The following is a 56,077-nucleotide window of genomic DNA, read 5'->3' as shown; positions in this document are numbered from 1 at the left end:
GACCAAGTGGGGATTAATACTAAGTTAGAATCATAGAGAGCAGTTTTGGAATCAGGAGGCTTTAAACTAAGTAGAACGAAGACAAAATATCTAGTTAGTAACTTTAGTCATGATCGGGTAGACAATGAGGTGGTGAAACTTGACGATAAGGAGATTCCTCAAATTGATTGTTTTAGGTACCTAGTTTCAATCATAAATAAAAGAAGTGATATGCAAGATGATGTTTTCCAAAGAATTAAAATAGGATGGATGAAGTGGTGAGGTGCGTCCGGGGTCTTGTGTGATCAACGTATTCCATAAAAGCTTAAAAGAAAATTCTATAGGACCGTTGTTCGACCAACTCTAATGTACGGTGTAGACTGTTGGGCTGTTAAAAAAAATCATATAAATAAACTAAATTTAGCAAAAATGAGGATGCTAAGATGGACAAGTGGCAAAACTAGGAAGGATAAGATAGGGAATGATCATATTAGATTGGTCTGGGGTTGCTCCCATAAGTGATAAGCTTCGAGAAAGTCGTTTAAGGTGGCATGATCACGTTCAATGGAGACTTATAAATGCCCCTGCACGGAGAAGTAATATAATCCGAGTGAAGGAACTAGAAGAGCTAGGGGTAGACCTAAGATAACCTTAAGAGAAGTGGTGAGAAAGGATTTGTATAGGTTAGGCCTTGTATCTAACGTGGCCTCAAACAGAACTGATTGGAAGGCAAGAATCCATGTAGCCAACCCCATTTAGTTGGGATAAGGCTTGTTATTGTTGTTGTTGTTATGGATGATTTTGAGCTAGAGTAAAACAGTAACTCAGCTTTATTCCAACTGACTGACGACATGGATAAGTTTCAAAAAAAGGAAAACTGAGATTCTGACAAAGGGTAATGAAGAATGAAAAAGAGAAATGAGATCGGAAAAGTGAAAAATAAAAAATTGAAAAAGAAAGTTAAGAGGAAATTGGATAGAGAGCAGGAAAATTTCAGCTACATGGTCTTGATATCATAGGTTCTTGCCCTTGCTTGGCTGAAGACCTAGACTAGGCTCTTCATTCTTCACAATCTCAACTATGGTCATTTTTGGCCTGCCTGTAGCATCTTTAGCCCGTTTAGCTAGAGTTAGATCACTCCTTGCTGGTCTGTCCCTAGACATCTATTGCACTTGCCAAAATGACCTCAGACTTCTTGGAGCTTGTCACTGGTCGAGGCAGCTCCCATGTTAGCTCTATCATGTTTGTTCCTGCCTTTACTCTCCTAGTTTTTCTGTAGATCCATCTTAACATCCTCATTTTTGCAATACATAGTTTCACCATTTGGTAATTCTTAATTACCCGATATTCTACTCCATATGTAAAAGAAAGTGGGAATTGGTTTTGTAGTACTTTCTTCAAAGCTTTAAGGAATTATTGGTCACATAGCTCTGTGGTTACACCTCGCTGATTAAGTCTGTCTTACTTCTGTTCTTTGTGAAACATCATTATCTATGTCAGCTTCTTTGTGTATGGTAGACCCAAATATCTGAAACCGTCTTGTTTTGGCAAGAAAATATTTGAAATAGTCACTTAGTGGTATCTCCGTGCTCCCAGTTTTCACCATGTCATCATCCATCATAGTGTGACTATAGTATGCAATTATTTCCTAATCTTAAAGGCTCTTCTTTACAAGATTGATCTCCCTATCTTTAACCCAATGCTAATCCTTATTTGTCCTTATCCACTAAAAAATTTCTTCAGTGAAGGGCATACATTATGGTACCTTATCTTGGGTGTTCTTGGTTAACTCATCCATGATAAGCATAGACAAATGAATGCTAGTGTTGATCCTTGATATAACCCAGCTATACTTATGGATTTTATTGCCATGTCTCCCACAGAACTCACATCGGTCACCTCACTCACATACGTACTTCTAGTTACTTCTATATTATGTATACTATACTCCTTTCTTCACAAGAACAAGCTGGACTAGATCTCTAGGACTCTGTCATAGGCTTTCTCTTGGTCAATAAAGACCATGTCAAGATCCTTCTTGCTAACTTTGCATCTTTTCATGAGCCTCCTAAGTAGTTAGATAGCTTTTGTCATGGATTTGCCAGGTATAAAACTAAATGGACTCTTCAAGATATGAGTCTCTTTATTAGATGGTTTTCACTGATGTTCTTCCAAAGCTTCATTGTATGATTCATTAGTTTTACTATATTTATTGCAGTTTGTTTTAGCACTCTTATTTGTGAACTGAAACTGCAATGCTTCTCCTTCAGTCATCTGGTATGTTGCGTGTGATCATACTCTGGTTTAATAACTTGGTTAACCAACAGAACCCACATACTCCTAGGACTTTCCCCACTTCTATTAGTGTCTCATCTTGGCCTGTCTTGCCTACTTTTGTCTTTCTATAGGTTTCTTTAACTTCTGCTACACCTAGCCTCTTGTACATATCCATGAATTGCAGTATTCTGATGAATAATGTAGTTAACTGGTTCGGTCATATTTGAACTATCTCCATTTAGAAGTTCATAATTATACTTGTTCAATATCTCACAAGATCCAACACTCTTCTGTCCTCCCTTTTTGTAAATCTCGCCTGGTCATCTCTATCTTTCTTTCTCTCAGTTAAACTAAAGGAGCCAGAGTAGTGTCTAGAAATATCTGCATATGTAGTGTATATAAGTTGGTTTTGTGGATGTTCTTCCAGCAGTGTCATGGTAGCTGATTACAAAACATCTTGAAGCCACTTGCCTTGTCAGGCATTTGCTGGGTTAGTGAGACTCCATTAATGATGAACTTGGACAATACTTTGGTGTCTTGACATGTTGATGCAATTAGCTTCAGTACAGCGGCATTCTCATAGAGAAATAGAGTAATGCAGACAGTACTAAATCTAACTCAACTCAGACCCCAACTGTATGGGGTCAACTATGTGGATCCTCCATTTGCTTTCAGCTCTAGTCATAGATGATACTGGATAATTCTTCTTCTTTCCTTTATTTCCTTTTATTTATTTTTTTTGGGGGGGGGGTGGGGGTGGAGACGGCTCAAATGTGCCTGCTATTTTATATTTGTTCCACTCTATTTAATAGGTACGGTCTGAAGTTCCTCTTTCTCTGAGTAAGTTTAGTTCTTTTTTGACAGGTTCAACTCAATTGTCCCCGTATTCACAAACATTGCTTAGTGGATTCCTTGCTGTCATATCCGTCAACATGGTTATAGCGTTCTACATTTACATGGCAATGAAAGAGCCTTCAGATAAACACCAACCAGACTCCACTTTCCTTGCGCAGGCCAAAGCCAGTATTAATCAATCTACTCCGAGTGAAAGTGAAGATGCTTCCGAAGCCCGAGAAAAACAAGAATAGGAATATGCTTTCCTTTAACCAACTAACCAGCCAAGTTCAAGAGCTCTACAACCTATACAAAATGGATCAGGTAACTGGTACCTTGTGTTACTTGGTTCACTGGTTTGGTCTCTATGCTTCACATTTTTGCTGTATGTCGTAATCTGTGGAGTGGTTGAAGAAGTTTAAGACTGATTTGTGAAACTTCAACTTGATCAGCGATACCTATAACCGTAAATGGCAGACTTCTGAAATTTTGGATTCAAGCAAGTGGTGACATACCCCACTATATTGGCCTGAACACAACTCAGCTGGTTGGATAAGTGATAGATTCTTGTCATGTTTTGTAATGGAAAATGCTGAAGAGTGCTTATAGTGTCATTCAATCATTCCACCTCTGTACTTTAAAAATGAAAATGTGTCAGACAGTGACAATGACTCCCATTTGATGATGACATAAAAGGAATGTCATTTTAAATTATTTTAAGAAATTTCTATGGATATCTATCTTGGAGAAACTTTTGTAAATAAGACATGAGACAATTAAAAGAAATAGCATGTTTTAGATTCTCCATTGAAGGTGCCATGCAGATACTCCTATAATGTGTTAGTTTTTCCTTATTCAGTGAAGAGCACTCAAATTGGAGCATTGGCCATATCTCACTTCGACAGTTGAGCTGCACGGTTAGCTTACATGTTTCTCTTCTCATGAGATTTTGTTCAAGAAATATGATGAGATTCCAATTCCTGTAAGGCCTCTGTCAACTATGCTTGGGTTGAAATTTGGGTCTCAACTAGGGTTGACATATTCTCCTTCCCTGAATTCTGCAGGTTGGGCATATGTTTTGCTATGAATGAATTTATCCTTTTCACTAGAACAGATTTGATGATTTTGGAACTTTTTGTGGTGTTAAGAGGTAGCCAACATTAAGCAAGGACTTCGATCATACACATCTTCTTGGTTGTGAGATTCTAAAGGGTGGTGCTTGATCTTCTTCAGATCCCTGATGCTGCTACTTGGCATGTTAACAATGTTACTTCTGTTCAAAACTGTTAGATTTGTATAGGACAGAGAATTGGCTGGTTCAGATTGGGATTGACAGTGTTGCCTTTTCACATCTGAAAAACCCCTAGAAATTCTCAACTCTTGGATCTGACAGACTATGGGGTCTTGAGCACCGAATGATGCTGATTCTAATCAAAATAGGATCAAAATCCCTACCAATTCTAGTTCCAGATTTATGAACAGATGGATCTTCTAATAACTTGTTCTGTCCTCGGTTCCTGGATTCTGTGTTCTCGTACCCACCAATTATGTCAGCAATTTTTTCCTTCCCAGAAGAGATGGAGATAGGGTTGAACAAAACCAAAGGTCATGGAATCATTTATATGTCAACGCATAGACAGTTTATCATATAGTCCACACGTGCAAATCCAACTCTTGGATCCTACAAATATTTGTAGCATATATTCAAATCTTATGAGCTATCAAATGATCAAGATCTCTTCAGTTGAGTAGTGAATTTGGAATTATTAACTTTTACTAAATCTATATTTTTCGTGTTTTTATTTAATGCCAGTTGTGTTGGTGAAGGATCACATGCCAATACCACATTAGCAACTACGGATGCTGTTACAATCAAAAGTAAGCCTAGTTGGCAGTAGGGGTGTAACCGGATTCGGATCGGATGGTGGTATATCCATATCCGCATTCTATTATATTTGGACGGATTTGGATAATATCTTTTCGGTTTTTGGACGGATTCTGTCAGATTTGGATGATAATCGGATAGTTATTTTCTTAAGTAGATTCTTCTAAACGGACATAAGTATAGATTGAATACAAGTTCCGACTACCTGTTTACATCTTTACATTTTTATTTGTGAGGGCTAGGTTTGAAATTTAAGAATTTAACAACTTTGGTAGTTATTTTAATAGAAAATCTAAGAAAATAGTCACATATCATAGGCAAAATTTATATATATATAAAAAAAAGAATAATAAATTTAAATAAGTAATTTAATCGGATAATTTTATCGGATGGATAATATTTGGTAAGAAAGGGGTATACCATATCCACATCCTATTAATAATCGGACGAATTCAGATACCCCTAAACGGATGCGGATGCGAATTCGAAAGTGAATTTCAGTTATGCATTTACACCGCTAGTTGGCAGTGAGTCAGTGATCAACCCCTCTGGTGGGGGAGGTCAAGATTTGATTTTACCTGATGGTACATGTAATAGTCATTGGATATTTTCTGGCCAAACCTAGTCATTGGTTTGCGAGTTTAAAGGGCTTGTAACAACTCTAAGGGTTTGTTAAAAATGAAGTGATAATTCAACCAAAAAAAAAAAAGTTATGAAATTATCATTTTTTTCTTATATTTTTTGGAACAAGCGAGATGGTATATTGGAGATGATAATATTACATATTATGTGGGGCTATGACCCTTTCCCGAAGGGATTGGAACTTTGATTCTTACTTGGAGTTGTTGGCCTTTTGCAACCATACTATCAATTTTAAGGAGTTTGTTTGTTCCATAATTGTAAAGACCCAAGGGGTTTCTCACAATCTTTTTTACAATTTTTTTTTAACTTTAATTTTTTAAAAATATATTTAAGGTAGGGCTATTACATATATTCTCATTCTCAGAGAGAGTCAAATCTTGACCTCTTCAATAACAAACATTGGTCATTATCAACTATCTCAACTCTTTGATGTTAATTCACTCTTTATGTTTTTTATATCTTTTAACAATTCTATTATTATTATTTTTTAAATTTTCAATGATTATTTTATCGTATTCATACTCGTATTTCAAATGATAAGAAAGGGTTTCTCTGAATTACTACACTACATCTACATGTCTCTTAATTTTTGGTACCTGTCATGATAGGATCAAGAATTAGAAAGAAAGAAAAAAAAAATCATATGTATTATCTATTTGTTTGTTCAATCTAACCATCTGTTCTCTAAAGGAGAAAAAAATAAAACAAAGAAAAAAGAAGAAGAAGAAAACACATTTCACTCATCGTGTTAGTAGTTCAGTTTCCTTGTGTTTGGTTAATCTAGGTTGAAGTTGCCAAAGGTTTGATGGGATACTATACCACTATTTATTCTTAATCCATCAATTTATAAAGCCCGGTTGTTTAGGCTAGACTACTTATGTTTGGTTACTTAAGTCTAGAGATTTAAAAAAATCTAGAGATTTCAAATTTATAAATTTCAAATTTATAGAGTCATGGTTCATAAAATTAATTGTTTGGTTAGCATAAATCTTTGGAATGAAATCTATAAATTCATCATAAAAAAACATTTATGGAGTCATGGTTCATAAAACAACTGCTTGGCTTATTTCCTCTCCCGGGTTGTGTGAGTTATGCTCTCTGGCTCCCTTGGCTAGTCCGGTTCTCTAATTAAATAGATTGGTTACAAAAAAATAATAATAATAATAATAATAATAATAATCCATCTTCTACCACTAGGTAGTTGGTATAGACAATCAAAAAAATTGAGCATGAATTCAAAGATCAAATAGTCATTTTACTACTTGCTAAGAACAATTAGGAGGGTTAAGTATAAATGTTCAACTGAATGTATTAGGTTTGTTTAATTAGGTAAATACTTATCCAATCAGAAGTATTTTTTTTATTTGCATATCAAACTAAATAGCAACCCAAAAAAGAGTTGAATTTCATAGAAGGAAAAAAAAATCTACATTCTCAAAAAACAAGAAACCAATTTCAAGACAATTGATCTTATCACAAGATGGAATTAAAAAACTTTTGATTTGAGGATTTGTTTTTTGGAAGACCATCTAATAGAACCTGAGGAATGAGCTTACAATCTCTATATTACTACTTACTATCTGGATTATTGATTTATATTGGGTGGGTACATGGAATTTTGGCTTTTGTTGTAGGATATTCAACTATTTCTTTTTGTTCATTTTCTTGTATGTCATAAACCGTTAGCCTAAATTGTTAGTCAACCCGAACCCAAACCACACCAAATTGAAATTGTTATTTTGCTAACAGACCGTGTTTGAGCTGAGTGTTTTTTCACCTGAAATCGCCTCAAAGCGCACCGACAGCGTTTTCGCATTTGAGGTTTCCTTATCCATGATTCATGATCTGGATTTATTACCAAAAAATCATGATTTGGATTTGCGCATTTAACGAAAATAAGAAGAGCATTTTTTTTTCCTTCTCACATATCAATCGTGGGAAAAATGATGGTTCATTGTACACTCAGTCCTTTCTTAGACTCATTTTTTTCTAATGAATTTTCATTTTCTTTTTTATTTTATGAAAAAGAATTAATATTTAAAGCTCTTTCTTGTCAAAATAAAAACTATTTTAACAACTATTGCAAGCAATAAATTATAGAATGGAAAATAGGTTTGGTAATTAAATAGTTGTGAATAGTTTTGTTATACTTCATAAATGGGATGCAAGCTAGTTAAGTAATCTTAAAGCAATCATACAGTAACGGTTTTGTTGGATTTTGCTTTAGTTTAGCACATCAATGTGTTGAACCGTTAAGCTTGATTTTAGGCCGATGGATCACACATCTCGGTTGAGATCAAAATCTCAACAACTCATTTCTCAACGGTTGAGATTGAGATTTTGATAGAGGTCTTGATCTAACAGCCCATGATTTCTCGCTTAACGGGTCAGCTCATTAATGGTGCTAAACCCAAGCAAAATCAAATTTTATTCTATTTTCTTGTTTTTATGTAAGATACAAATTTTCCTAGTGTGCATTTTTATTGTTTCTCAATGTTTCTTAGTACTGAAATCATGTATAGTGACCACGTTTTTGTAACAAAAACAAACGAATGAAATAGGGAGGGGGGATTTTAATTTTTGGGGTTCCAAAATAGTTATGCTTTGATGTAACAAAGACAAGAATGCCCCCTTCCTTTTCCCTCTCAAAAGTGGTATTTTCAAAGTGAGCTCAAAACTATATCAAAAGCCCACTAAAGGTCCTGGGTTTGCACCCATCCGGTGGTACCTATATTAGTAATATTCCCCCACCCTATATATAAACTCTTGGGATTCAAAAAAAAAAAGAAAAGTGCTAGTTCATTTTAAGAATGAAAATGAAACACAAGAAGCAAACCGAATTAGACAAACATGACTTGGGCCATTTCTGCTCCAAAAATAAAAAATATAAAAAAATAAAAATAAAAAAAAAAAAGAAAAAAAAAAAAGAAAATCAACTCCAAGTCATATTCGCTCAGCTAGATAGCATGTCCATAATCGAGTTGCCTTAGGTGCATGGCTGTTGTCGGAAGCCAGAGCAACGGAAAATCTAATGTTCTTGAATCTTTCATTGGAAGGAATTTTCTTCCAAGGGGTTTAGATATTTGTACACGAAGGAGGAAACTGAAGGATGGAGTTGGGTGGTTTTCAGCAGCCGCGGTGGTGGGCGGTTTCTAGTAGAAAATGGGTCTCCTTTCACCCACCTAAGGGTTGGGTATTGCGGGGTAATTATATCATTTCACTGCCCAGAAGGCATCTAAGACTTAAATGAAGGTAAGGGCATCTAAATAATTCTACCGGTCATTTAAAAGCAAAGCTTTATTGTGGGCAACTTAGAAAACTTTCTTGTGAGTGTCATGTAATTTATAACATAATAGTGGATGGTCACTTGTTTTACCCCAATAATAGTTGGTGCTATATAAAAAACTCAAAGTTTTATAGAATACAACTTAATTATGAAATTCAATGGTAAGAAGTGAATTTCTCACCATTGATAGGTGAAAAGGGATGTAATTGTCATTTTGTCTATCTATGTAGGAGAAAAACATCTTATTTTTTCCCCCTTCCAACATAACAATCGTGGGAAAAATAGTGGTCTAAGTGTAAACTCCTTCTTAGGCTCTTTTTTTTTTTATTTTTTATGATTTTTCTTTTATTGTGCTTTATTAAAAAGAATTAGTAGTAAAAACTCTTTTTTCTCAAAAAAAAAATTATTTAATAACTATTGCACAAAATAAATTATAGAATGAAAAATATGTTTGATAAGTAAACAGTTATAAATAGTTTTGTTATGCATGGGATGCAAGTTGGTTAAGGAATCTTAAAGGATTGTACAATTTTATGTAAGAAACAATTTTTTCCTAATTATATGTTGTTTTTACTGTTTCATGTATTTTTACTGTTTCTCAATGTTTTTAGAGTAGTGAAATCATATATAATTACATAAGAAAAGTGTTTTTGTAATAAAAACAAATGAATCAAATAGGGGAAAATAAAACACTTTTAGTTTCTATGGTTTCAAAAGAGGAAGTTGTGCTTGTCAAAACTATGTTAAGTCATTTTTAACATGAAAATGAAAGACAAGAAGCAAACTGAATTAGATAAACATGACTTGGGCTATATCTGTTCCAAAAATGTTAAGGAAAAAAAGAAAAAAGAAAAAAAAAAAACACACACACACACAATAAATAGAAAGTTATCGTACAACCCCTAAGGAAGAAATAAGAGAGGGATATGTTTTTCAAATATTTTGGAAGTAGTGATGTTCTTACCCGTACTTTGTAATTCTTTTAAATAAAAATAAGTTTATAATAAATATAAACACAGACAAACGAAAAATCATCAAAAAAATGAGAATGAACATTGATGCCATAGAGAATCTTAGGGTTGTATGGCAATGTTTCTACTCCTTTTCCTTGCTTTTAGGTAAGAAAAGTTTTTCTTGTTTTTATATATTGTTGTTTTAGCTGCTACAATTATGCATGGTTACACAAGGAAAAAATGTTTCTATAACAACCCCCCCCCCCCCCCCCTAAAAAAAAAAAAAAAAAAAAAAAAGATGAGAGGAATTAAATAGGGAAGTGTTGCTGCACAATCCTATTCGTCCCTTCAGCCGGTTGAACCTGCAAGGATGAGCTTGACCGTGGAGGTCGAGTTTTCACCTCCGACGATCTAGTTAGGAATCCGACTAAGGAAGACAAGAAAGTAATGAACAATAATAATACGAATAGTGATAGTTCTATTCAGCGTACCTTTCTCTTGTGTTCTAATACCTTTTTATAGCTTTTCTAAGTATGAGTTTGAGTGGGACTCAAACCTTAGTTAGGTTGCAATCTGAATCTTAGTCATTGAGTCCTACTCAAACATGAGTAGTTGAGTCTTGACTGAATACTGTTTCTTTGGCTAGAATCTTATTCAGATTTACCTTGTTATTCAGCCTTTGTACTTATTCGATCGACCTTGACTTGGTTGGTCTGACTTGATCTGAGCTGGTCGGACTAGGTTCAAACCGAACTGGTTCAATTCCGATCTGGTCGGACTGGGCTCAAACTGAATTGGTTTAAGCTTATTTATTCTTTCCTTATCATTAGCCCCCCAGTCTCTGAAGTCCGAGCTTTCTCTTGTTCGGGCTTTAGAGATTTGGTGACCGAACACATCTTATCTTCCGACCAATATAACTTTGGATTTTTACTATATCCAAACTGATTTGGGAGATCTTTAAGCCTCACGTCATCTGACAGACTGCAGCTTCGTAAAATGGGTATTGACGGCGCATGACTTTTGGAGGCTCCACCTTTATGGACACGTGTCTAGGTAATTAAGGTCCCTCATGATCATGAGGGATTTTGAAAGACGTGAATTTGAACCGTTTTTTGGTGCTTCATTTGGTCCTTTGGATTTGGATCTAATCATTTTGGTCGCTGGATGGAGGTGTTTTTGAAAACTATGGATTGGAATCTTTTGGAGAGGTATTCTGGCCTTCTTTTTTGGTCCCTTGGATTGGGATTTCTTCAAAGGTATAGAAACCTCTTTTTCTTCTCTTCCCTCTTCACTTCTGCTGTTAATTTCTTTTCCTCTGTGAAGACGAAGAGAGTTGCAGATTTTTCAGAAGACCTTCCAGACCCTTTTCCGGTGCTCGTTCAGCGATTCCCTTCACAAGTAAGTTCATCTTCTCCTTATGAATCTTTTGCTAGTTTTTATTTTTGCATTCGTGCTGTATTCTGAGTACATTTTTCTTTTTTCTTTTTCTTGGACTTTGCTTGTCATTTCCTCCATTTCCTGCAACTGTAACTCTTCTGTAGCCTTAGTTTTTTTACCTGTAATGGGTGTTAAAAAGAAGGCTTGTAAACCCTCTAAGATTCCCTCTGGACCCCCATCTTTTGAGGGTGAGGCTGTTCGTTCTGGGGTTAGTGAGGCGTCCTCTTCTGGGTATAGTGACACTGAGAGTGATATCTCTGTTGACCCTTCCTTGTCTCTTGGTGTTCGTCCAAACCTGCTTAGTGATGAGGAGTTTAGGACTTTAAGTATTCATGCTCGGTTTAGCAAAAACAGGATAAGATGGTTGACAAGTCTTTCTTCTTCCGAACTTGCTTTTGAGAGAAGTCGTCCTAGGACCTCCGAACATATAGATTTCGATCCGAGTAGTTCAGGTCCCAGCTTTTTTCCTTCCGAGCTGACTGAGAGTGACTTGAAACTCATCCAAGCTCGGTATGCTATACCAGATGATTTTGTGCTTAGAGTCCCTGCTTCTTATGAGCATGCTCACCGACCTCTTTTGGGTGAGTTTGCTGTGTATGAGGATGCCTTTGTTAGTGGCTTTAGGCTTCTTGTGCACCCAGTCTTTGTTGACACTCTTAATCAATTTGGGATGTGCCCAGGGATGTTAGCGCCAAATAGTTGGCGTAACATAATCTGTTTTTGGGGCTTCTGTAAACAAAAAGAGGTCGGTGAGACTCCGACCTTAAATTTGTTCCTTCAATTTTGTATGCATAAGAAATAGGAGCAAAGTCGTTGGTTCTATCTTTCCAAACAAACTGCTCTGCAGTCTGGATGGGAGGGTAACTTTGTTGTAACATGAACTCTTCCCTCAAATACTAAGGGTTGAAGGTCTAGATACTTCTTTGTTCGCCCTCCTTCTCCTTCTGATTTTCCGATCTCTTGGCCAAAAAGTCCTAGGAAAGGTTCAAATATTCCTCCTCCCCTTTCATCATCCGAGCAGGAAGCAAGGGATTGTATTCGGATGATCCCTACTGAAGATCGGAACTTGCTTGCTGTGAATGGATTTTGTCCGGAATATCCCAATATTCTTCATCATTGGGGTTTCTTGACCGGTAAGATGTATGCTTTTGCTTTTTGCTTTAATTCATCTTTATTTTTCCAAGTTAACTTACTCGGGAGATGATGCAGTGTTGCTAGGTGAGGATGATCTTGCTGATGCTGCAGTTACTATGCTAGAGGTGGAGGCAAAGCATCCGACCAAGCCAGATAAAGTACAGGCTGATCGGGCTTCTCCATCTAAGGATAAGAAGACTGTTGCTAAGGATAAGTCATCTTCCCGTTTCGGAAAGATAACCCTTCCGATTTTCCTCCTCGACCAACAAAGAAGGTGGCCAGTAAGAAGAGCTCGGATTCTGATCCTCACCCCTCCTTAGGTGAGGATGTTTTTGGTCAAGAGCTTTCAGCTGAGGTCAAGGCTTCAGGCTCCTCGGGCTCCACCAATATTCTTCGACCAAATTGGTCGTTGGATGGAAACTCTTTGGTATTCAGGGGTGAGTCTCCCTCGATGTCTAGAGTTGCCAATGAGTGGCTTGGTGGAGCTATCCTTCCATCCAACTTTGAATATCTTCAAAGTTTTGGTCGTCTGCAAGCGCACAGTATTACTGTGAGGTATAGATATTTCCTTCTTGTATTGAAGGTTAGTTTTCTTTATTTCATTTGTAAACTCCTCGCCTTTTTGTGTGCAGGATGGCTTGTTCTTTGGTCCAATCTCTGGGTCAAAGCATTGACTCTGCTCGGCAAGACTTTTTTCTGCTCTTCAGGAAGCCAATCAGCGCAACAAGAAGTTGGAAGAGGAGTTGCCAGCCCTGAAGTCAAACAACAGTTCCTTGATTGCTCGGGAGGCCGAGCTTCTCAGCGAGGTGGCTGCGTTGAAAGGTAGAAATGAAGCTGTGGAGCTTGAGAAAACCTCTCTCCAAACATCCTTGGAGGAAACACAAGGTTCCTTGGTTGGTAAGGAAGCTGAGATTTCCAGTCTCCGAGCTAAGTTAGAAAGCTTGGATCATCAAGTTGCTAAATTGATGAAGGCAGTTGAGGAGAAAGCTTCCTGTGTTTTTGAATATATCCCCCACCAGCTTCGTATTGAAGTGATAAAAAGGTGGGTCAAGACAGCTGGCCGTAGGAAATTCATGACCAAGGTAGCTACGCCAGGATATCTCTATGCTCGGCATCATACCTACCAAGGCCTTATTGCAGCTTTCAAGGACTTGGATTTAGAGAGATTTCAGAACCTGATTGATCCTGGAATCTATGATGATCTTAAGATTCCCCGACCTGCCTGGTGTGTTGATCGACCAAGGTTTCCCAAGCCTCACGAGGTTGAAGTAGTTGATTTTCTGGATAACTGGGATCCTTTGCCTGAGGCTGGCAGTTCGGACACCTCTTCATCGAAAGGCAAAGCAGCTTTGAAGACAACAGAGAAGCTTTAGAGCTTTTTACTTTTTGAGACTTTGTTCTGTCAAGGTCTTTTTTGTATGTATGGCCTTTTTGGCCTTTACTTTATTTTCTACCTTTCTCAATTTGTAATCTCTATTTGTTCGGAATGGAGCAGTTTATTTAATATCGAAGATTGATGCCTTTGCCTTTCCGAACATAAAAGCTTGGTTGTTTGTATACTTGATAAAAAGTCAGATCTTTTTGGTGCCTAACAGATTCAAGGCCTTTTCCCGAACCTGGGTAGGTCGGTTTTTGTTGCCTAAGTGACTTAGGGCTTTTTGTGCCTAAGTTGCTTAGGTCTTTTTGTGCCTAAGTGACTTAGGGCTTTTGTGCCTAAGTATCTTAGGGCTTCTCTTCCCGACCTTAGTAGGTCGGTTACCTAAGTTGCTTAGGGCTTTTTGTGCCTAAGTGACTTAGGGCTTTTGTGCCTAAGTATCTTAGGGCTTTTTGTGCCTTAGTGACTTAGGTCTTTTTGTGCCTAAGTGACTTAGGGCTTTTTGTGCCTAAGTGACTTAGGTCTTTTGTGCCTAAGTGACTTAGGGCTTTTGTGCCTAAGTATCTTAGGGCTTTTCTTCCTGACCTTAGTAGGTCGGTTGCCTAAGTGACTTAGGTCTTTTGTGCCTAAGTATGTTAGGGCTTTTCTTCCCAACCTTAGTAGGTCGGTTGCCTGAGTTGCTTAGGGCTTTTCTTCCCAACCTTAGTAGGTCGGTTGCCTAAGTTGCTTAGGGCTTTTTGTGCCTAAGTGACTTAGGGCTTTTGTGCCTAAGTGACTTAGGGCTTTTGTGTCTAAGTATCTTAGGGCTTTTCTTCCCGACCTTAGTAGGTCGGTTGCCTAAGTGACTTAGGTCTTTTGTGCCTAAGTATGTTAGGGCTTTTCTCCCGAGCTTAGTAGGCCGGTTTAAGAATTTTAACTTCTGTCAGTACTCCCTCAATCATCTTAGCTAGGTATTCTAGCTTGAGCTGTGATGATATGTTGAAACTTCAAAAACTTTATTCAATGGAGGAAAAAATTCATAATGTCTGAATCACGGACTATTGTGTGAATATCTAAACAATTTAAAGGAAAACTGAAAAAAATTCCAAGATTTGTTGAGGATTTTGTACTATTGATAGTATTTCCTCAAGTTGTTTGAATTCCAGGTTCGGGGTATTAGTTGCCCGATCTCTAGATCTCGCAGCTTGTATGCTCCCGGGGCAACTTGTTGCACTACAATGTACGGTCCTTCCCAGTTTGGAGCCAGCTTTCCTTGATTTGTAGGATCAGAAGCAGATGATTTGCGGAGGACTAGATCTCCAGGGAGATATTGTCGCAGTTTTACCCTTGCGTTGTAATGTGTTGCAATGCGTCTTTGGTATTCTTCCAAGCGATATTGTGCTTTATCTCTGATTTCCTCAATGAAGTATAAGTTTGCCCTCATTCCTTCGATGTTTGCTTCTTCATTGAATTCTTCTTCTCTGATAGATCCGACCTTAACCTCTACGGGAATCCGAGCTTCGACTCCATAAGCTAGTCGGAATGGAGATTTGCCCGTGGTTGTCCTAGCAGTAGTTCGGTAAGACCAGAGTACTTTAGGTAACTCTTCTACCCATTTGCCTTTAGATTGGTCCAATTTTTTCTTCAATTCTTCAAGCATTGATCTATTAGTAACTTCTACTTGACCATTACTTTGTGGATATGCTATAGAAGACCAACGATGTTCTATGCCTTGCTCTTTACAGAATTGTTCGAATTCAGCATTTTCGAACTGTTTACCATGGTCAGTGACAATGATTTTTGGGATACCATACCAATACATGATATTATGTGTGACGGATTTTTTTCATCTGGTCGGTATTGATGGATGCCAGTGCTTCAGCTTCCACCCATTTAGTAAAGTAATCGATTGCCACCACTAGGTATTCTCTGCTCCCTGTGGCCTTTGGTAGTTTTCCTACCAAGTCTATCCCCCATCTAGCGAAGGGAATCGGAGAGAGGGTTGATGTCACCCCCCCCCCCCCCCCCCCCCCCCCCCCCCCCCCCCCCCGGGGGCCCCCCCCCCCCCCAAGCCGGTATCGAGTGATCAGCCTCCCACATAAACAATAACATAATCATGAACAATCATAATAAAAGTGCGGAAGATAAACCATAGATCCAATAAAGAAAGAATGAATCATAAATGAATCAGAATGATAGATATAATCAGAGTATCAAACAGATAAGTAAAGTGAGGCAAAAATCCCACTTTACAACCAGCGAAAAAGTAGCTCTAAAAGATAATAAACTAGACAAAATCTAATCCCAGTAGCAAGTACATTGGGTAACTAAATTGTTCTCCACTTTATAGACAACATCCTTATAAGTGTAAATCTCATAAATAGCACAAGGAGGCTTCCACTCAATGGTCGGACTAAGCATCGTACGGAGCATAACCACTCGCGGGATCGTCAATGTAATTGTGGTAACCGCAATCACCTTCTTGGAGATATGCCTCTTCGCCTTGCGCTTCTTCATAGGGACCGTCATAGTACTCGGTACTGCAGGGATAGTCTAACAAACATTGTACAATAAAGGAATGAGTTTCAAAGAAACTCGGTAAAGCGATTAAAATCCATAATAACATAAATGGCAGGATTTCCAGAACAAACATAAATGCAATATGACATGAGACAAGCGATGAATGAATGAATCTAACTCTATGTATGCTGGTCTCTATTGGCAGACATGCTTTAAGTCATAGCACCGTACTTCTTTAGGAAGGTCCGCTCACATCCTCAACCATTTAAGATATCTTGGATTCTCTCACGGATCATTTCACCGGTCTTGAGCAGCCGATTGGTAATGGGTCCTTCATCCCTCGGGACAAACCATGGCGAGGGGTTAAGTCAACACACTCTCTCACAACCATTTGGTATAAGTACTTGGGCGCATGTCGGGGTAAAACCTAGCCAAATGCAAGTCTTCTACTTAGTTACATCAAGTCAGATCCGGATACGTCCATTCCTCGTCCGCCCGTCCTTTCCGGTATCCTTCACACTAGAGTCCTCATAGTCCCCGACTACGGACTCACCAACCCTATTGATCATCCACATATGGTAAACGGGAAGCTCTCACGTCCTCTCACGGGTTGGTTACCGGTCTTAAGCGCCCGTGAGCCCAAGTCTAACCATATGCAACCCTACCAATAAATGGCCCCCACAATGTGATTCCTGTCCTCTCACGGGTTGGTTACCGGTCTTGAGCGCCCATGAATCCCCATTGCTACCACGGGTCGTTCGGTCTCAATACCCCCTCCGATTATGGTCCGACATAACAGGACATCCTAGCCAAACACTACTAGACAATCCTAGATATGTCATCCAACGGTTTAGGAAGGTGTCCAGAGGGCATCTCCGGAAACATCCCATAATATTCCCGTAGTAGTCCAAGGACGAAGTGTCAAAAGGACACCTCTCCTTTCCAAACCATACTTAAGCATACACATGCATCAATTCATATCATCACATATATGGTAACTTCATATATGGAAAGAAATCAATAATTACAATCACTTTTATAACATTGGTAAGTAAATCATACATGAATCAATTTAATATGAATAAGTAATGCTACTCGTAATCAAAGTTATGCAACAAGAGTATATCATTGTAAGAATCTAATTTAGGAATCATATCTATGATATTCAAATATAGAAACTAGATTCATGCTATCTATGTAATTAAGGAAATAACCATCCTTACCTTTTATAACTCGCAAAGGAATCCTAAGAAATCAAGTAAGATCTCGGCAAACTTGAGAAGAAGGTCCTAAACAAGTATATACAACATATTAGGAAAGATCCCTAACGTAAAAGATACCAAAACATCCAACATAGACCAATTCTGAGTTGCTGTACTCATTGGTCGAGTGGATTGGTCGATCTGGTCCATCGACCAATCAGTCGACCAATGCGAGACGATAGCCTAAAAAACAGAGTTTAAAGATATGAAATCCGAATTTGGTGGTTCAAAAGGGTACTAATCAAGGGGTAGACTACATCAGTAGTATTCTAACATATAGGGGACCTCAAAACACTAATCCAATCAAGATATCAAGATCCAAATTAGTAAACAAAAAGTTACCATAATTAAATCAACCATGGATCTTGATGAATTTGAAATAGAAAACAAAGACAAGAACAATAGGAGGATGGATCATTGCTTCAGGTAAAGGTATCATGAAAACATACTTAGATCTTCATGGAATAAGGCTTAGAAGCATAAATCTAAATAAGGAAATAAAACCTACCATATATGTAACTACCATGCATCATGAAAAACACATAGTATGGTAGAAGAGAACAACTAGAAATTGATAGATTATGGATCATGGAAGGAAAACACAGTAATTAACTACTAACATGATCAACATAGAAGATCCAAAGAGATCAGAATTCAGATTAGAAGTTTAACAAAGATTAGATCATGGTTTGATCATGATTCCTTCAAAAGCTTGCAATGATCATGGTTAAGATCATTGTTCTAGCCTCAAATCCTTAGGATGATCATGAGAACATGTTCGGAGATGTTTGCAACAGAGAATGCAGCATCTCTTCTACTGTCTCAACTCAAAAAGGAAAGAAAAACAAAGATGGAGGAGAAGAAGAGAGAGTAGACATACCTTTTGATGCAAAAAGAAGAGTTTCGACGAAGATCCGTCAAGAAAACACCAAGGATGCAAGAGAGATGACTTGCGAGAGGTCTTTGGTTCGCTCCCAGAGAGTTTGGAGGCAGCAAATACGAAGTGGACTCGAGATTGGACTTAAATAGAGCAAGAACAACCTAATTGCCAAAGACAAAGACTCATTGGTCGAGTGGATTGGTCGATCGCCCAGTCGACCAATCAGCGACCAATGCTGACAGCAAGACCAAAACAGGGAATTGAAGGTCCAGATCAAATCCAATCCTAAAGGGGTTTTGCACACAAATCAAGTGACTTACCTAATAGGTAGAAATGCCTTCAAACCAAGATAGAGAGCACTTCAAGTCCATCAACTAATCAGATCTTCATCAGGATTCAGTTTCCATAATTAGAACCTCATCATCAACTTTCATGGATTCAAAGCCAGACACCAAGTCCTCTACTGGGATGGCCCAAAGCTGACTTCTTACTTTACTTCGGGTCATCGGACCTACAAATAACAAGGTTCCCGGGTCAAGGTTAGGGCTGGGTTTTACAATCACATATATGGTAACTTCATATATGGAAAGAAATCAATAAGTACAATCAACTTGTATATAATTGGTAAGTAAATCATTCATGAATCAATTAATCATAAACAAGTAATGCTACTGTAATCAAGGTTATACAACAGTAGTATATCATTGCAAGAATCTAATTTAGGAAACATGTCAATGATATTCAAATATAGAAACTAGATTCATGCTATCTATGTAATTAAGGAAATAACCATCCTTACCTTTTATATCTCGCAAAGGAATCCTAAGAAATCAAGTAAGATCTTGGCAAACTTGAGAAGAAGGTCCTAAACAAGTATATACAACATATTAGGAAAGATCCCTAACAGAAAAGATACCAAAACATCCAACACAGACCAATTCTGGAGTTGCTGAACTCATTGGTCTAGTGGATTGGTCGATCGGTCCAATCGACCAATCGATCGACCAATGCAGACGATAGCCTTAAAAAACAGAGTTTTAAGATATGAAATCCGAATTTGGTGGTTCAAAAGGGTACTAATCAAGGGGTAAACTACATCAGTAGTATTCTAACATATAGGGGACCTCAAAACACTAATCAAATCAAGACATCAAGATCCAAATTAGGAAACAAAAGTTACCATAATTAGATCAACCATGGATCTTGATGAATTCGAAATAGAAATCAAAGACAAGAACAATAGGAGGATGAATCATTGCTTCAGGTAAAGGTATCATGAAAACATACTTCGATCTTCAAGGAAATAGGCTTAGAAGCATAAATCTAAATAAGGAAATAAAACCTACCATATATGTAACTACCATGATTCATGAAGAACACATAGTATGGTAGAAGAGAACAACTAAAGATTGATAGATCATGGATCATGAAAAGAAAACACAGCAATTAACTACTAACATGATCAATATAGAAGATCCAAGGAGATCAGAATTCAAATAAGAAGTTAAACAAATACTAGATCATGGTTTGATCATGATTCCTTCAAAAGCTTGCAATGATCATGGTTAAGATCATTGTTCTAGCCTCAAATCCTTAGGATGATCATGAGAACAAGTCCAGAGATGTTTGCAACAGAGAATGCAACATCTCTTCTACTGTCTCAACTCAAAAAGGAAAGAAAAACAAAGATGGAGGAGAAGAAGAGAGAGTAGACATACCTTTTGATGCAAAAGGAAGAGTTTCGACGAAGATCCGTCAAGAAAACACCAAGGATGCAAAGGAGATGACTTGCAGAGGTCTTTGGTTCGTTCCAAAGAGTTTGGAGGCAGCAAATACGAAGTGGACTCGAGATTGGACTTAAATAGAGCAAGAAAAACCTAATTGCCAAAGACAAGACTCATTGGTCGAGTGGATTGGTCAATCGGCCCGGTCGACCAATCGGTCGACCAATGCCGACAAAGAAATCCAAAACAGGGAATTGAAGGCCCAGATCAAATCCAATCCTAAAGGGGTTTTGCACACAAGTCAAGTGACTTACCTAATAGGTAGAAATGCCTTCAAACCAAGATAGAGAGCACTCCAAGTCCATCAACTAATCCGATCTTCATCAAGATTCAGTTTCCATAAATAGAACTTCATCATCAACTCTCATGGATTCAAAGCCAGACACCAAGTCCTCCACTGGGATTGCCCAAAGCTGACTTCTTACTTTACTCCGGGTCATCGGACCTACAAATAACAAGGTTCCCGGGTCAAGGTTAGGGCTGGGTTTTACAGTTGATGTTAGAGGCATTGCGGGGGCATGAGGTATGTTGGCGTGCGCCTAGCACTTGTCACATTTGCGGACATGAGCTTTCGAATCTTCTTGTAGTGTGGGCCAATAGTATCCTTGCCTTATTACCTTGTCTGCTAAGGCTCTGGCTCCTATATGACCTCCACAGTTTCCTTCATGAATTTCTTTTAGGATGACAGTTGCCTCTAGAGCCCCTATACATCGTAACAATGGTCGGGTTAGAGACTTTTTGTATAACTTGTCGTTTCTGACGGTGTATCTGACTGCTCTTTGCTTTACAGTTCTAGCTTCTTTTGGATCTTCTGGTAGTAAATCACTTTCCAGATAATTGATTATTGGAGTTATCCAACCATGCTCGGTTTGTATGTGCATCTGGTCGGTTAGATTGATGTTGGGAAACTATAGCTCTTCCATATACACGACTGGGTCTGCATCCATTTCATCCATAGCCAATCTAGATAGGGCATCTGCCTGCTCATTTTCTGCTCCAGGGACTTGTTGGATTTGTATGTCTTTGAGGAATTGTCTATATTGGTTAACCATGGTCAGATATTTAGTCCTCCTTTTTTCTTTTGCTTCATATAGCCCGTTCACTTGATTCACAATTAGTTGTAAGTCGCTCCTAACTTCGATGTTTTGAATATCAAGGGCTTTTGCTATACGAAGACCTGCTATTAATGCTTCGTATTCTGCTTCATTGTTTGATGCCCTGAATTGGAAGCGTAGTGCATACCGTATTTGGAATCCTCCTGGGCTTATTAGGACCAATCCCGCTCCACTCCCCTATGCGTTGCTAGAACCATCCATCGAGAGTATCCATCTTTTGATACTTTTGGAAATGGCCTCTTCTTCTTGCTCATGCTTTGGTTCAGAAGTTTCAAGGATGAAATCAGCTAGGACCTGTGCTTTAATGGCTGGTCTTGGTCGGAACTCAATTTGGTGCTCGCTTAGCTCAACTGCCCATGATACCAGTCTTCCGGCCAAGTCTGGTCGGTGCAGTATTTTCTTTAAGGGAAAATTTGTTAATACTGCGATAGGATGTGACTGAAAATATGGTCTCAGTTTTCTGGCTGCTATGACCAGGGCCAAAGCCTGCTTGTCCACCTCTGGATATCTTGTTTCAACATCAAGGAGCACATGGCTCACATAGTAAACGGGGTTTTGCTGTTTTCCTTCATCTTGCACTAGCACTGCGCTAATAGCCAGGGGAGAAGTTGCCAGGTAGATGATCAGTTCCTTTCCTGTGGTCGGTCGTACGAGCAGGGGTGGAGTAGTTAGCTTTTCTTTCAGATGCTCGAAAGCTTGCTGACACTCCTCGCTCCACTCTGGTACTCCTTTTTTGGAAATGTCTTTTAGAGCTTGAAAGAATGGGGAACATCTCTCTCCTGATCGGGCTATGAACCTATTTAAGGCTGCCACCCGATCAGTGAGACTTTGTATCTCTTTGATGCTTTTTGGTGGTTTCATCTCTTGTATGGCTTTTATCTTCTCCGGATTAGCTTCTATTTCTCTTTGGGATACCATGAACCCCAGAAATTTTCCTGAAGATACTTCGAAAGCGCATTTTTCTGGATTGAGCTTCATTTTGTATGCTCAGAGTACCTCAAATACTTCTGCTAGGTCTTTGAGGTGGTTGGATTGAGATGTGATTTAATCAGCATGTCATCGACGTATACCTCCATATTTTTGCCTATCTGCTGCTCGAAAATTTTGTTGACCGCCCACTGGTAGGTTGCCCCAGCATTTTTTAGACCAAAGGGCATTACTTTGTAGTAGTAACTATCCTTGTCCGTCATGAATCCTATGTGTTTTTGGTCGTCTGGATTCATCAATATTTGGTTGTATCCTGAATAGGCATCCATGAAACTGAGCATCTCATGACCGGCCGTTGCGTCGATAAGCAGGTCTATCCTTGGTAAAGGATAACAATCCTTTGGACAGGCTTTGTTGAGGTCGGTATAGTCTGTGCACATTCTCCATTTTCCAGTGGCCTTTTTTACCATTACCACATTGGCAAACCAAGTTGGGTGATCAATAGGTTTAATGAATCCGGACTGTTTTAGCTTTTGAGCCTTTGTTCGAATGGCCTCATACTTTTCCAAAGAAAAATTTCTTCTCTTTTGTATCATTGGAATTGCTTGAGGGTCTATGTTTAACCTGTGCTCGGCTACTTCTGTGTCTATTCCGGGCATATCTTCTGCCGACCATGCAAAGACATCATCATTTTCTTGTAGAAATCTGGTTAGACTATTTTTGAACTTTTCTTCTTGTTCTGCTCCGATCATAGTTTCTTGATCTTCTTTTGAATTTAGCCTAATCTTTTTCAACTTTTCTACTGGTTCGGCCCTTTGCATGCTTTCTTCATCGCGATCATCTCTGACTTCAACCACCATGGTAGAGCTTGTTTTTACTCTTTTTCTCATGTAATTGGCGTAGCTCTGACTGCTCCCTTTTTGATCCTCGGAACATTCTCCTATTCCCCTTTTTGTAGGGAATTTCATCTTCATGTGTAAGGATGAAACTACTGCTTCTAGAGTGCAAAGGGTTGGTCGTCCTAAGATCATATTATAAGCAGACAAATCTCGGACGACCATAAAATTTGCTTGAATGACCTTGTCTCTGGGGTGTTTGCCGATACGGAGATCTAACCTGATGGTGCCCTCTGCTTGGGTTGAGGTTCCTGTGAAGCCGTATAAGTGTGTTCCACAGGGTACCAGCATTTTCTCGTCTAGCTGTAATTTTTTGAAAGCTTCTGGTGACAAGATATCTGCTGATGACCCTTTATCTACCAAGACTCTATGGATCTCTGTTCCGGCCAGAGTGACTTTGATGACAAGGGCATCGTCGTGGGGAGTGCTTACCCCTTATTTATCTCTGGATGAGAAGGTGATTGGTTCTGAAGTGATCTTCTCACCTTGCTTTTCAAGCTCGGCATTCCCCACATATCGTGCTTTTCTTTTGGCTTGTCTGCTTGACTCCTCAGTTGGGCCGCCGAACACAGTAAATATTGGTGGTCGTTTTTTATCATCTCCTCCTTCCCGTGATTGGGACTTGTTTAGGCGTCCTTCTCTGTCTGGAGATCTGTACCTTTTCTTACCCCCTTCTACTTGCTTTTGATCAAGTTGGGTAGGTCGGAGGTATTTTGTGAGCTACCCTTGGGAGATGATCCTGTCAACTTCTTCTTTTAGTTGTCGGCAGTCATCCGTCCAGTGTCCGTGATCTTTGTGAAACTCGCAATATTTATTTTTATCACAGTTTCCCGGACGAGAGTGTAGCTTATCGGGCCACTGGAGAATTCCTCGATCTTTAATTTGGATCAGGATTTCTGATCTCCTCATAGCTGGTGACCATTCCCGTTTAGGTAAACCATCCCTGGTTGGGTCTATGGTCGTTCTTCTGATGGGTTGGTATTTTTCTTTGTACGTTCTTGCCTCAGTGGTTGGATGCTCACTCTTTCTAGATTCAATTGTTTCTGATATCTCTGCTTGTTTGTGGCATCGCTCTCTGAGATCATCATACGTTTCAGGCATGTCAAGAAAAATTCTCTCAAGTAGGCCTTCAGGGCTGAGTCCTTGGTACAAGGCGTGGAAGGCTATCTTTTCATCTAGATTTTCAATCTGCATGGTCAAATTATTGAATCTCGCAAGGAAATCTCTAATGGACTCCGTTCGCCCTTGTTTTACAGTGAACAAGGTATCTTCTCTCTTTTTGGTTTCTACTCCGCTTTGGAAACGCAATAAGAAAGTCCGACCTAGATGGTCGAAACTCTTTATTGTGCCACGAGGCAGAGCTTGGTACCAATCTAACGCTGCTCCAGTCAATGATGATGGGAAACTGCGGCACATAGCTGCTTCATTGTGTCTAGAAGTAGACATGACAGACTTATAATGGGTGATGTGATGCTTAGGACACTTCGATCCGTCGTATGCCTTGAAGGTAGGGCATTTGAAACCTATTGGCATCTCTGCTTCCGAGACGCTTTTTATTAAAGGATCCTCTTTTAAAACGGCGTATAGCTCGTCTTTGCCAGTATTCTTCAATTTTTTGACTGTTTCGTCAAGGTCGGTGATGCACTTATTCATCTCTTCATCTCGCTTCTTTGAACCATTATGGTTCTTTTTGTCCTTTGAAGCTTTTGCTAGATTTGTGCTACTTCCTCGATCTCCGTCTTCGTTGACTAGAGGATTCTTCTCTGGAATAACTTATTTCGAGGTTTGAGACTTTGCTGTCTCTTTCTACAGCTCCTTTTGAGATTGTTGAGGTATCTGGTCGATCACGCCTGCTCCCTTCGAGACTTTTTTGTTTTTTCTGAGAATCTACTTGGGGACCAATTACGTGTTGCATGGCCATCCTAATCAACTCGCTTAGGGATGAGATTTCTTTTCTCATCGCAAATTGTTCCTTTTGAACTTCGACAATTTGATGCATTGTTGCGTATTGACTTGCTTGAGGATCTGGAAGAATTGGAGGATCTTGCTGAATCTGGAGCTCAGGAATTTTTTGCATTCCTGGGAGGTTCGGATACCCCCTAGGTTGCCTTGATCGACCTCCTTTTCTCCGTCAAACACCTCTTCGATTACCAAACCTGATCTCGTCTTCATAATAGCTTTTTGATCGGAGTTCCCATAGACGGCGCCAATTGTTGCTACACAATCCTGTTCGTCCGTTTAGCTGGTTGAACCTGCAAGGATGAGCTCGACCGTGGAGGTCGAGTTTTCACCTCCGACGATCTAGTTAGGAATCCGACTAAGGAAGACAAGAAAGTAATGAACAATAATAATACGAATAGTGATAGTTCTATTCAACGTACCTTTCTCTTGTGTTCTCATACCTTTTTATAGCTTTTCTAAGTATGAGTTTGAGTGGGACTCAAACCTTAGTTAGGTTGCAATCTGAATCTTAGTCATTGAGTCCTACTCAAACATGAGTAGTTGAGTCTTGACTGAATACTGTTTCTTTGGCTAGAATCTTATTCAGATTTACCTTGCTATTCAGCCTTTGTACTTATTCGACCGACCTTGACTTGGTCGGTCTGACTTGATCTGAGCTGGTCGGACTAGGTTCAAACCGAACTGGTTCGATTCCGATCTGGTCGGACTGGGCTCAAACCAAACTGGTTTAAGCTTATTTATTCTTTCCTTATCAGGAAGAAACTTTGATTTAAAAGTAGGAGGTTATGTTTTAGGATTTTGCTTTAGTTCAATGTCATTAATGCACTGAACCATTAAGCATGTTTTAAGGCCACAGATTCGACCAAGATCTTGATTTGATGGCCCATGTTTTTTGACTTAATGGCTCAACGCATTTATGGCATTGAATCAAAGCAAAATCCTATGTTTTAATGTAAAAAGGACACGATTACAAGAATGCCCAACAACCTTTTCAAGAGAATTTTTTTTCTTTGAGGGTGAAAAGCACCAATTAAATTTGGTGTTTCTCAAAGTGGGCTGAAAACTGAGTCAAAGTGTCAATTTTCCAAAAATATAGGAAAAACACAAGAAACAAACCAGATTAGACATACATGTTATAGTCTATTTCGGTTCCAAAAATGTGAAAATGCACAAGGAACAAGAATGTTGCTATACAACCCCTTAGTCGTCAAAGTTCATTCTTTTCAAAATGAGAATGAGAATTGATGATACTAAAAAAACTTTTAGTGTTCATAGATTATATTTTGCATCACATTAACATTGAGCAAGCTGAAGAGGAAAAACAATTGCCATGTCCATACTTATTAGGGAGAAACATGAAACAAAAGAATTCCACGGAGAGTGTTTAGGGATATAAATGAGTTTAGGAAACATTAAAATTTACAAATCCAAGTGTATGTATGCAATTTGCTGTTTTAAATCTTTTTTCCTTTTTTGTTTTTTGGGCGTGATGCGTCCAAAATCTGCTCAGCCCTTAGATCTCCTCATGATGACCTGCAAAACGAAAGCATCAGATGTGGCCCGACCGCTGGGGTCGGGAGTCCACCTCCGAAGGCTAAGTCAGTTGATGAACTTAATCACAAACGGCCCTGCTAGAAGCACAGAGCTAAGGAATGAAGAACTGGGAAAGGTGATCTAGATAGCAGAGCGCTGATAGTTTAAGTCTATCAGTATGTATCTGAACCTGGGTCTCAGATTGTGTGTTTTCGATCCCCTCACCTCGTATGGTAGTGAGGTTTATATAGAGTGTACCTTTGAATCTCCTTCGTTGGATGCACTTGAGCCTTCTTCGGGTAGTCGTTGGATCTTAACAGTTAGATCCGTTGAGCAATAGACTTCTACTAGTTTGGACTAGTAGAGGACTCCTGAGATAACCTTTAGGTTATGTGATGATTATCCCTTCGACAATGATTATCCGCAGCCGTTAATTCGAGTCTGCCATCATTAGGGTAATTACCCTAATCCATAAGTAGGATTAGGGCACGCTTGTAGCCGAATAAGCTTTCTTCTTCAGCAAGCCATCTTCTGGATCCGGTTCGCTCGGGAGCGAGTCGGTTCCCTTCGTCTCGACCGGGGTCGAGGGTCGGACCAGGTGTGAACCCGGTCTGATCATAATTTCTCTGTATCACGAGCCCCCCAGACCAAGCGTTCGGCCGATCCCGAGGGCTTGGTTTTTAACTGGGTTCTTCGTCAAGTGATAATCTCTGCGTGCTTCATTAAATGTCATATCACATTTAATGCGGTGGTCACTTTTCCTCGAGCGTTGTGACTGTAAGGCCACGTATCTCCTTGCAGTTGATCTGTCGTGGCTCACGTCATCCAAGCGACGGTTTCCGAACGCCTATTTCGGATTCGTGAGTTCAAACTTTCAAAACGTCTTTCAATCTCGATCGTTGATTTTGAATCAATCTCGATCATTCATATTCCCGAACACTCGTGCGAGAGTTTTAAAAGCGGTTCGTTGTCTTCGTAGGTTTCATTCTTCCTGTCTGGAATTTGAACCTTTGTTGTCTGCTTCGCGCCTTCTTGCTCTCAAGCTTCCGCCTAACTGAATCAGTAAGTTTACTGGTCTTTTTCTTTTTGTAGTTTACTGAAAAAAGTAATGGCGGACGATGGGGCTTCTCTGGTACCCAGTGTTGGTAATAGCAGTGAGGCTTTTGCTTCTCCTGCTCCCGAACAGTCGGATAGTGATAACAAAACCCTAACTATCCTCTGGCGTGAGTTTGCTGAAGTTTCTCAAAAAGGTTTAGAAAGAAAAACTGAAACTTCTCCTGCCCTCCTCGAGTCTGGATCTTCCAAGATTGTTGAGTCTTCTAGGCAGCCTCAAACTTCCAGGTCCGATGGTGGACTTGGCTTTGTTCCCTCCATTTATAATGAGGAAACCCTTCTTTCAGCCATTCAAGATTTTGATTTTCCTTCCTCTTATCAGGTTAGGGCTCCCCACCCTGATGAGAGGGTTGATTCAACCCTTTCGGGTGAATTCTCTCTGTATATAGATGCACTGGAAAGCGGGGTTCGCTTTCCCTTTTTTAATCCTTTGTTCTCCGCAGTTCTGAATCATTGGGACATTTGTCCCGAAATGCTCCTCCCCAATAGCTGGTGTCTCATCGTCGGTTTCTTGGGTTTGTGTTTTGAACTTGGCATTACGCCATCTCTTTCTCTCTTTGTACATTTTCATGTTCTTTCTATCTCCCATCCTCCCGGATGGGTTTTTCTGTCCAAACGCAATAAGGCTAAAATTGATTGGAGGGGCAGCATCCTTGTTAAAGGAACTTGCCCTTCTAACCACAAAAGATGGCGCGAAAGATACTTTTTCTGTCGAGCGCCTCCATCAGATCTTGACTTCCCAACCGCCTGGAGGAGGTGTACTTCTTCTTCCGAGAATAACCGAGACCTTCCCTTATCCAGAGAAGACGAGGCGGCCGTCAGGAAGATCAAATCCATTCCATGGTATCAAGAGATACATGGACTTGAAGTGGAGTATAACTCCATTCTTCAGTACTGGGGCCTGGCTCATTGTGAGCTTCTAACCACCATCCTTTAATTTTATTGAAGTGATATGTCTTTAATTCTGACTCTTGTCATTCTTCTTTGCAGTGCCTCCAAGAATGAACCCTGAGAACCTGCGAGTGAAGGCCGCTAGGGCCGTTGTGACATCCGAGCAACGATCACCCAGAGCCTTGACCGTAGATCAAGAGGCTTTTGTTCCCTCTCCCGACCCCTCTTATAGGGGTATCAGGAATATCAGGCCCGTGGCTGATGCTTCGGGTAAAGGGAAAAAACCAATGGTGGAGAGGTCTAATGTCTCTTCCTCCGCCCGAACCAAAAGGAGGCATGACACAATTGATGCTTCCTCCCATAAAAAACCCAAAGCTTCAACGGATATTGAGGAGGTCTTCACCCCCCAGTGGACCCTGAAGCTGACCGACAGGGTGACTCGGGATCCTGAGAAAGCTGCAGAGTGGAGCTCCCTCAGTCTTGCTCCTTCTGATCGCCAGGAATTTGAAGCCCTGGATGACATCTCCCTTGTTAGTCAATCTACAAGGTACCGGTCTTCTTGCTTACTTATTTTTTTCCGCCTTCCCAGGAATGCTGTGTTGAGCTTTTATCAACACATGGAAGCATTGAGCCGGGTTGGTCGCACCAGCTCCTTGCTGCAAACCTGTGAGGAGAATTTGGCCAAGGCCAATTCTGAAATAGACCGGCTGACTGCAGCTGCCGAGGAGCTGCGGAAAAAGCATGAGGAAGAAGTGATCTCTCTCAAGGAGGCCCTCGAAGCTTCGAAGATTCATGCCGCTGCTGCCGAGCGCTAGGCCAGGAAGCAAAAAGCAGCTGCCACGTTGTTCGGTGACAGGCTTGAATTCAAATGCAGGGAGCTCGAAGAACATCTGAAGTTGGCGATCCCTAGCAAGCCCGAGCATATAAAGCCAGAGCTTCGGAAGGAGTGTGTTCGGAAATACCTGAATAGCGTACCTTTCTCCGAGCTGCTAGGTGCCTACAACATTCAAGCTTATCGCTTGGGGCAGAATGACGTTTGGGAGCGAATTCTAGCATCAATCCCTTCCTTTGATACTGCTCCCTTTCGTGAGGTGTGCCACAAAGAGGTCTTCGGGAAAGTTGGCATGGATCTCCCGGACTGGGCTCGGGAAGAAGATGATCCTTTTCCAGCTGACCCTCAATATGAGGCATACCTGGCTGACGAGCCGGCGCTTCCAGAGGAGAAATCACAAGCCGAGTCTCAAGTTGCTGCTGTAGAGGACTCAGCCGATGCCATTCTTGAGGAAGGCTCTTCTCAAGATCCTGAGAAAAGTCCTCTTGACCAGGGTCCCTCGGGCAACAATGAAGAAGAGGCTTAGGGAGTTATCTTTTATTGTAAAGATTTACCCTCTTATTAATGAATAGACATTTCTTTTTCATGTTGGCCTTTACATTTCCCCGTCTCCTGCCGAAATCTTGCCTTGAATATCAAAGTATAAATGATAAAACTTATCACTTAACTTTACATTCCTCGCCGAATAATAATCTTGTAGAAATATTGTGAAGACGTGTTTCGGAAAGATGCATTAATCTTCCCCACTACTTCATTTATTGCAAAGTCCGCACGTTTCCCTTCTGTGAAGTTCAAACGTTTTCTTGCTTTTGTATACCATTCACTGTTTCCAATGAATCGGAAATACATCCATTATTTTAATGGCGGTGCGACGATTGGAGGTATCTCTGCATTAGGTGCTCGTTTCCACATGTTTCCATGTGGCATCCCTCCGACCGTTGATCTTGCTTCCTGCGGATTTCGAAGCGTCATTTCGATCTAGGTCGTCGGTTGTCCTTAGCCTTCAACCGTCGTCTTAATACCTGAGGCTATTTAAAGCCTTCATGGGTACTCTTCATCTATCGTGCTATCTGCAAGTTAGATTTGCTAAAGTGCTAAAGCGACATTCCGTCCTTCGGCCTGCTCCCGTATTCCTCGTACTCCAACAACAGCTCTATCAACTTCTGAACAAGTGAGTTTCTTGATTACTCATCTCTTTCCCCACTTTCCCCCCGAGTAAACTGCACAGTAGTAATACTTGGGGTTTAGTTATTTGGTTTTGTCAGAAGTGATAGAAGACTAGGGTTTTCCCTCTTTTTGTCGTCGTTTGATTTCTGTATTGATACGGCTTGTTTGTTTGCATAGTGGCTCCCAAGATCAACCCGAACTTTATCAGAGCAAAATCTAGCAAGAAAATTGTTTCGTCGGTGGTGGTTGGGGCTAGTGATGTGGTTTCAGCTAGTGAATCCTCCAAGCGTAAGGCGACTGCTGTCGGTGAATCTTCAAGTCAGATTCCCACAGTTTCTATTGATGCTGCTCATACGCCTCTTTTGCCCGAAGTGATCTCTCGTCTTTCCCAGGAAGATCTTGATCACTCCGTTACTGATGGTGCTGCCGACGCCCCTGCTGGTGAGACTGTTGGTGCACCCCCGACGGAGACCCTTCGGGCATCTGAGGCAACTATGTTGGCATCTGATGAAGGTGTGGTCACAGCAAGTGCTGCTTCTGTTTCCAATTCTAGTGCTTGTTTGGCATCCTCCTCCTCTCCTTCCAAGTTGGAGGATTTTGCCACCAGGAAGCGCCGTCGGATGACAAGTGATGCAGCTCATCCTTCTCTTGATGTAGCTCATCCTTCTCATCCTTCGCCTGAATTAGTGTCAAACGAGTTTGACAGAGCGTTGGAATGGTGTACTGCTGCTCGAATGACTTTTGAGAGCGCAGTTCTTTCCAAACTTCCAGATGAAGTCTTTACGAAGTCACTGGTGATGTAAGTCTTTCTTCATTATCTTCTGATTCTGAAAAATTACTCTTCTGCTCCTTTTTAACTCAGAAGTTGTTTGCAGGAGTCTTGCTGGTAACTTCCACAACCAAGTGGAAGAAGTTTCTAGGCTCAGTAGGTTGAGCAATGAAGTTTCCAGGCTTCGGGAAATCTCTGAAGCTAAAGATGCTGAGATTGCTCGCCTTTGGAAACTAGCTTGGGAGGTGACAGGAGAAAAGAATTCAATGATCGGTCGTCTTCAGTCGGACTTGGATGATGCCAGGGAGAAGATCTGGCGACTGGAGTGAGCAGTTGTTAAGTCAGGAGCCAAAGGATCTGAAACGTTACCTCAAAGGCAAGCTGTCGTTCCTTTGCCCGAATCCCTTCCAACTGATGTTCGCAGAGCCTGCATCTTCAAGTATTTACACAGTAAGCCCTTTGTTGATACGCTGAATGCTTATAACTTGCAGGCGTACCGGGATGGTGAGAACGAAGTATGGGAATCAATATTAAGGAAGGATCCTCATTTTGATACTACTCCCTACAGTGCTATTTGCCATCCTGAAGTATTTACCGACCTGGGTATTCCTCCTCCCGACTGGACCAAAGATAAGATTGATCCTCCACCTTCCGATCCAGATATTATGCATTATCTGGAAGATTCTCCTGTTTATTCTCCCCTGGAAGAAGTCAATTATGACGAGCTCGTCTTGAATGCAAGTTTGGTCGAGGACCATACTTCTCCTGGACAAGCTTGAATCCACACCAATGGTTGACTCATATGTTTGTTCTAGCAAAGTCTCGTCGATCTTGTATAACTTCTTAATAGTCACCGATGATGACTTTCTTTTTTGACCGAAGATTGTATCCAGCTTTTGTAATTGTTTTGATATTGGCCTCTTTTGATCTTTTGAAGAAATAAGAAATTAACTTCATCTTGAGCTTTGCTATTCACTTGAATTGCTGTTGAATTAGGTCTTAGTTGTTTGAAACAATGCCTTTACTTAAGGATTTCCGGAGAAATACAATAAGTCTGAGAAGGAACTCACTCGGGTTTTAAACCGATGCCTTTACTTAAGAATAATTCAAAAATTCAATAAGTCTTGAAGGAACTTACTCGGGTTTCAAACCGACGCCTTGCAAAAGGAACTCACTCAGATTTTCATCCGATGCCTCGACTTAAGAAAGTCCGAAAAAATTTCCATAAGTGTTGAAGGACCCACACGAATTTTCATCCGTTGCCTTGTAGTTGGATCTTGTTCTTGACTGTAGTGTATGATGCCCCCCAATCAAAGATAGTTTGTTGAAAGCCAAAAATTGCATTGATTGAGTTGAAAATGATTACATTGCGAACAAAATTGAAATCATCATCAAGGATAAAACTTTTTGAGATGCCTGGCATTCCACGAACGATCCAACTCTTTCTGGGTGTTGATGTTCTTCAGCCTATAAGCTCCTGAACCAACTGGTTTTACAACCATATAAGGTCCTTCCAAGGAAGGGTCCAATTTTCTTTGGTGACGGGGGTCGGAAGCTAGGGTGTTTCTCAACACCAAATCTCCGGCTAAGTACCGACGATTCTTCACTCGCGTATTATAATGAGACGCTATCCTTCTTTGATAATGTTGAGTTCGTGCTATTGCCTTTGCCCGAACTTCATCCAACAGATCAAGATTATCAAGCAGTCCTTGTTCATTTGCTTTTTCCTCGAACTCACGATCCCTTAATGTCCCAGAAGCTTTGTCAGCTTCGAGTCTTCTCTTTATTCCTTCCAATAGCGTTCGGTTAGTAACCTCTACCTGTCCATTGCTCTGGGGGTATGCCACTAAGGACATACGATGCTCGATCATATATGTTCCGCAAAATTGCTCAAACTGCGGACAGTCGAACTGAGTACCATGGTCAGTGACGATAATCTTTGGAATCCCAAAGCGATATATGATTAATTCAAGCACGAATTTCTCCACTTTTTTCTTAGTAATTGCTGCCAGTGCACTGGCTTCAACCCATTTTGTGAAGTAATCAATTGCTACTATCAGATATTCCCGTCCGCCTGATGCCTTGGTGAATTTTCCCATGATATCAATTCCCCACATCGCAAAGGGAATGGGATCTAGAATTGAAGTCATGGTTTCCGCCGGACGCTTCGATACTGTAGCATGAATTTGACAGTTACCACATCGACGAACATATTCCATAGCAGCCTCTTGGACCTTAGGCCAATATAACCCAAGTCTCAGAATTTTGTGAGCCAGGGCTCATCCACCCATGTGAGCTCCACAAATTCCTTCATGAACCTCAGCCAAAGCTGATTTTGCTCCTTTGGGGCCTATACATCTCATAAGGGGTCCAGAATAAGATCTTTTGTATAGTCTCCCATTCTGAATGACAAATCTAGCTGATCGAATCTTGATCAACTTTGCCTCTTTTGGATCCTCGGGTAATTTGTCATCTCTTAGATACTCGATTATCGGATCCATCCAGCAACATTCTGCTTCAATATAAGAAATTTCTTTCTCATGATAACTTGGAAAAGTTATATCTTCAATATAGACCGAAGGGTCTAGATTCTTTTCTTTGGCATTGGCTAGTCGGGATAGCTCATCTGCCACTGAATTTTCATTCCTCGAAATTTGAGATATCTTCAAATTCCGAAATTGGTTTTGAAATGCCTGCACTATCTCTTGATATTTCTGCAAGCGTGGTTCTTTAATTCCATACTCCCCCTGGACTTGGTTGACTATAAGTTGAGAGTCACTATAAATAGTAACATCTGCAATAGATAATGCTTTTGACAACCGAAGTCCTGCTATTAGAGCTTCATATTCTGCTTCGTCATTACTTGCTTCAAATGCAAATCTCAAAGCATATCGAATAATAAATCCTGCTGGACTTTTTAATAGAATTCCAGCTCCTGCTCAATCTTTATTACTTGAACCATCCACATATACCTCCCAAGTGGTTGGTATAATGGGATCCTTGATGGTGGATTCCACCGGTGCAGTAGTTTCTAATACAAAATTGGCTAATGCCTGAGCCTTGATTGCAGTTCTTGGCTTAAAGCTCACTTGGAACTCGCTGAGTTCAACTGACCAGGACACCATCCTTCCAGACAAATCAGGTTTATTAAGAACTTTACTAAGAGGAAAAGTTGTAAATACCTCAATTGGATGAGCCTGAAAATATGGCCTTAGCTTCCTGGCATCCATCATGAGAGCCAGAGCCTACTTCTCAATCTGTGAATATCTTGTCTCCGCATCTAGCAATATGTGGCTTACATAGTAAATCGGCCACTGTTTTTTATCTTTTTCACGAACAAGTACTGCACTGACCGCTGAAAGGGACGCCGCTAGATATAGCTGTAATATTTCCCCCTTCTCTGGTCTGGACAAGATCGGTGGTTGTCCAAGTGCTTCTTTTAACTCCTCGAAAGCTTTCTGGCACTCTTCAGTCCATTTTGCTTCCTTCCTGCCCTTCAGGTCTTTAAGTGCCTTGAAGAAAGGCAAACATTTTTCTCTAGACTTGGAGATGAATCGATTCAAAGCAGCAACTCTCCCTGTTAAACACTGCACATCACGAACAGTTTTGGGAGCCTCCATATCAACCAGAGCTTGTATTTTGGCAGGATTAGCCTCAATTCCCCTTTGTGATACCATGAAGCCCAAAAATTTGCCCGAGGAGACTCCGAAGGCACACTTTTCTGGGTTTAGCTTCATTTGATATTTTCGCAGTACTGAGAATACCTCAGTCAAATCTGCAATATGATTTGCTTTTGTAAAGCTTTTCACTAGCATGTCGTCAACATAAGTTTCAACATTCTTTCCTATCAGCTCTTTGAAAATCTTGTTGACGGCCCTCTGATATGTTGCTCCTGCATTCTTCAGGCCAAAAGGCATGACCTTATAATAATAGCTTTCACGATCAGTCATGAAAGCCGTATACTTCTCATCCTCCTTATTCATAAGGATCAGATTATACCCTGAGTAGGCATCCATGAAACTTAAAGTTTCATATCCTGCAGTCGCATCTATCAAGAGGTCAATCTGAGGCAACGGATAGCAATCTTTAGGGCAAGCCTTATTAAGATCTGTGTAGTCTGTACACATCCTCCACTTCCCATTCGCCTTTTTTACCATTACCACGTTGGCCAACCAAGTTGGGCATTCAATTGGTTATATGAAACCAGAATTCTTGAGTTTTTCAACTTCGCTACGAACGGCTTCATATTTTTCAATGGAGAAATTTCTTCTTTTCTGTATCACTGGTTTCGCCTTAGGATCTATCCAGAGTTTGTGCTCTGCGACGGCCCGATCGATTCCTGGCATGTCCTCAGCAGACCATGCAAATACATCTTTATTCTGTTGAAGGAATAACTTCAACTCATCTTTAAATTCCTCCAGCTGTTCAGTCCCGATATAAGTAATCTTTTTCTCTTCCTCGGTACACAGCTGGATTTGTTCCAGCTTCTCCACTGGTTCGGGTCTTTGCATCTCTGCCTCTTCCCAATCGTCTCGAACTTCTATAGGTAGGGCAGTTACCTTCCTCGGGCCCTCCTTGTCTTTTAAATAGGCAACGTAACACTGCCGAGAGATCTTCTGGTCAGAGGAGACTTGACCAATTCCCATATCAGTCGGGAATTTTATCTTCAGGTGCTTTGTCGAAACAATAGCACCTATCTTGGATAAAGATGGTCGCCCGAGGATCATATTATAAGCTGGCAGTTCCCGAACCACCAAAAAATTGATTCGGACGGTTGTTTCCTTAGGAAAACTTCCAATAGATAAGTCCAACTGGACCGATCCTTCCGCCACTGCAAATGACCCTGCAAAACCATATAGATGCGTGGATGAAGGTTTCATCAAGTCCTGATCCACCTTCAATTTTTGATACACTTCGTAAGAAATTAGGTCAGCTGCAGACCCTGTATCAATCAAAACTCTATGCACTTCCCGACGTGCAATCTCTACCTTGATGACTATGGCATCATCATGAGGTAAACAAACATCTCTTTCGTCCTCCTCGCTAAAGGTGATAGAATCTTCACCATTCAGCTTCTTCCGCTTCTACGTCTCTCCGGTTCCAACAAATTTGGATTTTGTTTTTAGACTCCGGAGTGACTCGGGCTCTGGTCCCCCGAAGATGGTAAGGATCGGTGACCGAGTAGCTTCAATCACCTCCTTGCCCTTCTTAGACTTCGGGGCCTCCCTTGATCGTTCCGAACTAACCGAACGATCCCTTTTAGGAGCAGCCGCACGTGGCTCCTCCCTCCTTCTGCTAACAAAATTGGACAGATGTCCCTGAGATATTAATCTCTCAATATCTGCTTTTAGATGACGACAATCATTTGTATAATGACCATAGTCCTTGTGGAATCGGCAATACTTTTCTCGATCCTGCTGCTCTACGGGTTTCAAAAGAATTTTAGGCGGCCACTTCAAAATATTTTTTCTTTTGAGGATATTTTAAATATCAGCCGAGGAACATTCAATGGAGTGTACTCACTTTTACCGGGGGACCTTTGGCGCCAAGCCTGAGTTTTCCAACCTGATCACGAACATTTTTCTTTGGCTTCTACTTCGGCTCAGGAGCCTTCTGTTCCTTATTGGAGACTTTATTATCTCCTTGGCGCGCATCTAGAATCTCCATGACTTCAGCCTGCTTCTGGCATCTCTGTACCAACTCAGCATAAGTCGCAGGCATATCCTGTAGTAATAACTCCAGGAGTTTCCGATTAGTGAGTCCTATGAATAGAGCAGTTTTGGCTACTTGCTCATCCAAATTTTCTATCTCCATCGTTACTTTGTTGAATCTTTTCAGAAACTCTCTGATTGATTCGTTCTTTCCTTGTTTGACAGTAAACAAGGTTTCTTCCGTTTTCTTGACCTGTATTCCACTCTGGAATCTCCCTATGAATTGGCGCGCCAATTCGTCAAAGTTTACGATCCTTCCAGGAGGGAGGTTCGAAAACCACTTTTGTGCTTCTCCAGTGTGAGATGAACCAAAAAACCTACATAAAATTTCATCAGAATTACCTAAAACTGCCATGGTCTGTTGGTAATAGCCGATGTGAGCTGTTGGATCTCCGGAGCCATCGAATGTTGAAAAGGTAGGTAAACGGAAGTTACGGGGAAACTGATATCCCGCAATTGGCTCGACAAAGGGAGTCTTCCGAATGACTGAGTAAATATCCTCAGTTATTCTTCCCTTAGCCAACTACCCTAATTTCTCATTGATGTTGGCCAATTCCTGACCAATCTGGGTCGAGTGATCTTCAGCAATATGATCACGACCTCGATTAACACGATCATCCCGTGCTACTCGATCATCACGAACAGCCCGTCCTTCCCGAGCATTCCGCTCGTCGCGAACTGCTCGATCATCAAGAACGGTTCTTCTTATAGTGGGTGAGCGAGTTCTTACCCCTGTATCCAACCTTGTATTTGAATCAGTTGTACTCTCTTGCGGTCTGTCGAACCGGTCGTCTCGCCTAGGTTGATCATCAATCCTGCTAAGTCCTCGGTCTCCTTCCCGAAAATTCTGACCGATATTCCGGTCTTCAGCCAATCTTTGATCACGTGGCAATGCACGTCTCCCTGAATCGCGCTAATCAGGTTCTTGTGGTAAAACCACTCGTCTGGTGAGCATGCGGAGTGCTTGGCTCACCTCCAAGAGTTGAATCTTTACCTGATCTAATTGATCTTGGAGTGTATCAGGAGGATTACGTCCTCCATGACCTTCATCTACCTCGATAGGATTTTGGCTTCCCTGAGGAATATCTGGATTATTCGCTCCAGGGATCTAAACACCGGAATTGAGTTGTGCAGCGGCTGCTACGGCTGCTGATCTAGTCACCATGGCTTTTCAAGTCAGGTTCCCACAGACGGCGCCAAATGATGCGTCCAAAATCTGCTCAGCCCTTAGATCTCCTCGTGATGACACAAAAACGAAAGCGTCGGATGTGGCCCGACCGGCTGGGGTCGGGAGTCCACCTCCGAAGGCTAAGTCGGTTGATGAACTTAATCACAAACGGCCCTGCTAGAAGCACGAGCTAAGGAATGAAGAACTGGGAAAGGTGATCTAGATAGCAGAGCGCTGATAGTTTAAGTCTATCAGTATGTATCTGAACCTGAGTCTCAGATTGTGTGTTTTCGATCCCCTCACCTCGTATGGTAGTGAGGTTTATATAGAGTGTACCTTCGAATCTCCTTCGTTGGATGCACTTGAGCCTTCTTCGGGTAGTCGTTGGATCTTAACAGTTAGATCCGTTGAGCAATAGACTTCTACTAGTTTGGACTAGTAGAGGACTCCTGAGATAACCTTTAGGTTATGTGATGATTATCCCTTCGACAATGATTATCCGTAGCCGTTAATTCGAGTCTGCCATCATTAGGGTAATTACCCTAATCCATAAGTAGGATTAGGGCACGCATGTAGCCGAATAAGCTTTCTTCTTCAACAAGCCATCTTCTGGATCCGGTTCGCTCGGGAGCGAGTCGGTTCCCTCCGTCTCGACAGGGGTCGAGGGTCGGACCAGGTGTGAACCCGGTCTGATCATAATTTCTCCGTATCAGGGCGTGGGGCAGGGGGAAACAAATAGCTTAGATTAGTAAAACAAATTGATAATACACAGTTTGAGAAGGAGAGCTTAATTATGGATTCTGGATGATTGGAGGCCCATCTCCTCCTCGTCATCATTTTTTTGAAAAAGTGCAACAACTTAGACTGAAATTTCCTCTCAACAAAAGCTTCGGGCTGGGGAAAACAAAAATCCTTCTCAAAATGAGATACATATTCTATTTCCTATGTTCCTCTCTTTTATCTCTTTTCTCAGGACTTTTTCTCCTGTTCGCTGCAGGTGAACTAGCCCCTGTTTGCTAACTTTCGGGCTGGGGAATGTCAGTAATGGAGAATCCATGACGGTAAGGAAACACACAAAGTAGGGTTGAGCAGGTAGGACTTAGAATATAACGAGCTTTTGCAGGGTTGTTTTTATGATCCTTTTTAGCTATAGTGACCATCAACAACCACCATTAATCCTCTATTTTTTCAAATCTCAAAGTATCCCACGATGTACCACATTTATTCCAACACCCTAACGTCTCTTGATGCAGCCTACTTTTCAGACGATGCATTAACCCCTTTGGATTTTAAGTTCCTCTTTGTCGGTTGAGTCTGCATCCCTGTTCCAAGTTTTTCTAGGTTTTTGCAGGTTCTACTATTGTTTTCTTCGGTTGAACTTTGGCTCTGCTAGATTCTCTATCTTCCTTCTCAGTGGTGTTGGGCAAGGGTTCCTATGGCGCATGCGGGGAGATAGTTGAATGCGAGAGGTTACCGTTTTCAGCCGAATCCTTCAGCGGGAAATGTTATCAACTCTACAAGGAGGGATTGAACGTGCTTCAAGGATGGGTACAAGGGTAACGTGAGTAACAAGGGTTGGAAAGAAGCGGGGTCTTCTGTTTTTCAGAGTAATGTTTGAGCTCAAAAACTCTCTATGGGAGGGTCATTGGTCAAAAAAATGAAGCCATTTCGGAGACCTGTCAGTATTTGGTTGAACTATGGGTGCCTCTTGGAGCAATGATACATCAATTATAGGCCAAGATGGCTTTTGTGCGATCATTACGATGATGAAACCCCCGCAGTTGTTGCTCTCGCATTCCGCCGGGCTGCAAACTAAAACCATTTTGAAATTCACCTTTGCCTCCTGTCGGCCATCTCTTTAGGTATGTGAGGATGGGGATAGGGATTTGGATGCCTCAGTGGATTCAGATCCTTGATTACGCGGATTCGTATGCCTATTTTGTTGATTACGAGTAAGCTTGCATTGTTGCAGCAATATGATCAGTCCGAGAGTGCTGGAGAGAAGAGAAAGCAGTAAAAACCTCTCTGATTCGGTCATCGAGCAGTCGGACGACTCTTCAGTAACCTAGGATGACCCCCCCCCCCCGCACTCAACAAGGGCTTCTTTCGCTGACATTGAATTTGAAGTAAAAGAATCCGGCTCGGAAGAAATACGATTTTAGAATTTATTAAACTTGGAAAAAAACTCATAGCATATATAGTGGTAGATGAAATCCTTGTTCTTTCTTTGTTCCATTAACAGGAATGAAGAGATTTGGTTGATTGGCAATGGCATGTTGTAGTTGGCATTGGAGCCTATACTAGAGGTAAGAGGGGACGTTGTTCTCCCTCCATTACCAGTATGGATTCAACTACAAGGAATAAGGTTGAATATTACAGCTTGATTCTGAAAGCTGCAAATGAGTTGGGGAAAGTGGTGGACATTCAATTAGAGGTGGAGGAGATGAAGCTACCTGAAGGGTCGGCTAGAGTAAAGGTGATGCTGAATATCAATCACCCAGTGAAGCTCTTTGCACAAATCAAAAGCAATGGGGATGAATGGGTTCATGTTCAGATGAAATATGAACTTCTTGTTTTATGTGAAGCTTGCGGGAAGATTACCCATCCCACTGGGCGGTGCACGACGCTTGATCCAACAAGGGAGGCTATGTCCAATTTTGAGGGAAAGATCTACAAAGATCTAGTTACAAAAACAATTAAATTTGGGCACAATTGGCTTCTGTCAGCAAAAGCTCTGGAAAATCTCTTTACGCTTCCAGGAGCCGGCGGGAAGTCGAGCTAACGACAAGGAGGGGATTAGTGGCAATTGGCGCAATGAAGATATTGGTAAAGAATCTGTTAAAATTCAGGAAAGAGGGGAAGCAGAGAGAAACAGAAAGAAGTTGGTGAAGGGACAAGGTGTGTCCACAGTGGAAGAAGGCATGTCGGAAGATGTAGAAACACCAAAAAATTCAATTGCTCTTAATAAGGAAAAAGCTGGTGGGAAAAAAAGGAAAGAACAGGAAGCTAGATGATGCTTTGGGTTATGGTGGTGATGATATTGTGGAGAAGGTCTAGAAGACAAAGGACACCAAAAGCCTGGAAGATCGCAGAAACAATATTTTGTCTCAAATTATGTTCAATCAGGGAGGATTGGACGATGAAGGCAAGGGTAAGGGAGAAGATGAAAGTGGATTGGAGACTAATGATGCATATAAAATGCTTCCTAAAAAAGAAAAACATAAACAGAAAGGAAAGAAAGTGATGGGAATTGAGATGCAAAATGATAAGCTATGGGGAAAAGAAAAAAAATTCATTTGGAAATTGTAGAGATGAAGGAAGATCTAAAGGAAGAGGATTCAGGGGTGTTGAAAAAAGTGCTAAAGATAATGGAAAGGATGGAAAAGTTTGAGCGTGTGTCAATTAAGGCGCTCAAAACACAATCGGGAATTTGTATCAAACTGTGATTGCCCTAAAGTAGAATCAAACAAAAATGAGAATATGGAAAAGCAAATCCCTAAACTCATTGATGCTCAAACACAAACTGATGAGATGTTTCCCGAGGAGGGTGAAGAAGCGGAACCTGGAGCATTCACTGCCTCTCCCATCAGGAAGCGCAACAGGAACTCGCCCGAACCCCCAGACTTCATGTTGCTTCGTCCCATTGAATGTTTTAATCTTTTTCTGGATGCACTGTTAAGGGACTCTTCTGATCCTAAAACCCTATTTTGGGATGCGTGGGTTCCTTGGAGGCTTGCTATCTTTTCAATCCAAATCCTATGGTACCAATGCAACAAATGGTCCAAGCTCAACAAGTACCTCATGTTGTGTTTTCGAATCCGGTTTAGGAACCAGAAGGTGGCATTCCCCAGGGCTTTCCCCAGGTTTTTCCATACCATAAATACTTTGAGTTCTTTGATTTTTGCATTGTGCTTTTTATTTCTATTATTTCTGTGATTAATAGCTAGAGGAAGAAGCTCTATCCAAATCTAGGAACAGGTTCTATGCTTAATCATATTCCAATCTGTCTTTTCTTTCTGTGGTTTCATATAATTTGTTTTATATGAAAGTGCTTAGCTGGAAATTGCTGTGCTTTTCTTTGTTCTTTGCCTCTTTATGGTTCATTTTGTTTTTGAATACTCTTCTTAAATTTACTATTGTTCATTTCCTCTCTTGGGGATATAAGAGGTGGAAACTCATTTGTGTTTTCTGGAATACAATCTTCAGCTTGTTGTCTTTTTTCTTTTTTTTTTTTTTTTTTTTTTTTTTTTTTTTTTTTTTTTTTTTTTTGTTTTAATGAAGTTCATAACGTGGAATGTGAGGGGTATTAATTCAAGTTTTACACAACAATGCTTAAAAAAAACCTGAAAAAGCATAAATACAATCTGGTTTTTCTGTATGAAACAAAATGTCTTGATCACTCAATTTTTGTGGAGAAGAAAAGAGGATTGTTCAACCAATACCTAGTGACAGGTCATGAAGGTAGCACGGGATCTAAAGGGTTGAAGGGAGGGATGTTAGTTCTTAATTCTATCAATTGCAAAGCTGAGGTGTTTCTTTCAGCTTAGTTGATGTTCTTTGTTCAACGCTGGGTGGAAGGAAGTAGTTATGTGGTGTGCTTTATTTACGCTCCTCCTAGTTATTTGGATAGAAAAGGGTTTTGGTCTATTTTGGCTTCCAATTTGCAAAAGGTGTCGAAACCATATGTCATTATGGGTGATTTTAATGAACCATTGGAAGCCTATGAAAAAATTGGGGGGGGGGTGTTTCGAGCGTTAGGTGCCTTGCCAGGGTTAAAAGGGATCATCAATGATGAAAATTTGGTAGAAATCACAGCCCCTAGATGCTCGTTTACATGGACGAATAAGCAAAAACCACCTAATTTGATAAGGGAAAAATTGGATAGGATTTTCTCTTCTCCAGGATGGCTTAGCTCCTTCCTTAAAAAGCAGGTTGAAAAATTGATGGCTGCTGTGTCCGACTGCAACCCTTTGATTCTCAAACCCCTGGGTGTTACCACTTACAATCGAAAGTTATTCCACTTTCAAAATGTGTGGTTCTCACACCCTTTGTTTACCATAGATCTATAGATTGCTTGGATAAATAATCTGGATTTACCTTTCAATGAGAAATTGGTCATTTTGTCTAGATTCTTGAGAAAGTGGAACTGTTCGGTGTTCGGCCTGGTGGATGACATTTTCCATAGCTCGGCTCTTGAAGTTGATATCTTAGAACAATGTGGGAATCCGGATTAGGGTCTAATTTAAGAAAAGAAACAGAGGATGGCCTGGGCTCTTGAGGCCGAAGAATGTTCTGGGTTTCGAAGTCACAAAGTTTGTATATTACGGATGGGGATAGGAATATTAGATTTTACCAGCTAACCAATAAAAGTAATCTTCATAGGAGAGGTATTTCTGTCATTAAAGATGGGGTCAAACTTTCTCTAATCCTTGTGAGATAACTAGAGTTTTTCCTAATTGTATGCAAAAGCTCTACCAATCCCTAGTGACTCTTGACCCTGACTTTATTGAATGCCTCTTTCCACCCATTAATCCGGTAGGCAGATCTCTCTCTGAGACTCCAAATGTGATAGAAATTAAAAATATGGTGCTTTCTCTCGGACCCCACAAAGCACCAGGGTTTGATGGATTTAATGGGATTTTTTAATAAAAAATCTTGGGATATAATTAGTGAGGATGTTTTCAAATTCACATCTGCTTTCTTTTCTAATGGAGTCCTTCCCCAGGGTGTCAACCATACCCTCTTGTGTTTTATCCCAAAAAATGACAATGCAACATTTGTGTCCGACTTTAGACCCATTAGTCTTTGTAATGTGGCATACAAAATAATTGCTAAGATCTTGGCCAAAAGATTGAAAATTCTTTTACCTAGCATAATCTCTCCCTGTCAAGGGGGGTTTGTGGCCAAAAGATAGATCATGGACAATATCATGGTGGCCCAAGAAAACTTTCATTACAAAACATGCTGTAAAAAAGGCTTCATCGCTTTAAAATTGGATATGTCCAAGGCTTATGATAGAGCTAATAGAGGCATTATAATCAAGCTCTTTCAGTTCTTGGGGTTTGAGGATAGATGGTGCAGGCTCATCAACGAGTTAATTTCTTCCCCCACTTTTTCTGTCAAGTTTAAAGGATCCTCATACTCATGGTTTTCAGGATCACGGGGTCTGAGACAAGGTTGTCCTCTTAGCCCCTACCTTTTTCTGCTCATAATGGAGGTGTTGTTACGTCTCTTCGATGAGTATAAATCTCTGAAACTGTTATGTGGAATAAAAGTTAGGAGGGGTGCATCGGAAATATCCCATGTGTTTTTTTTGCAGATGATACCTTTTTATTTTGCAGATGATACCTTTTTATTTTGCAAAGCAAGACAAAAAAAAAAAGTCTTGGCTCTTAAAGCAGTACTGGAGTTATTCACGGACTTGACAAGGCAGGAGATAAATTTCGAAAAAAGTGGGGTGTATTTCAGCAGGAATGTACCAAAAGAAGAAAGGAATGTGATACCATCAATTTTAAGAGTATCAGAAATCAAGGGTGAAACAATGTACCTAGGATCAAATTTGATGCTGGGTAAGGCGAAAGCTAGAACGTTGCGATCTGTGGTGGATCGAATATCAAAGAAGATGACAATGTGGAAGGCGACTAATTTGTCATTTGCAAGGAGGGGTGTGTTAATGCAGGCATCAATTCAATTAATGACCCTCTACCAAATGCAAGGCCTAAGATTCCCCAAGACAATTTGCAAAAAAATAAATGCAAATTGTCAAAGATTTTGGAATGGACAACCCTACAAAAATAAGCAGTTGAACTTCATTACTTGGGGTAAATTCTGTTAACCAAAAGCTTTGGGTGGAATGGGGTTCAAAAGAATGGAAGACTACAATTCGGCGCAGTTATTAAAATAAGGATGACAAATACTTTCAAATCCAGATGCAGTGTGGGTACAAGTCCTCAAAGCCAAATATTTCAAGGACCGAAGTTTCTTTGATCCTAAGGTATCTACAAAGAAAAGGTCATGGATTTGGAATAGCATTACAAACATTATTCCACAATTAAGGAGCATGGTGAACCGAATAGTCGGGAACGGTCGAAGAACATCTTTTTGGTTCGATCCATGGGAACATCATCAAGCACACAACATAACAAGATTTTACTAGATGGCCTCGACAGACAACAGTGGCAGAAGTGGCAGATGAACTACAAAGTCATAACAGGGAGATGCTGTCAACCCCTTCAAACCCAACACTGGTGATAACTTTTCCAATACTTCTTTCGGATCAAGAAGATTCATGGTCCTCCTCAATTTTTCCAAATGGAGAATTCTCGGTTGAAATGGTTTTCCATGAAATAATTAAACAACGTTTCATGAACCATGAATACTAATTCATGAATTGGTGGAACCATATGTGGAAATTACCAATACACCCAAAATTTAAAGTTTTCTTTTGGCGTGTTTTAAATGTAGGGCTATGCAAAACTAGCACAATGGTCGCATACTTAGCCGGAGTGTACACTATGTGGAAAGGAAGAAGAAACAACATGGCACATCTTAATCGCATGTGATTGGGGGAAAAAAGTTCAAGCAGCAGGACCATTGGGGCTACGCACAAAAAACTGGACGGATACATCTCTACTGAGTTGGTGTCACAACATGTGCTCACAATTGAACAAGACTAATTCTTGATGGTTTATGTCTGTCTTCATAATATCATGCTACTTCATTTGGAAAGAAAGATATGAAAGGGTGTGTTAGGTTTTTATTAAAATCTATATTATCTATATTAAGTTTCAAAATTAGTTTTTTGCATTTCTTTTATTTAATTATTTTGTTAGTGTGTGGGACCCATGAGCTAAGGGTGGCAATGAGGCATCATGAGTAAAGGAGGCCCTTCATGACCTTGGTTATGAGGCTCTTCATAACATTGGTCATGAGTCTTAAAGGTCTTGATCATGGTGATGAGGTGGGCTTACTTGAATGATGGAATTTACTCAAATTCTAACCCTTGACCTTCATTTCTCATTTCAACTTCATGACCATTCATGGCCATTACCATGAGTGGGGTTAAGGTCTTTGAATGGATTAAATCCAATTCATTCCAAAGGAGTGAATATGAGAGTTATTTGTGTCACATCCTCCCAGCCGGTACCCTATCTGGCATACCCGAGAGTGTGATCCACAGCCCGAAGATCAGGTATCGAGTAATCAACCTCCCACATAAACAATAACATAATCATGAACAATAATAATAAAAGTGCGAAAGATAAACCATAGATCCAAATAAGAAAAGGATGAATCATATATAAATCAGAGTACTAGATATAATCAGAGTGTCTAAATCAGATAAGTAAAGTGAGGCGAAATCCCACTCTACAACCAGCGGAAAAGTAGTTCTAAAAGAGAATAAGCAAGATAGAATCTAATCCCAATAGCAGGTACAATAGGTAACTAAATTGTTCTCAATCTTATAGACAATATCCCTATAAGTATAAATCTCATAAACGGCACAAGGGCGCTTCCACTCTATGGTCGGACTAAGCATCGTACGGAGCATAACCACTCGCGGGATCTTCAGTGTAATTGTCGTAATCGCAATCACCTTCCTGGAGATATGCCTCTTCTCCTTGCGCTTCTTCATACGGGCCGTCATGATATTCGAACACCTGTAGAATAGTCTAACAAACATTGTACAATAAAGGAATGAGTTTCAAAGAAACTCGGTAAAGCGATTAAATCCATAATAACATAAATGGTAGGATTTCAGAACAAACATAAATGCAATATGGTATGAAACAAACAATGAATGTATGAATCTAACTCTACATATGCTGGTCTCTATTGGTAGACATGCTTTAAGTCATAGCACCGTACTTCTTTAGGAAGGTCTCGATCACTCATCATCAGTTGGTAATGGGTCCGGCATCCCTCGGGACATTCCATGGCTGGGGGTATAGGTCACCACTCTCTCACATCACCATTGGTCTAAGTACCGGCGCATGTCAGGGTAAAGCCTAGCCAAATGCAAGTCTTCTACTTAGTTACATCAAGTCAGATCCAGATACGTCCATTCCTCGTCCCTGACGATCCTTTCCGGTATCCTTCACACTAGAGTCCTCATAGTCCCTGACTACGGACTCAACAACCCTATTGGTCATCCACATATGGTAAACGGGAAGCTCTCAAGTCCCCTCACGGGTTGGTTACCGGTCTTGAGCGCCCGTGAGCCCAAGTCTATCCATATGCAACCCTACCAATAAATGGCCCCCACAATGTGATTCCTGTCCTCTCACGGGTTGGTTACCGGTTTTGAGCGCCCATGAATCCCCATTGCTACCACGGGTCGTTCGGTCTCAATACCCCTCCGATTAGGGTCTGACATAACGGGACATCCTAGCCCAACACTACTAGACAGTCCTAGATATGTCATCCAACAGTTTAGGAAGATGTCCAGAGGGCATCTCCGGAAACATCCCATAATATTCCCGTAGTTGTCCAAGGATAGAAGTGTCAAAAGGACACCTCTCCTTTCCAAACCATACTTAAGCATACACAAGCATCAATTCATAACATCACATGTATGGTAACTTCATATATGGAAAGAAATCAATAATTACAATTAAATTGTATATAACTGGTAAGTAAATCATACATGAGTCAATTCAATATAAATAAGTAATGCTACTGATATCAAGACAGTACCACAGTAGTATAACATTATAAGAATCTATTTAAAGAAATAAATTAACAAGATTCATATATAGAAACTAAGATATGCAATTTATGTTGTTAAAGAAGTAACCATCCTTACCTTTTATAACTTGCAAAGGAATCCTAAGAAATCAAGTAAGATCTTGACAAACTTGAGAAGAAGGTCCTAAACAAGTGTATACAACATATTAGGAAAGATCCCTAACAGAAAAAGATACCAAAACATCCAAAACAAACCAATTCAGGAGTTGCTTGTACTCATTGGTCGATTGGATTGGTCTATCGCCCGATCGACCAATCAATCGACCAATGCAGACGATAACCTATAAAATCAGAGTTTTAAGATATAAAATCCGAATTTGGTGGTTCAAAAGGGTACTAATCAAGGGGTAAACTACATTAGTAGTATCCTAACATATAGGGGATCTCAAAACACTAATCAAATCAAGTCATCAAGATACAAATTAGGAAACAAAAAGTTACCATAATTAGATCAATCATGGTTCTTGAAGAATTCAAGATAGAAATCAAAGACAAGAACAATAGGAGAATGAATCATTGATTCAGATAAAGGTATCATGAAAGGCATACTTAGATCTTCAAGAAAATAGACCTAAGAGCATAAATCTAAACAAGGAAACAAAACCTACCATATATGTAACTATCATGATTCATGAAGAAAACATGGTATGGTAGAAGAGAAACAACTAGAGATTGATAGATCATGGATCATGAAAAGAAAACACAGCAATTGACTACTAACATGATCAATATAGTAGATCTAAGGAGATCAGAATTCAAATCAAAAGATAAACAAAGACAAGATCATGATTTGATCATGATTCCTTCAAAAGCTTGCAATGATCATGGTTAAGATCATTGCATTAGCCATTAATCCTTAGGAAGATCATGAGAGACAAGTCCAGAGATGTTTGCAACAGAGAATGCAACATCTCCTCTACTGTCTCAACTCAAAAAGGAAAGAAAAACAGAGATGGAGGAGAAGAAGAGAGTGTAGACATACCTTTGATGCAAAAGGAAGAGTTTTGACGAAGATCCGTCAAGAAAAACACCAAGGATGCAAGGGAGATGACTTGCAGAGGTCTTTGGTTCGTTCCAAAGAGTTTGGAGGCAGAAAATACGAAGTAGACTCGAGATTGGACTTAAATAGAGCAAGCAAGACCTAATTGCCAAAGACAGCACCCATTGGTCGAGTGGATTGGTCGACTGGTCCGATCGACCAATCGGTTCAAAGAACTCCTAAACAGGGAATTGAAGACCCAGATCAAATCCAATCCTAAAGGGGTTTTGCACACATATCAAGTGACTTACCTAATAGGTAGAAATGCCTTCAAACCATGATAGAGAGCACTCCAAGTCCATCAACTAATCCGATCTTCATCAAGATTCAGTTTCCATAAATAGAACCTCATCATCAACTCTCATGGATTCAAAACCAGACACCAAGTCCTCCACTGGGATGGCCCAAAGCTGACTTCTTACTTTACTTCGGGTCACTGGACCTACAAATAACAAGGTTTCCGGGTCAAGGTTAGGGCTGGGTTTTACAATTTCTCCAAGTAGTGGGGAGGTTAGGTTAAGGTGGTTTATTCTCATTAGTGGAGGAGGGACAAGCCATTGATTCTCCATTAGTGGAGAATTGATTCTCTAATTCATTGCCTTAAGAATCCTAAGGGGTGTAAGGTGAGGTTTGGGCCTATATAAACCCAACATTTCCTTGCATGTGGTATGCGATTGAGACACTCCTCACTCTCACATTATTTGTGTTACAAAGTTAATTTCTTTCTTGAGTTGTCTAAGTGTTGTGCTGTAGCTTTTGGCTCCTTGAAGGGACTAGAAGAACTACCTCATCTTCTAGTTGGAGGTTTTTATCTTGGAAGTGGTGGTGCGAAGAACCCTTGGTAGTAGGGTGCATCAATTACCTTAAAGACAACACTCAAGGTGTGACTCAACCTCATTGATCGGTCGTTCGTTCGGTTGCAACTTCAAGCTCTCCGGATTGGCTAAGGATCTTCATCTTTCAATTGTGTTGCAATTTCATTTTTTGTATTTTGTAGAATTTGTAATACAATTACCCCCAACAACTTTAAGGTAATTTATTTGGAAGATCCAATGGCAAGTCTTGGAGATGGCAACTTCAACAAAGACGGAGACAACAACATTAAGGTTGTTGATGGAATTAACACCGGAGGAGATCCTTCAAACAATACCGTTGAAGGCAACGTCAACAAACAAGGTGATGACACATTTGTTGCCATAGATGGTATGAAATATCCATTCCTTGCTACTCATGATTCAATTCCCACTAATGTAATTCCAACAATGACAGATCTTATCCCAAACTTGGGTAAGATGAGGATTGTCTCTGAGTTTGACAAAGTCAAACAGTTTGGAGGTCAAAACTTCAAACAATGGAGACAAATGTTGTTGTTTGCCTTAGCCCAAATTGGGGTGGCATTTGCCTTGACTGAACCCATGCCAGAAAAAAGTACTGATCCTATTAAGGATGGCAAAAGTGTGGCTTGGATTCAAGCGGACTATCAATGCAAGAATCGAATTTTGAATGCATTATCTAATGACTTATACCATGTGTATAATTCATTAGAATATGCTTATTCGATTTGGGATGCTTTGGTTAAAAAGTATTCTCTTGAAGATGCTGGTTGAAAGAAATATTTGGTGGCTAACTTTCTAAATTTTTCTATGAAAGATAGTGACATCATATCAACCCAAATTGATTTATTTCAAATTGTGGTTGGGAAGCTAACAAAAGAGAAAATGGTCCTACCTGAAGAATTTGTAACCAGTGCCTTGATTGAAAAACTTCTACCTTCATGGAATGCTTTCAAGATGTCTATGAAACATAAGAAGACATGATTGACCTTAGACCAGTTGGTTGTAAGGATCAAGATTGAAGAAATGAACTGGTTCAAAGACAATGGTGAAAAAGACCTTGAGGAAAGAAGCCTAAAAGTGAACTTGGTGGAGACCAACAAGCAAAACAAGAAGAGGAAAAGTCATCAAGACTATGATGAGTCTTCTAAGAAGAAGAAATTGGCTTGTTTTGTTTGTGGAAAGGTTGGCCATTTCAAGAAATATTGTAGGTTCCAGAAGGGGAAAAACTGAAAAAACATTTTCTTCCTATTCTATGGGCTCAAATGATGAAAATGTATTTGTGGGAAAGGGATACCTTAGTGAGGATTTGTTTGTTCTTAGTATTTTAAATGTTGTAATTGAAAAGTCTAACACTTATTATGTTTACTTTGTTGTTTCGTTTAATACTTATGATTTGTGTCATAGTAGTGTGAAATATATCACCAAACTATGCAAGTTAGGGATGATCACCGATAATGTGGAATCTCCCAAGGACAAGTGTATAACTTGTGTGGAGGCTAAGTTAACCAAAATGCCTCAAGACTATGGATAAAAAGAGTGATCTCTTGGAATTGATCCTTAGTGACTTAAATGACTATAAGTCATATGAGTCAAGGGGAGGAAACAATTATGTTATCACCTTCATAGATGATTATTCTAGATATACCATTATATATTTGCTCAAATCAAAGGATGAGGCCGGAAGGGCATTTATATTTTACAAAACAGAAGTTGAAAATCAACTTGGCAAGAAGGTTAAAAATCTTAGAACCGATAGAGGGACTGAGTATTTTATTCTTGATAAGTTTTGTGAGGAAAATGGAATAATCCATGAAAAGACCGCTCCGTACCTACCGGAATCAAATAAGGTAGCCGAAAAGAAAAATAGGTCTCTCAAAGAGATGATGAACTCTATGTTGTTGAATTCTAATATACCACTTGATATGTGGGGGGAAGCCATGTTGACATCATGTTATCTTTCAAAAAGAATAAGGTGTACAATGGTAAAAGGAGGCATATATGCCTTAGACACAATCTTGTATGACAATACATAGATGAAGGAATGATAGCTATCGATTATGTGAAGTCAGAAATGAATCAAGCTGACATGTTCACAAAGGCTATGTCTGTCAAAAATTTGTGTATTGCATCTACAGGAATGGGGTTAATGCCTAATCCTCGGATCACATGATGGATACCCTACCTATGTGAAGAGGCTAAATACCTGAATTAGGTTCAAGGGGTACAAAGGAAGTCATGGGAAGACCGGTTTAGTACTACTATTTATAATCATTCCATTCTAGGGTGTAGATGAAGGTAATAGTACTACCACAAGGGTAAGGTTGAGCGAAGCTCCTAATTAGTCTAATCCCAAGGAATGTGGGGGTGTGTTAGTTGTGGTGCACATCAGAGACTAACCTAAGTGGATGTAGGTGGTTTGGCCGCCAACAATGAGAACTTATAGGTGAGTTTTTTAAACATTCATGAATCCAGGATAAGGGACATGGCCGGTTCAAAAGTCCAATGTGTAGTGTAAAAGGTAGCTCCAAAAGTGGACCTTTAGGACATGGATGATGGGGCGGTCAGCTACACTAATGAGGAAAGGTTCAAGGAGTCTGACTCTACCTGTACTTTGTAGCGCGACTTATTAGACCTAGTGTAGGTTCAAATCCGAAAGACACCTACAACGATGTGTCCTTTAGTGTCTAATAAAGTCACAACACGAGTCCTTTTTTGCAATTTTGAAACTTGTGGGGGATTGTTAGGTTTTTTATTAAAATCTATATTATCTATATTAAGTTTCAAAATTAGCTTTTTGCATTTCTTTCATTTAATTATTTTGTTAGTGTGTGGGACCCATGAGCTAAGGGTGGTAATGAGGCATCATGAGTAAAGGAGGCCCTTCATGACCTTGGTTATGAGGCTCTTCATAACATTGGTCATGGGTCTTAAAAGTCTTGATCATGGTGATGAGGTGGGCTTACTTGAATGATGGAATTTACTCAAATTCTAACCCTTGACCTTCATTTCTCATTTCAACTTCATGACCATTCATGGCCATTACCATGAGTGGGGTTAAGGTCTTTGAATGGATTAAATCCAATTCATTCCAAAGGAGTGAATATGAGAGTTACTTCTCCAAGTAGTGGGGAGGTTAGGTTAAGGTGGTTTATTCTCATTAGTGGAGGAGGGACAAGCCATTGATTCTCCATTAGTGGAGAATTGATTCTCTAATTCATTGCCTTAAGAATCCTAAGGGGTGTAAGGTGAGGTTTGGGCCTATATAAACCCAACATTTTCTTGCTTGTGGTATGCGATTGAGACACTCACTCTCACATTATTTGTGTTACGAAGTTAATTTCTTTCTTGAGTTGTCTAAGTGTTGTGTTGTAGCTTTTGGCTCCTTGAAGGGACTAGAAGAACTAGCTCATCTTCTAGTTGGAGGTTGCTTTATCTTGGAGGTGGTGGCGCGAAGAACCCTTGGTAGTAGGGTGCATCAATTACCTTAAAGACAACACTCAAGGTGTGACTCAACCTCATTGATCGGTCGTTCATTCGGTTGCAACTTCAAATTCTCCGGATTGGCTAAGGATCTTCATCTTTCAATTGTGTTGCAATTTCATTTTTTGTATTTTGTAGAATTTGTAATACAATTACCCCAACAAGGTGTTTAATCAGAAAACACCTAAAGGTGTTAGGAAACCTTAATTATTGGATTAAGGCTTTTAAACTACAAAGGGAGAACAAAATTTTACATTTAGCTAATCACATTAATTGTGTAAACCCTTATAATCTAGAAGAGAACTGGTGCAAGAATTTACCACAATTTAACAAAAATGTTTTAATTTATGCAAGGATATCTAACCAGCAGTTAGGAGCATTGGGATATGCAAAGATGGACTTCTACAGTCTGTCAATTTTTGAAAAGGAAAAACGAAGGGTATTTTGGAGGCTATGCTTTTTGAGCTACAAATGGTAATGAATAAAGCAATAGGAAGTGGGCTAAAGATAAAAGAAATATGGACTAATAATCTAAAGTTAGCAGCTCTATTACCATGGCCTTCAAGAGAAATATGGTATCTTGGGGAATTACTTATGATAACGGAACTGGCTAAGACAACAAAAACTATGAAGTATGATAAATTCCCAAACCCAGTGCTCTAGACTTATTTTGAAAAGTACGCAAATATACCTAATAATATAACAATATCTAATATTTATAAGTGCTTTCAGTACTAACTTTTAATGTTAATTTTCTTTTATCAAAAAAAAAAATTTTAAATTTAAAAAAAAAATAAAAAGAAGAAGAAGAAGAAGAAGAAGATAATACACATGAACTTTTTTCTCTAATTCTTGTTCCTATCATGATAGGTACCAAAAATTAAGAGACTTGTAGTGTAATAACTTAGAGAAATCCTTCTACAATTTGAAATATGTGTATGAACACAATGAGATAATCAATGAAAAACTTAGAAATTATAGAATGATAGAATTGTTAAAAGGTATAAGAAAACATAAGAGTGAATTACCATCAAAGAGTTGGGTCAGTTGATAATGACCAGTGCCTCTTATTAAAGATGTCAAGATTCGACCGAGGGGTAGAGGTCATTCAGTAAAAACACAAAGTAAAAATTGCCAAGTGAGAAAAAACTGAGCTCTTTCAGTTTAAAATATATCTCCTTCTAGTTTGCTACACGGTGAGAAACAAAGGTTTGAAGACCTTTCATTAGATTTACTTATTGATGTTTTGACCTTATTTTATACAGTATGGATTGACAAAAACTGTAAATTGACTAAATCTAATGACCCAAAAACGTCGAACTGTTTTTCGAGCTTTTTTATTATTTTTCTAACCCAAACAAACCTAAATCTCAGTCCCAACTACATCATAAACTTATGATCTAAGTGATTACTGTGCAAATCTAAACACAATCTAAGAACAAGTGATAGATGGAATTATAAGAAACTTAGGCTATCATACTCAATTTTGATGTGCAGGTCTCTCTGTAAAAGATGGAAGGTGTTGGTCACTCCTAAAGTCTACGCCCATGCGTGTGAATGCAAATGCCACACAAATTGATTCAACTAATGTTTAGCAGTTATAAAACACACAGACAAGAAAAGAAAATACAACAAAACTGCACCACAACTGAACCATAAAGATGCATACAACTTATTCCAAAGTGACAAACATAATGGGAATTCTGTTTCTGTAATATGGATTAAAAGAAAGGGAATAGTGAAGTTTCACAGTAAGCAGATATTAAGCATACCGACTGAAAAATTCAAAATATAAGCTACTCACAAGCCTGAACATTGTTTCCTGCTCTAGATATTTTTAATTATTCATATACTTCAAAAAGAATGTCAAGCCAATGACAAAGCAACCAATCTATAACACCAACCAGGCTAGTAACAACTACATTGATACGAAAAACTAAAATCCCAACTACAAACATTAGAAAATGAAGCACATACTTCCTTTTTGGAGTTGAGACTTGGAGTGATCACTAGAAACCAGGGGATGATTGACACAACTCAACTTCAATACATAGAACCAGTAATGCCTATAGCACTAAAACTAGGGCTTGCATTCCCCACATTAAACAACGAACTAATATGTTCTTAGTTCAGATGGACAATAGTCTCTTTACCCATCCAGAACAACAGAGCTAGTTCCATTCACTTCCAAGTAAAGTAAGGAGGAAAGTCTGGTAGTCCCCTGAAGCTTCCTTGGCTACTGCATGATGAAGAGACATAGTGCTCCTCTTCTGAAACATCTCTTTGATGGTCTTCAAGTCTTTCTCAGCGCGTGTGACAATCACACGAGTAAGAGCATCTTCTTCAGTCCCTACCTTATTAATGGCATTGCGCAAAACCTGATTGCATAGCCCACAAATTGATAAGAAGTTTGAAACAACTAGGATACTAGGTACAAATATGTAAAAGGTAACTAACTTTGTATCTGAGTTTGAAAACAAAGCCTAACCTTAGCAAAGTACTTTTGAGGAGCATAGACACATCGGGTGGCTACACGTAGTGCCTCCAACAAAGAATCATCCGGATCACCCACAATGCTCTACAAATCATAATAAAACTCTTAGTGTAATCAGATTAAATATGGAAAAAAATTTATTTCTTGTAGTCTGATAAAGATATATATAC

General features: G+C 39.9%; 1 protein-coding gene and 1 long non-coding RNA gene across 2 annotated transcripts; both read right to left on the bottom strand.

Moving 5' to 3' along the window:
* Positions 1-23,885: 23,885 nt before the first annotated feature.
* Positions 23,886-24,818, bottom strand: LOC149018653 (uncharacterized). The gene has a single exon (XM_089153937.1). It carries the CDS (start codon positions 24,816-24,818, stop codon positions 23,886-23,888), a length of 933 nt encoding a protein of 310 aa, XP_089010063.1.
* A 30,461-nt stretch (positions 24,819-55,279) lies between these two features.
* LOC149018652 (uncharacterized) lies at positions 55,280-55,987 on the bottom strand. The gene is made up of 2 exons (XR_016173186.1): positions 55,902-55,987; positions 55,280-55,791 (listed from the first exon to the last, which is right to left on the bottom strand). It is a non-coding gene; the product is annotated as an uncharacterized LOC149018652 (long non-coding RNA).
* Between the last annotated feature and the right edge of the window lie 90 nt (positions 55,988-56,077).

The sequence above is a fragment of the Hakea prostrata genome, chromosome 4, assembly GCF_041222555.1.
Source record: "Hakea prostrata isolate BN-2017 chromosome 4, UWA_Hpros_2, whole genome shotgun sequence".
Classification (NCBI taxonomy): Eukaryota; Viridiplantae; Streptophyta; class Magnoliopsida; order Proteales; family Proteaceae; genus Hakea; species Hakea prostrata.
This window is presented reverse-complemented; position numbering and strand designations above follow the sequence as displayed.

Coding starts and splice junctions, on each gene's coding strand:
- LOC149018653 (XM_089153937.1), bottom strand. CDS start 24,818: ATGAATAAGTGCATCACCGACCTTGACGAAACAGTCAAAAAATTGAAG.